This window comes from Hippopotamus amphibius, chromosome 3 (assembly GCF_030028045.1).
Source record: "Hippopotamus amphibius kiboko isolate mHipAmp2 chromosome 3, mHipAmp2.hap2, whole genome shotgun sequence".
NCBI lineage: Eukaryota > Metazoa > Chordata > Mammalia > Artiodactyla > Hippopotamidae > Hippopotamus > Hippopotamus amphibius.
Window position 1 is genome coordinate 30835883 of NC_080188.1, and position 72089 is coordinate 30907971.

General features: G+C 37.6%; 2 protein-coding genes and 1 pseudogene across 10 annotated transcripts in view; all 3 read right to left on the bottom strand.

The window, feature by feature from the left end:
• Positions 1-1868: 1868 nt before the first annotated feature.
• On the bottom strand, positions 1869-53038 carry AASDH (aminoadipate-semialdehyde dehydrogenase). 9 transcript variants are annotated; one of them, XR_009052670.1, is made up of 17 exons: positions 52777-53038; positions 49073-49347; positions 48863-48983; positions 45407-45726; positions 31672-31864; positions 23194-23435; positions 22723-22829; positions 21483-21655; positions 20858-21050; positions 20117-20232; positions 17162-17957; positions 15412-15575; positions 14089-14211; positions 13444-13575; positions 3010-11250; positions 2188-2654; positions 1869-2082 (listed from the first exon to the last, which is right to left on the bottom strand). XR_009052670.1 is itself a non-coding variant. In XM_057727625.1 (17 exons), the coding sequence occupies exons 2-16, from the start codon at positions 49300-49302 to the stop codon at positions 3057-3059; spliced, it is 3180 nt and encodes a 1059-aa protein (XP_057583608.1). In that variant the 5' UTR covers positions 49303-49347; positions 52777-53038; the 3' UTR covers positions 1869-2654; positions 3010-3056. The 9 variants fall into 9 exon arrangements, 2 of the variants coding, with proteins under 2 accessions (XP_057583608.1, XP_057583607.1); XM_057727625.1 differs by having other exon boundaries at positions 1869-2654; positions 3010-3061; positions 10986-11250; XR_009052669.1 differs by having other exon boundaries at positions 1869-2654.
• On the bottom strand, positions 40654-44437 carry LOC130847964 (THUMP domain-containing protein 1-like; annotated as a pseudogene).
• A 6216-nt stretch (positions 53039-59254) lies between the features above and the next one.
• Positions 59255-72089, bottom strand: part of PPAT (phosphoribosyl pyrophosphate amidotransferase) — a 50727-nt gene continuing 37892 nt past the window's right edge. Inside the window, exons 3-11 of the mRNA XM_057729846.1 lie at positions 68430-68636; positions 67307-67419; positions 67058-67203; positions 66489-66561; positions 65804-65955; positions 65253-65380; positions 64070-64291; positions 62746-62866; positions 59255-61511 (exon numbers count right to left, since the gene is read on the bottom strand). Coding sequence (XP_057585829.1) covers positions 61315-61511; positions 62746-62866; positions 64070-64291; positions 65253-65380; positions 65804-65955; positions 66489-66561; positions 67058-67203; positions 67307-67419; positions 68430-68636 — 1359 coding nt within the window. The 3' untranslated portion in view covers positions 59255-61314. The remainder of the gene's footprint in view (positions 61512-62745; positions 62867-64069; positions 64292-65252; positions 65381-65803; positions 65956-66488; positions 66562-67057; positions 67204-67306; positions 67420-68429; positions 68637-72089) is intronic.

Genomic DNA, 72089 nt, shown 5'->3' on the forward strand with positions numbered 1-72089 from the left:
TTTAAAAGCCACATATATTCACTTTTATTTCCCTAAATTTGCTTTACGTGCAACACAGACATACAGCAAACCCCACATTGCTGGTACTAACATTTCATGGTGTTGGCATAGTCCATTTTTCTTTGATTCTGACTTCAAAATCTAAGTATAAATCCTTTGCCTTGTGCAGCAGGAGAAGGAATTACATCCTTTTTTCCTCTCCTACAAAAATACATTTTATCAATGTCCTTTATGCTTACTCAGTAGACAACGTGCTGTTACTCTTATTATGTACCTTAAAGAAAGGATGAGAGCAAAGTTATTTACCATATGCAAGGCATTTTCTTTCTGGAAACGATGGCTCGGCCTCATGGTAGCAGGTGGCATGCGTGGTGAAGTGGATAGTTGTACTTTTGCAAGTTGGAGTTAATATTATATACCGTGGACCTTCAGACTGTTAAGAATCAATGGGATGTTAATTTTTTTTATGGCTATGAGAGCAATTAATATTCCACTGCACGTTTTCCACACTGTTCATTTCTAAATCAAACATGTAGGCATTTGTTAGTGTCAGTGATTTCCTCACTAATATAACACTTTTTAATAGGAACCTTTCCACCGAGAGCCCTGGAATTAGAGTGCTACATTAATTCTTCTGCATTGACTTTTTCTTTCATCCTGTCAGCTTTGAATAATATCACAGTAATGGCAGCGAACAGGTGAAGAAATCAGATCGTAAACAAAGAATGGTAGACAAGTCAACTCTACTGGCTTACATACCACTGAGCCCATACAAAGGAAGAGAAATACCTCAGTTAAAAAATTTCCATCAAAATATTTGAGAGTATACTGAGGAAAGGACAGCACTTCCAACTTTAATATTTCATGCAAAAATTACTCCAAATTTGCACTAAATACCAATGAAGTGTTATTTTGCTTTAGTTGTGTTGCAGTCTTTTCTGATCAATAAACTATGGGGGAAATTCTGTAAAGAGTATAAAAAGTTCAAGACTTTTAAAAGAAACGAATGATTGCCAGTTGAGTATACAAGCTATTTTTTTTTCTTTTTTAATTTAAACAAACATACACTTCTCTTGGCAAGGTTATAGATGATTAACCTCTGTTCATAAGACATATACAAAACTAGAGGTTTTTTGTTTACTTTTTTAATTTTTCAAGTGCAATTGTTTCTTATACATTAATATTAAATTATAATTTTAGCCAGTTATTAGCAAATTGTAGTATGTGTTCATTGTCTCTTGTGACGTTTCGTTTTAATTGCTTATTTTAAAGCAGAAACATTAGAGTTACAAGTGTCTTGCAATATTTTTATCAATAAAATGAAGTAGAGACTTAATGAAAATACCTTAGTGTGATTTTAATATTATTCTGAGATTTTGGTTGTATAAAGTTTTAATGTAAAATGTCCATTATTGAAGGAAAAAGATCTTTCAATAAAAAATACAAGATCTTTGGCAGTGATGGAATTTCCTTTTCAAGTTAGAGTTTTTACTGATTTCAGTGACCATCTAAAGAAAGCTCGTATTTACATAGCTTTTGTTGAGAAAGAAACATTTCAAGGCATTTCATATGGTACCTTATATTTTTAACTAGATCTTTTTGGAGAAAAATAATGCGTAGGGACAAATAAAATGTTCATCCCAATCCCAAATTGGAATTGAATAGTCTGTGTCTCAGACAAAATGATTCTGCAGCTTCTTTACTCAAAGTCTGGGCCATGGGACAGCAGCACGGGCACGAGCACAGAGCATGTGAGAAGCCCACCTCCGGGCCCCAGACAGACCTACTGACTCACAGGGCCAGACAAGGGCAAGGCACTTGCCTTGAGTGCCAAAAAAAACACCCAGGTAATCAAGAGAAATGCTATTTTAATGCAATATTTTAAAAAGTCAAGATTAATACAAATTCCATGATGAACAAATATCAAAATTTTAACTAAAGATAGGGTCAGTATTACTGATTTTTCCTTTTGCTCCAGGCTCCAGTGTGGCTAAGCTGAGCCCTCTCCTTCCGGCCCTCTCAACTGGAATGTGCATTTGGCTCCAGGTGTTTATTAAAGATGAATCAGCATGGGTCTAAAACCTGGCAGAAGATATGTTATTCTTTTGGGGCAGCCATGGCCTCAATCCCCTTTCTATGTTTGGGGAAATCTCCACCTCATGGGTCTTCGTAGAGGGCAGCACTCACCTCCTGCCACAGTTGAAATGCCTGTTAGGTGCTTTCCTATACTCTCTTGTGGGCATAACAACATGTTTCACTTCAAATGGGAGGGGACTGTGGATTGGGAGCAACTGACCAAAAGATGGGGGAACTGTGAGAAAGTCTGGCAGTGGTAGGGAACAGTGTCCAGTGTTCGTGGGGGTCAGTCAGAAGGTCAGCATTGAGAGCTTCAAGGACAGCAACTATCTTCTGGCCAAAATGATATGGTGATTTCACGCATTCATTGTTTCTGGCTGTATAGCTCTAGCCCTCTTTGTAATTCTGCAAGAGACTCAATATTCTTTTAAAAATTCATCCTGGAGGAGATTGGCCAAGATGGCAGAATGGAAAGACCCTGAACTTACCTTCTTTCATGGGCACACCAAGATCACAACTATTTGCAGAATAACCTTTGATGAAAAAGACCGGAATCTTCCAGGAGAAATCTTCTACAACTAAAGACATAAAGAAGGCACCACAAGAGGGGTAGGGGGTTAGGATTCGTGATACAGTCAAGTCCCATACCCCTGGGAGGAAGACCTAGAAATGGGAGAATAATTATCTTGCAGAGGTTCTCCCAAAGGACTATGAAGTCTGAGCCCCCACATCAAGCTTCCTAACCCAGGGGTCCTGCACCAGGAAGACAAGCCCTCAGAGCATTTTGCTTTGAAGGCCAGTGAGGTTTTACTTTCAGGAGTCCCAGAGTGTTGGGGGAAACAGAGACGTCACTCTTAAAGGGCACACACAAATCACATGCTCTGGGACCCAGGACACAAGCAGTAATTTGATAGAAGCCTGGCTCAGACCTACCTGCTGATCTTGGAGAATCTCCCAAAGTGGCAGGAGGCAGCTGCAGCTCACCCTGGGAACATAGACACTGGCTGCAGCCATTCTTGGGAGTTCCTTCTACCACGTGGACATTGGTGCTGGCAAAGGCTGTTGTGGAATCTTCTCTCTAGTTTTTAGCCCCAAGACCCAGCCCTACCCTGGCCCTGCTGTCCAGGGAGCTAGTTCTAGCCTCTGGACCAGCCTCACCCACCAGCAGGCAGACACCAGAAGCAAGAAAAACACAATCCTGCAGGCTGTAGGCCAGACCATGTCCTGGGACTATCTGGGCCTGGGTCCTGGCCCTCCCCACTAGCAGGCCAACACAAGCTTTGGGACATCCCAGACCCCATACCCAAATGTGGCAGAAATAGCCCCTCCCCCTTCCCTCCAGCGATCTGACAATAGCCCTGGGACCACTGGCCTTGTATCCAGACTCCAGCACCTGACTCTGCCTGCCAGTAGACCAGCACTAACCCCAGGACTTGGCTTCACCCACCATAGGGTGGGCAACAGCCTTGGAGTCTTCTAGACCCTGACTCTACCCACGAATGAGCCAGCATTATCCCTGGGGCCCCTGGGGTTCTGCAGTCAGCCACCTTGTGACCTGGTCCAGCAGCCTCTCCACAGGGCAAGGTTAGCAACTAACCTGAACAGGGGCCAACCAAGCCTACCAGATGGCCCACATAGTTAGCTCTCACCACAACAGAAGGACCCACACAGCCCTCCTAGCAGGGAATCACCAGAGCATATCATTTGGGTGATGAGAGGGGACCCCACTGCTGGGACACATAGGCCACTTCTCCAAGGTTGGGAAACATAACCAACCCACCAGAAACATGAAAATACAAACAGCAACTTGGGCAAAATGAGGCAACAGAGGAACATGTTCTAGATGAAGGAACAAGATAAAATGCCACAAGAAGAACTAAGTGAAGTGGAGATAGGCAAATACCCAAGAAAGAGTTCAGGGTAGTGATTGAAAAGATGATCAGAGAACTTGGGAAAAGAATGGATGCACAGAGTGAAAGTTAGATGTTTTTAACAAAGAGCTATAGTATAAAGAATAAGCACACAGAGATGAAGATTATAATAACTGATATTAAAACTACACTAGAAGGATCAACAGTAGACTAAATGATACAGAGAAATGGATCAGTGAGCTGGAAGACAGAGTAGTGGAAATCATTGATGCTAAAAGAAAAAAGGAAAAGAAATGAGGACAGTATAAGAGACCTCTGGGACAACATTAAGTGCACTAATACTCGCATTATAGGGGTCCCAGAAGGAGAAGAGAGAGAGAAAGGGGCTGAGAACATATTTCAGACATAATAGCTGAAAACTTCCCTAACTTGGGAAAGGAAACAGACATCCAAGTCCAGGAAGCACAGAGAGTCCCATACAGCATTAACCCAAAGAGGAATACACTAAAACACATTGTAATTAAAATCTCAAAAATTAAAGAGAGAATATTAAAAGTAGCAAAGGAAAAACAACAAATGACATAGAAGGGAACTCCCATAAGGCTATCAGCTGACTTCAGAAACTCTGCAGGCCAGAAGGGCAACATGTTTAAAATGATTAAAGGAAAAAAACCTATAACCAAGGATACTCTACCCAGCAAGGCTCTGATTCAGATTTGAGGGAAAGATCAAAATCTTTACAGACAAGCAAAAGCTAAAAGAGTTCAGTACGACCAAACTTTACAAGAAATATTATTAAAGGAACTTCTCTTAACAAAAAAGAAAAGGCCACAACTAGAAAATGAAATGAAAAAGCTCATTGGTTAAAGGCAAACATACAGTAAAGGTAGGAAATCATCCACACACAAAGCTAGTAAGGAGGTTAAATGACAACAGTAGTAAAATCATCTATTCTAAAATAAGCAGTTAAGGGATACACAAAACAATTAGAGATAAAATATATCAAAAACAGTAATTGTGAGGGGAAGAGAGTACAAATGCAGGGTTGTTAAAATGCATTGGAAATTAGATCAACAACTTACAACAATCACATATAAATATAGATTGCTATATAAAAACTTCACGGCAGCTACAAGCCAAAACTATAATGGATACACAAAAGAAGAGAAAAGGAATCCAAACACAACACTAAAGATAGTCATCAAATCAAAAGAGAACAAAAGCAGGAACCAAAAAACCCTACAACCCTCCCCCCCTCCAAATAATTAACAAAATGGCAATTAGAACACACATATAATTACTTTAAACATAAATGGACTAAATGCTCCAATCAAAAGACAGAGTGGCTGAATTAAAAAAAAAAAAGAAAGAAGAAGAAAAAGACCCATATATATCCTGCCTACAGGAGACTCACTTCAGATCTAAAGACATACACAGATTGAAAGTGAAGAGATGCAAAAGGTATTGCATGTAAATGGAAATTAAAGCTAGAGTAGCAATACTTATATCTGATAAAATGGACATTAAAATAAAGGTTTTGGAAGAGACAAAGGACACTACATAATGATCAAGGGATCAATTCAAGAAGACATAACAATTGTCAATATACAAGCATCAACATAGGAGCTCCAAAATATATAAAGCAAACACTAACAGACATAAAGGGAGAGATCAACAGTAACACAAGAATAGTAGGGGACTTTTATACCCCACTTACATCAATGGACAGATCATTCAGACAGAAAATCAGTAAGGAAATACTGGTCTTAAATTAGACCAGACTTAGTAGATACACTTAGAACATTCCACCCAATAGCAGCAGAATACATTCTTTTCAAGTGCACACAGAATATTCTCTAGGATAAATCACATGCTAGGCCACAAAACAAGCCTCAGTAAATTTAAGAAAATTTAAATCATATCAAGCATCTTTTCTGACCACAATGCTAGAAGACTAGAAATCAACTACAAGAAAAAATTTCCAAAAACACAAACATATGGAAGCTAAACAATATGCTACTAGAAAACCAATAGATTACTGAAGAAATCAGAGGAAATTTTTTTTAATTTGGAGATAAATGAAAAACAATAATCCAAAATCTATGGGACACAGCAAAAGCAGTTCTAAGGCAGAAGTTTTATGGCAATACAAGCTTACCTCAGGAAATGAGAAAAATCTCAAACAACCTAGCCTTACATCTAAACTAAAAAAAGAACAAACAAAACCCAAGGTTAGTATAAGGAAAGAAATCATAAAGATCAGAGCAGAAATAAATGAAAGAGACTTAAAAAAACAATAAAAAGATCAATGAAGCTAAAAGCTGCTTCTTTGAAAAGATAAAAAAATTGATAAACCTTTAGCCAGACTCATCAAGAAAAAGAGAGGGCCCAAATCAGAAATGAAAAAGAAGTTACAACTGACACCACAGAAATACAAAAGATCCTAAGAGACTACTGCAAAAAAACTATATGCTAATAAAATGGACAACCTAGAAGAAACGTACAAATTCCTAGAAATGTACAATCTCCCAAAACTGAACCAGGAAGAAATAGAAAATATGAACAGATCAATTACCAGTAATGAAATTAAATCAGTATTTAAAAAAATTCCCAACAAAGAAATGTCCAGGATCAGATGGCTTTACAAGTGAATTCAACAAACCATTTAGAGAAGCAGTCCCCAACCTTTTTGGCACTAGGGACCGGTTTCACAGAAGACAATTTTTCCATGGATGGGGGCGAAGGGGAACAGTTCAGGAAGTAATGTGAGTGATGGGGAGCGACAGATGAAGCTTCGCTCACTCACCCACTACTCTCTTCCTGTTGTGTGGCCCAGTTCCTAACAGGCCATGGACCAGTACCAGTCCATGGCCCAGGGGTTGGGGACCCCTGATTTAGAGAAGAGTTAACACCCAACTTTCTCCAACTATTCCAAAAAAAAATTGCAGAGGAAGGAATGCCTCTGAACTCATTCTACGAAGCCAGCATCACTGTGATACTAAAACCAAACAAAGATATCACAAAAAGGAAATTACAGCCCAATATCACTAATAAACATAAACATAGAAATCCTCAACAAAATACTAGCAAACTGAATCCAACAATACATTAAATGGATCATAAAACATGATCAAGTGGGATTTATCCCAAGGATACAAGGACTTTTCAACATCTTTAAATCAATCAGTATGATACACTACATTAACAATTTGAAGAATAAAAACCATATGATTATCTCAGTAGATGCAGAAAAAGCTTTTGACAAAATTCAACATCCATTTATGATAAAAACCCTCCATAAAGTGGGCAAAACGGTAACATACCTCAACATAATAAAGTCCATATATGACAAACCTACAGCTAACATCATACTCACGGGTGAAAAGCTGAAAGGATTTCCTCTAATATCAGGAACAAGACAAGGATGCCCACTCTAGCTACTTTTATTCACCATAGTATTGGATGTCCTAGCTACAGCAATCAAATAAGGAAAATAAATAAAAATCCAGATTGGAAAGGAAGAAGTAAAACTGTCACTGTTTGCAGATGACATGATACTATACATAGAAAATCCTAAAGACACCATCAGAACACTACTAGAACTCATCAATGAATTTGGTAAAGCTGCATGATACCAAATTAACATACAGAAATCTGTTCCATTTCTATACACAATCAATGAACCATCAAAAAGAGAAATTAAGTAAACAATCCCATTTACCTTACATCAAAAGGAATAAAATACCTAAGAATAAACCTCCTTAAGGAGGTAAAATACCTGTATTCAGAAAACTGTAAGGCACTGATGAAACAAATTGAAGATGACACAAACAGCTGGAAAAATATACCATATGCAGGGCTGGAAAAATTAATGTTGTTAAAATGCTCATACTACCAAGGAAATCTACAGATTCAATGCAGTCTCTATCAAAATACGAAGGGCATTTTTCACAGATAATTTTAAAATTTGTATGGAAACACAAAAGACCCTGAATAGCCAAAACAGTCTTGAGAAAGCAGAATGCTTTCTTCTGGATGAATCACACTCTCTGACTTCAAACTATAATACAAAGCTACAGCAATCAAAACAGTATGGTACTGGCACGAAAACAGAGACATAGATCAAAGGAACAGAATAGAAAGCCCAGAAACAAACCCACACATTTACAGTCAATTAATTTACGACAAAGGAAGCAAGAATACAAAATGGAGCAAAAAAAGTCTCTTCAATAACTGCTGCTGGGAAAACTGGACAGCTACATGTAAAAGAATGAAATTAGAACATTTCCTAACAGCATATACAAAAATAAACTCAAAATGGATTAAAGACATTTTAAATGTAAGACTGGAAACCATAAAACTCTTAGAGGAAAACACAGGCAGAACACTTTGACACAAATCATAGCAATTTTTTTTGGATCTGTCTCCTAAAGCAAAGGAAATAGAAGCAAAAATAAACAAATGGGACCTAATTAAGCTTAAAAACTTTTGCACAGCAAAGGAAACCATAGACAAAATGAAAAGACAACCTACTGAATGGGAGGAAATTTTTGCAAAAGATATGACCAACTTGGGGTGAATATCCAATATATAAAAACAGCTCATACAATGCAACATCAAAAAAGCAAACAACCTGATTGAAAACTGGGCAGAAGATCCGAAGAGACATTCTTCCAAAGAGAACATGCAGGTGGCCAACAGGCTCATGAAAAGATCCTCAACATCACTAATCAGGGAAATGCAAATAAAAACCACAATGAGATATCACCTCACACAGGTCAGAATGGTTATCATCAAAAAGAACACAAACAACAAATGTTGGCAAGGATGTAGACAAAAGGGAACCCTCTTACCCTGTTGGGAATGTAAACTGGTGCAGCCACTGTGGAAAACAGTATGGAGATTTCTCAAAAAACTAAAAATAGAACTACCATATGACTCAGCAATTCCACTCCTGGATATAATATCCAAAAACAAACAAACAAACACTAGTTCAAAAAAATATATGCACCCCAATATTCATAGCAGCATTATTTATAATTGCTAAGATATGGAAGCAACTTAAGTGTCCATCAGCAGATGAACAGATAAAGAGGATGTGGTATATGTATATAATGGAATACTATTCAGCTATAAAAAGAATGAAATTCTGCCATTTGCAACAACATGGATGGACTTGGAGAGTATTATGCTAAATGAAATGAGTCAGAGAAAGACGTAAGATATCACTTATATGTGGAATCTAAAATATACAACAAACTAGTGGATATAACAAAAAAGAATCAGACTCACAGATATAGAGGACAAATTAGTGGTTACCAGTGGTGAGAGGGAAGGGAGGAGGGGCAAGATAGTGGTAAGGGATTAAGAGGGACAAACCATTATGTATAAAATAAATAAGCTATAAGGATACACTGTATAACACACGGAATATAGCCAACATTTTATAATAATAAATGGAGTATAACCTTTAAAAATTGTGAATCACTATGTTGTAACTTACATAATATTGTACATCAACTATACTTCAATTAAGAAATAAAAATAAATTCTCCAAATTATTTATTTAAATAAAATAGCCCAAATGGCCTTCTATTACTTGCGACCAAGAACTCTGGCATGTTTGATAACTGAGATTTCTAATTATCTAATTACTGGTGAAAAATTAACAAATGAAATGATACTACAGTTGACAGTACAATTAGGGGAAAGGTTAGTTACAGACTATATAGCTGGAATTGACTGGAATGCTGGGGGCCAGATCTTTGGCTGTCACTGTTCACGGGCTACCTTGGTTCTTCTCAGTGTAGTCTTAGCTCATAGCTCCCTAACCACATGGCTTCTCCAGTAGGCAGCCAGACTGATGTAGCAGCTCAGGACTCCCATAGCTATAAAAGCAGAAGCTGCCAGGCCTTCTTAAAATTTAGGCTCAGAAGTGGCATAGTGTCACCATCACTGCATTCTGTTGGTTAAAGCAACTGATAGGCCAAGCCCAGGTGTCAGAGAAGGGAGCTGCATAACGGGCATGGCTCCCAGAGGAGGTACAGCTCACTGGGGGCAACTTACTACTAGGCAAAATGGAGGTAGAAGCAAAGTGCTATGGGACTGAAAGAGCAGCATTAAGTATGAGAAATCATGACACTTAAAAAGTACAAAGGTTTTCTTCTTCCCTGACTTTTGCTGTGCTTCCCTACCTTCAAGACACTGAACAATAAAAAAGAGTTGTTACAGCAGCAAAATCTAATAAATTGAAAAATATAGGTGCAAAAATATTAGCCATCAAAGTTCATATATCAAAAATTGAGGGGACTCCCCTGGTGGTCCAGTGGTTAAGATTCTGCACTCCCAATGCAAGGGGCCTGGGTTCAATCACTAGTCAGGGAACTAGATCTCACATGCTGCAACTAAGAGTTCATATGCTGCAACTAAAGATTCCCACATGCTGCAACTAAAAGATCCCCCATGCCACAACAAATATCCCATGTGCTGCAACTAAGACCCAGTGCAGCCAAATAAATAAATAAATAAATATGAAAAAAGAATGCTAAGAAAATGTGTTACTGAAAGAGAGGAAATCATGTGCTATATACAGCAGTAGATACAGCTGAGCAGGTGACACATTTATTAAAAAAAAAAATTGAGAAAAGAAGGTATATCAACTTGAAACTATACATTGTAGATATATTATTCTATATTGGTACTTTGTTCATTTAAAAATATTAAATTAAGGAAACATTTAACAAATAGAGCCTATCTTTGAAAACCTTTTGTTATGAATCTCAGCATAGATGAGTAAATGGTGTATTACATCACAGACTAAGTTTTTAACCGACCAAGTATATTCTGATCTTCTTTTCCCGAGGTCTTTATATTTTCAAACATGTCACAGATATATTCTATTAAGGACTATATTTCATTATCCTTGATTGCCACCCAATAAATCCAGACAATAAACATAATTATTTCTACATCCAATAATAAGCATTGATTCCCAGACCACAGGAGAAGAGAAAACTTCTCCAGGAAGTTGATACACACTTTGCAACTGTCCGCTCTTAGATTCCAAGATCCACAGTTTCCCATCAGTAGATGCTGCTGCCAACATTTCATTGCCACGGTTGTGGTTATGGAAAGCAAATGGTGTTGAATACACCCTTGAAGTAGTTTCAAATTTCCACTGGAGGTGACCTCTCAGACTACAACAGTAGATAAAGCAATCATGGGAACCAAAAAATATTTCTTGCTCTGATGCTGAGGTACATGGGGATGAAAAGATTGGTTCACTGGTAGAGAATTGCCAAACCTGAATGGTGATAAAGACAAAAACAATTCATTCATCTCATTTCAACAATTCTGTAGAATAAAGCTTTTTGAAATTCTTAATAAAATGTGAGAGATGTAGGCTACTGAATGGTAACTATACATAGAGAAAATAATGGCTTTCTCGCAAAAGTAGCAGCACCCTCAAATTAGACCTCTGCCCCAGTGGTAAAATCTAGCACAAAACACACCAGCGTCCTTATTACATAAATCACCACTATGTATGAAATTATAAAGTAAAATTCATTTCGAACCCCATTCAAAAGTTATTACTAATATGTTCATAGAGACTGATTTCAAAGATAAAACTACATTGAGGGGGCTTCCTAGGTGGCGCAGTGGTTAAGAATCTGCCTGCCAATGCAGAGGACATGGGTTCGATCCCTGCTCCAGGAAGATCCCACATGCCGCAGAGCAACTAAGCCCATGCGCCAAAAAACAAACAAACAAACACAGAAAAAACTACACTGAGTTTTCAATGTATCTTATTAAAAAAAACTCTATCTGATTCTAGTCTTCTAATGGAGAAAGAAGGTGGCAAGTAGACTGAAAGGAAAAGTTTATGTGCAATAATTTAAGCTAAAGCTTTAAACAAACAGCTATGCGTTGTATGTCTACTCTGTAGATATATACTATTTGTTTGTTTCAAAGCTACTACAGATTAACCTGTCAGTCAATATTTGAAAGAAACCACACAAGGAAGAAAAGGCATGGGACTTCCCTGGTGGCGCAATGGTTAAGAATCCGCCTGCCAATGCAGGGGACACAGGTTCAACCCCTGGTCTGGGAAGATTCCACATGCCGCAGAAAACTAAGCCTGTGCGCCACAACAATTAGCCCACGTGCCACAACTACTGAAGCCCGCGTACCCTAGAGCCCGCATGCTTCAACTATTGAAGCCCACATGCTCTAGGGCCCGCATGCCATAACTACTGAGCCCACATGCTGCAACTACTGAAGCCTGAGTGCCTAGAGCCCATGCTCCACAGCAAGAGAAGCCACCACACTGAGAAGGCCACACACCGCAACAAAGGGTAGCCCCCGCTCGCCACAACCAGAGAAAAGGCTGTACGCAGCAACAAAGACCCAACGCAGCCAAAAAAGAAAGAAAGAAAAAAAGCAAGCAAGCAAGGGCATAAGTCTAAGTTAGTGTTTACAAATCCATAGTAATAGCAGTATAATCAAAAGGAAGAGTGTGTATATTCATAAAATATGATTTGTAATCTCAATTCTGTCCATGACTTGGAAAAAATCACTTTAATCTTTTTTTTTTTGTTTATTCAGAAAAGGAAAAAAAAAAAAAAGAGTAACAGCATTTGCCTCTTCTTACTTTTTAGAAATCCAAAGGTAAGAATATATTCAAATTACTTTGTAAATAAAAAATATTAAGTGAACTTAATAAAAGATTTCATAACAAAATAATTGTCACACACAACAAAAGAAACTGCTAGGCTATGAGGGGTGAATGTAGACTAAAAAACACCCAGAATCAACCCTAGCCATTAATAGGCTAACTTATGTTGGAGCTAGTATACTCTCAAGTCCACAAAATAATCCCCCAAATCAAAAACACAGGTGTGCCACAGTCACTTGTGGATAAAGAAGTAGAGATTATTATCCCAACAAAAGAGCTAATGTAACCCAGAAGGAGCCTACCCTGCTGATCATGAAGTTGAAGATGGAACCTCCATACAATGTAAATTGGGTTATGTAATAGATTTGGTTTTCACAGAAAAAGCAGTTTATTTCAATTTTCACAACCTGAATAGAGGTTATAATAAAGTTGGCTAAAAACTGATAAGATTTTTTAGGGCTTCCTAGGTGGCGCAGTGGTTAAGAATCCACCTGCCAATGCAGAGGACACAGTTTCGAGCCCTGCTCCAGGAAGATCCCATATGCCGCAGAGCAACTAAGCCTGTGCACCCAAAAAAGAAAAAAAGAAAAACTGATAAGATTTTTTAAACTGGGGGAGGAGGATGGCAAAAGTAAAACAATGTTTGGATAAAATCTTTTAAATCTATTACACATCATCCAAAAAATAAACCCATGGTTTGATAATTAAAATTGAACTAGTTTTCAACACAATGGGTTGAATAATGTTTAAAAATTTACCTCGGTTGTCACTAACTACTATGCCTTTGAGAAAGATAAGTAAAACAGAACTAGAAATTTTTACCTGTTCTCCAAAGTGAGTAAAGCAAAGTAAATTCCCATCTACACAGCCAATACAAATATATTGTAGGCAACACTGTGGAGAAGAAAAGAGTGGCTTTCCACAGGACTGTTTCCAAACTCTGTTCCCAGTGGCCTGTCATGTGCAAAAAGCAATTCACAGCATTTAAATCATTCTACTAATCAATTACCCTTTATAAAACAAACTCATAAATCTCCCAGAGGTAAATCTACAAACATCAGAAAATGCTATAATGGCATGCTAACATTATAAATGAAGCTAGTACACATACATATACACAGCTATAAAAATGAGTGCTATTTATGAGAGCTAAGATAAAAACTTTCAATAAAACCAAGAAAGAAATAACTAGCACATAAACTCCATCCTTAGAATGGACACATAGCTCTTGATAGGACTGAGAACATTCTGCTGATTTAAGAAATTGATAAAGCCACATACACAGAACTCAGATTTTTCTCATCTTTCTACATTTCACATCAATCATTTTCAATGAATTCTGGTTCAGTAATGTATGGACTATATATATAATTGAAATCTACTTCAAATTTTCAGAATTCAAAGCAAAAATAAAAAATATTAAACAAAAATAGGTACTAAAATCAATAAATATTATTTTATGCCTACAGGATTTATAGCCAGTAAAAGTCCTCCTAGTGTAGCAAAATACAAGTGATACGGAATCAGGCTCAAACAAGGAGAAGAAAAAACAGTTCCTCCGCATTTCAACTTCCAAACACACTTCTTATTCTGCATATAAGAAAACAAATTAAAAAAAAAAGAAAAAGAAAGCAAATTAATTGGTTTCTGCTGGTGATTAAAAATGTCTACATATCCTGTCCCTCCTGATGTTATATTTGTCTCCGTTAATATAGTTTTTATTTTTAGTAGAAAAGTAATATATACTCACTGTGGAGAATCAAGTTAGTATAAAAAGAAGAAAAAACCCAATACCCAGAGATTACCACTGTTAACAGTTCAGCATTTTCCCTTGTGATCTTTTTGGTATACACACACACATACAGTTTAATATACCTGAGTTCTGAATATCATATACTTTGTACCTAATTTAACTCATTTATATTGTAAAACTCTTTAAGTATTCCTTTAATGGATCATATCCCATATGAACATAAAATAATTTCTCTCTCTACTTTATCACTGAAAATTGTTTGCAACTAATTTCTTGGTGTTATAAATAACTTGGAAATAGACACTTTGGTACATATATTTGTCCATGTTTCTGATTATTTTGCCAGGATAGATTCCAAGAAGAATTTTACTGAATCAAAGGATATGAAATTGTTAGCTATGGTCAAATTGTTTTTCTCAAAGGCTTACCTCCCACCACTCTTGTCAGCATTTAATGTTACCCTTTAATCTAATAACATTTGCTTCTCTCTCTCAAAGTTTTAAATTTTCATTCCTTTGATTCTTAAACATATGAAATATTTAAATACATTTACTAGCTATTTCTTCTCTGGGGTCCTGTATGTTTATATCCCTTGCTTATTTTTCTATCTGGACCTTTATATTTTTCTTATTAATTTGTATTTGCTCTTAATTTCATTTATACTTATAAATGAGTTTTAACTCTGTCACATTTGTTTCAAAAATTTTCCCCAATCTATTTCTTTTTAATTTCATAATTCTTAAATTTTAAAATTTTATGTAATCAGGTCATTGATATTTTTGTGATTCTCTATTGTCAATATGGTAAATTCTAAGTTCTTTACATTTCAAAACTCTGAGTAGCAAATTTACTTGTGAAAATTTGGTAAGGAAATTAAAAATGTCTTAAGATATAAAGGCATTTAATTAACCCCTTAATCTTTCCAGATCACAGACTTGGGAAACAGTTAATATCTGCTCCCCTAGTCAACATCACCTGACAGTTTCACACTCTTCTATCTATGCTTATGGTATGAAATTGATGAAGTGAATTCTTACATATATATCTAAAGCATATGCATGCTGGTCATGAGATCCAATGTAAAGAAGTCCTGTGGTTGGATCCATGGTTGCTGAGCTTTTGACAGCATCCTCAGTAGTAAACATCCAGTATTTTTCTCCACTATTACTGTTCAGAACATAAACTAACCCATTATAACAGCCTGTTGGGAAACAAAATATAGAAGATGAGATTTAGATATGTCACTGAAAAATAATTCTTTGTCTTAAATCATGACAATATATATTCGATATTCTTCATGTGTACTTAGCCTCTATGTTTGGCTCAGGTTTACATTTCGGCAAAGCGGTAACCACTTGTGTAAAAAACCTATTTCACAGGTACGCCTTAGATTTTAAAATTACTATAAAGTGCTTCACTACCAAGAAAACAATGAACATGAAGCACTTTGCAGCAGAAAGAGGCTTTGACAGACCTGGATTCAGATCTTGTAATGGCCATCCTTTGGGCAAATTACCTAGCATTGCTGGGCCTCAGATTATTTTTCTGCTGAATGTGGATACATCTATATCAGGGTTATTGTGATAATTAGGATAAATGTCCACGTAGTAGGTGTTCAAGAAATGCTCAAAACTTTAACAGTGGCCAGGGCTTCCCTGGTGGCACAGTGGTTAAGAATCCGCCTGCCAATGCAGGGGACACGGGTTCGAGCCCTGGTCTGGGAAGATCCCACATGCCACAGAACAACGAAGCCCATGCGCCACAACTACTGAGCCTGCACTCTAAGGCCCGCGAGCCATAACTACTGAGCCCACAGGCTGCAACTACCTACACCTTAATAAAACTGAGTAGCAGGTAGTAGCTAACACTGAATGAGCACTTAGTCTGTCCCTAGCAATGTACTAAAGGATTCACAAGCAATTATCTCATTTAATCATCTCAAAAACTCTATGATTATTGTGGTAGTTTTAAAATATATCCACGAATTCTTTGATACTCTTCCTTTCAAGAGGTGGAGCTAATTCCCCTCCCTTTAAATGTGGGCCAGACTTAATGATGTGCTTCTAATAACAGAATAAAGCACAAATGATGGTATACAACTTCAGACACTAAAAGTACTGCATTCCTCCTCACTTACTCTCTTGGGTCACTCGAGGGAAGTTAGTTGCCATGTTGTGAGAGCATTCAAGCAGCCTCTAGAGAAACCCGTGTGGCAAGAAACTGAAACTTCCTGCCAGAAACCAGCAAAGAACTGAATAAGCTGCAAGGTGAATAAGCCACCTTGGAAGCAGATTTTTCCAGTTCAAGTCAAGCTTTCAAATGATTGCAGCCACATGAGAAACCCTGAGCTAGAACTTTCAGCTAAGCTCATCCTAAATACCTGACCCACAGAAACTATGAGATAATAAATGTGTATTAAAGCAGCTATATCCCAATTTAAAAAAAAGGAAAAAAATGTTTATTACTCTAAACCATTAAGTTTGCGGATAATCTGTGATGCAGCACCACGTTTTATTTATTATGACCATATACACATGAGAAAACTGAAGTTCCAAGAAGTTCAGCAACTTGTTAAAGGTCATAGAGCTGGTAACAGCTTTAGGGCTAGGTTCAAACCCAGAAACTCTGACCCAAGGCCCACACTGTGAATCAGCATGTAACTAACTATTATTCTTTGAGAGCAACCAAAACCACTATACACAGGTTTTTAAAATTTAACTTGGCCCTACGAGCATTATCATATGGTGATTAAATTTAATCCTATAAACCTCAAACTCAGAAACTTACCCACTACAATAAAGTTCCCACACTTAGATACACATGCTGAGGATTCAATGCGATCTCCCAAAATCTGTTCCCATTTCATCTTTCCAGAGTAAAGATCAACTGCCATCATTCTATGAGAATGGGAGCCAATGTACACAGTTGCAGATGACTTATCAACAGCTGGTATTACAACCAGAGGTGAAGCATCCACACATTTGCCTGTGTCTGCCCTCCACCTCACACAAAACTCCATTTTCTCAGTCCCCATCACAGATGTTTCCTCTTCAGAAACTTTTGCAACACAGGACGGATCTTTTGACTTCCCAATAAGAGCTGGAAGATTTAAACTTTTCACATTTTGAGTGTCAGTCTGTGATATTAAATCAGAAGGACGGGCTGAAGGGCAATGTCCCAACTTAGTTAAAAACCTAGTAGTATTCAGAGACAAAATCTGACTCCCTCTGCTCAGTGCAATAAAAGCATTGATCTCGTTGTCACAATTTAAAGGCATGACAGATTCCTGATGTAAAGATTTTCCACTGGTTTCCTCTTGATTAATACCACTGAATTTTCTTTTTGTGGCATTATTCTTGCTAAATGTCATATCTTCATCTGGAAACACTCTTTGAAGGATGTGTCTGTAAATCTCTAAAATAGAACTGCTAAGAATAATTTCCAGAAGCCCAGGTACTGATGTGCCAACAAGGTTTTCAATCTCACTGAGGAGCCGTATGGACTTCAAGGAATCTCCACCACTATTTAAGAAGAGTGACTCGTCAGGAACTTTCAAAGGATCTTCTGAGAGACTCAGAACAGACTACAGATTAAAGAAGTGAGAAATATGGTGAAGTTAAAGACCTAACTAAAACCAAAAGAATTCAGCATTTACAGGTAATATATAAATGACAGTACCTGCATTAATGAGATGAACACAAAAAACACAAAATAAATTTTTAATAATTAAAATAAATCTTAAAATTATTTTCTGTATAGTAAATGAGACCATCATTATGCTACCAATTTTGTCACAAACTTACCCCAGAACTGCAAATTACATTTCCCTTTACAGCAGTTTTTCTACCCATATGATAGGGAATGGAATTATAAAAACACCCGATTTAATAATTATAAAGCCCACAAGATAATAATATCTGATATTTCTATAATATGGGAATAATTACTTTCATTAACTTTGCATAAATCAAAATTATTTTCCAAGAATCTAAAAATGAAGTAGATAATACTTTTATCTGGATATCCTCTATTTTCAGACAAGACTATACAATTACATCCTCTTTTTAGAAACCCTTTAGAAAACTCCATATTTTATCTAAGAAAAATGATATTGACCTATAAATCATAGGTAATAAAAAATATATACATTTCCAAATAAGTTTTTAATTGTTATATACACATATGAAGATAAGTCAAAAATTACCTGCACTCCGGTTATATTAAAACTTTCGTTGGTCGCACTATCTTATCAACTAACTTTCTGTTCAAGGCTACTGTCTCCTCAGTTACTGCCGTGCAGGTGTGAATGTGTTACATCACTTCTTTTGCAACTGCGGTGCGAGCAAAAATGAATGCCCCACTTGTGATTTGCACAAAAGAAGAGCAGCATGTAGTGATTTGTTTTTTGTGCTATGAGGTTGTACATGTCCACACACTTCTGCCCACACTATCAACACTCTGCAAAAACTTCGTTTTGAGGTGTTAAAGCATCCTCCCTATAGTCCTGATCTTGGTCTATTGCACTTTCACCTGTTTGGTCCCTTGAAAGCAGCCCTACGAGGACAAAGATTCACCTCTGAAGAAGAAGTGAAGAGGGACTTCCCTGGTGATGCAGTGGTTAAGAATCCACCTGCCAATGCAGGGCGCACAGGTTCAATTCCTGGTCTGGGAAGATCCCACAGGCAGCGAAGCAACTAAGCCCGTGCACCACAACTACTGAGCCTGCACTCTAGAGCCTGCGAGACACAACTACTGAGCCCATGTGCCACAACTACTGAAGCCCGCATGCCTAGAGCCTGTGTTCTGCAATGAGAAGCCACCACAATGAAAAGCCCGTGCACTGCAACTAGAGAAAGCCCGCACACAGCAACAAAGACCCGACACAGGAAGGAGAGAAGGAGAGAAAGAGAGAAAGAGAGAAAGAGAGAAAGAGAGAAAGAGGAAAGAAAGAAAGAAAGAAAGAAAGAAAGAAAGAAAGAAAGAAAGAAAGAAAGAAAGAAAGAAAGAAAGAAAGAAAGAAGACAAAGGTGCATTTGTGGCTCCCAGCTCAGCCCAAAACATTTTTTAATGAGGGAATATGAAAGCTTGTTGACAGTTGGACAAAGTACATTGAAAAGCAAGGAGATTATGTCAAAAAATGATGTACTTGTCTTTTCTATAAGTTAATTAAAATAAATTCTACAGCCAGAGTGCGGATAATTTTTGACTCACCCTCGTGTGTGTGTGTGTGTGTGTGTGTGTGTGTGTGTGTGTGTGTGTGTGTGTGTGTGTGTGTGTGTGTGTGTGTGTGTGTGTGTGTGTGTGTGTGTGTGTGTGTGTATTAATTCCCTTAAGCAGAAACATACATGTTGTTATTGAAAGTCCTTCCAGAATAATGATGTTAAGCCTTTATATCACAGATTATGGTACAGCAAGATTTAGCTATTTTTTCAACTCTGACAAGTGTTACTTGCACTCGACTGCCCCTCTTAGGGAAAAGTTACGTCAAAAGAGGTTTGTCTACTTGTGCCTTTTACGACTACCTCACTCCCAATAAATTTCTACATGGGAAGCTTAATCTAATCTTGCAGTAGAGAACCTAACCCCTATTTTAATACAAGTTGAATAAATGAAGCTGTACTACTTTACATCCAGGCAGCAGTGACATTCTTAGAAAATTTTATCACTTATAAGCATGCTACATTCCCTGAAGATATACAAAGACTTCTTTATAATAATAAATTTGTATCTTAAAAGTTGTACCTTCCACAAATGCTGTAATTTTTCCCAAAGTTCCTCTTTTCCATTGAGCTTACACTCAGACTTCAAGTCCATGTAATTTAAATAAATCTTATTTAACTCAGAAACATCAATTTTGCCTTAATATAAAAGAGAAATAACAATTTTAAAATTTCAGCTCAAACCCTTCATGTCTTCGTTAGTCACAATACACACATTTTTCATTGTTAAGGTTAGAAATCCTATAGCATAGTTTGTCATACAGAATCAATAATAAAAACAGCAGTCCCATGCTACCCAGAATGCAGTGGGTAACAGATAAGAAGGGAGAGGCTAATGTTGATCTCATTCACAGAACCAAAGAAATGGTGGTATTCACTGAGCAATAACCACATTCTGAAATAAATATTAAATAAAGATGAAATTGGGAAAGTAATAGAATATGGTGATTAAGAGCACCTGTTTTGAAGTCAAACAGTCCTAGACAGAATTTCAACTCTACCACTAACTAGCAATGTGATTTTGAGAAAATTATTTAGCCTCTTAAGCCTTATTTTCCACATCAGTAAATGGGAATAATACCACCTATGCACAGGATTTTCTGGAGATAAAATGAGCTAATTATACAAAGTATTTAACAGAGGGCCTACCACAATATATATTAGTATTACTTAAAATAATAAGGACTTAAGTGGCCTTTAAACTAGTTATGAATACAATTAGTTTCATTTGGCATTAAAACATAGCTGCTTCAAATTATTTTACCATGAGATGTAAATGGTAGAGAATCAATCAACACGAGCTCATCTGGGATTGCATGACTTGGAAGCTGTTTCTGCAGTTCTTTAAAGATGTAATCCTTTACTAAATCATTTTTGGACACCATGAACAGAATTAATTTCTCCTGATTATACCATGTAACTGCACAAGACTCCACTTGTTGAAGACCTTCAGCAACCTGTGAGAGAGATTATCCCAATTTGCCAATGAGGACATTTGTAAAAACAAACTTCCTAAATGCTCTACAATCAACACAGTCAAATTAAATTCTGGAATTCACTAGGGATTTTTAAAAAATTCTTTCCTACTATCACTATTACCAGCACACAGGGTTCTTAATGTTTTCCAAAAATAATAGATCCCAGAGTGATATAAATCATCTTATTTTCACAGTTATCAAAATCCATTTTGTCACTTATTTACAAAACAACTCTCCATGCTAGAACAAAGTGCACAATGAATTATCCATACCTTCTACTGTAATTAATCACTAACACAAAAGTCTTAGGTTTGAGTAATACTGATAGAGAACCCTGGAACAGAAAATTGGTTATGGCTGCCTCTAATACCGACATATATTAATAGATATTTAACATTTAAACAGTTCTACCTGCTGCACAAGTTCAATGTTAAGACGTTTGCCATGACGTTTGATCTGACTGTCCTTTCGTCCCAAGAAAAATATCTCTCCATCTTTTATAGTCACAAAGTCTCCTGTGGCCCTCATTGTGCCAAGTGGTACTGTCATTTCATCATTGAGGAAACATACTCTATTTCTGCCACCTTCACAAGATACAAATAATGATGTAATAAAAAATTCATGGAAAATATACTAAAAACTATGAAATCACAACATCTCCAAAAGCTCAGTTACTAAGTTTCAAAGTTTGAATATTTATATAAAACGGAGGACTCACTTTTAAATGTTATCTGATAAAATTATACACAATAACAACCTCAGTAAAATAAGCAAAGGGATAAAACAAAATTTAGTTCTAAAAACATATATGTAATTAAAAACATTCTTAATGGAATATTACTCAGCCATAAAAAGGAATGAAATTGAGCTATATGTAATGAGGCGGATAGACCTAGAGTCTGTCATACAGAGTGAAGTAAGCCAGAAAGAGAAAAACAAATACTGTACGCTAACTCATATATACGGAATCTAAAAAAAAAAATCGTATTGATGAACCCAGTGACAGGGCAAGAATAAGGATGCAGATGCAGAGAATGGAGTGGAGGACACGGGGTTGGGGGGGCGGGGGGCGAAGGGGAAGCTGGGACGAAGTGAGAGAGTCGCATAGACATAGATACACTACCAACTGTAAAACAGATAGCTAGTGGGAAGTTGCTGTATAACAAAGGGAGATCAATTCAATGATGGGTGATGCCTTAGAGGGCCAGGACAGGGAGGGTGGGAGGGAGTCACGGGAGGGAGGGGATATGGGATATATGTATAAATACAGCTGATTCACTTTGGTGTACCTCAAAAGCTGGTACAAGAGTGTAAAGCAAATATATTCCAATAAAGAGCTTAAAAAAAAAACAAACAAAACAAAATTCTTAAAATACTAATTAAATACAATTTTGGATATAAACAGAAACACAAACAACCAAGTTACAGTTTCTAAATTACATTTATATCTTCCCTTAGAGTATTAGACATTATCTGAAATAATTATGGTAATTAATTAAATATTTCACAATTGTGAGGATGAGATTAAAAACTACCATCACTGAAAACAATACTAGACTTAAGAAAAATTGAGGAAAGAATAAAATTAACACATCAGATTTTTTTTCTTGAAAAAAAAAAAATTATTCCCAATCAACAAATGTAAAACAACCTAAAAATACTTGGCCATTGCCTTCTTGAATTGTGAAACCATTAGTATCTCTGACTTCAACTACTGTTCCAAGCAGTGGAAATCCCAGTTGTACAGGCAATTCACATCTATGAAAACACAACAACCCAAACCAAATTTAAAATTTTTCATTTGAATATTTACCACTGTAGTTAAATCACATTGTACCAAATAAAGGAAAAAAAGTGGCCTTTAAACTTTAATTTTGTTATAACTCAAAGATTGCCTAGAGGAAAAGGTTAGGTAGAAAAGTTACCATGTTATTCATTGCTGTTTAGTTACAAACTCTAGCAGGCTCTGTAGCAACAGTTAAAATAAGAAAGGTTCTGGATATTCCAGATAAAATAGTGTTTATAAAATAATTATCCCAGTGCCTATCAAAAACACTATTTGTATAAAGATACTGGAAAAATACAGCTTCTCTCTACCCTATTTAGTAATTGAAACCCTTACTTCAAAGCAGAGTTAAGAATCTCCTCTGGAATCCTGTAAAAAGTTGCCCAGCTTGATACCTCTGTGATACCATAAACATTAAATATTTGTGTTTTATTGCCTACTCCTCTCCAGCTTTTGAGAACGGTTAATGATGGAAATGCTTCGCCACCAAGGGCCAATACTCGAAGAGAAGTATTGGTTGATAAAACAGTTGACTTGATAAGCTGAGATCCAAATCTTCTAAGCAATGTTGGTGTTGCCTGTAAACACATTAAAAATAAATTATTTCAATTGGGAGACTGGGATACCACATTGTACACTCTACATATATGCAGTTTATTGTAAAAAATAAAAAAAATAAAAATTAAAAAAAAATTATTTCTTCCCCTTCACTTCTTTTAAAAAAAACCCACAAAACACACTGTAGTGATTAGTTCAAAGCTTAACACTGGGAGCTCATATGGAAATTAAGGCTGTGTTTACTAAATGGCAAATCATATTTGGAAAACTACTGAAGCAGCATTATCTTTTTAATGTGGATATAAATTTTGCTTCAGTAAAAAACTTAAGCAAAATATTGTTTCATTATGCAGTTTAGACAAAAAAAGGACAAAAATCTATAAAATCAGTTTATATTTCCTTTTTCATTATTTCTATGTAGAAAAAGTATATAAGAAGGTTAAGGAATGTGCCTAAGCAGAACAATGAAAGGTTTTACAAAACAACTTTATTAAGATAACTGACATACAATAAACTATAAATATTTCAAGTGTACAGCACAAATTTTGAGATATATTATTGGTGAAACTATCCAGATAATGAACATATCCTTCAACCTGAAAATCACCTATGTACCGCTGTAATTTCTCCAACTGGACCCCTCCTCCAGACAACTGCTGATCCATTTTTTTGTCACTAATGATCAGCTGACATTTTCTAGAATTTTATAAAAATGGAATCATACAACATGTATTGTTTTGACCTGGCGTCTTTTACTTTATGTTGAGTGAAAAACACTTTGTGATTCATGTTGTATACATCAATAGTTCATTCTTGAACTATTCTTTTTTGTTCATTCTTTTTTGTGTTAGTCTGGTCAGGCTGCTATAACAAAATACTTGGTAGGTTACAAACAGAAGTTTATTTCTCACAGTTCTTGGAGGATAGAAGTCCAAGACCAGGGTGAGAGCGTGGGCGGGTTCTGCTGAGAGTCCTCTTCTAGGTTAGACTTCTTGCTGTGTCCTCATATGGTGGAAGGGGCTAGGGAGCTCTGTGGGGTCTTTTTCACAAAGGCACTAAATCCCATTCATGAGGGCTCTACCCTCGTGACCTAAGCAGTCCCAAAGGCCCCGTATGAATTTGGGGGGGACACAAACACTCAGATCATAAGATTTTTTTATTCTATTGTATGGATCAGGACTGGCTTTTGAATTTCCATATAAAATTTAGGATCAGCTTCTCAATTTCCACCAAAACAAACAAAAAGTCTATCAGGATTTTGATAGAGTCCATGTTTAATTTATAGGGAGAACTGCAATTTTCACAATATTGAGATGTCCAATCCATAAACATGAAATCTCTTCATTTATTCAGCTCTTCAGTTTCTATCAAAATGTTCTTCAGTTTTCACCCTACAAGCCTTGCTCTTCTTTAAATTTATTCCTATTTTATTATTTTTGACACTACTGTGAATATAATTATTTTAATTTCATTTTTGGGCTTTTTTTCTATTATAGAAATACAGTTATAGAATATTGTTATAGAAATACGGTTGATTTTTCATATTGATGTTGTACCCTCCAACCTTGCTTAACTTATTAGTTTTAGTAGTTCTCCCATGTCGTCTGCAAATAGAGTTTTACATCTTCCTGTCCAATGGGTGCTTAATTTCCTTCTTCCTTTTTGCCTTATTGCACCAGCTACAACAAACAGAATAACGTTGAAGAGAAGTGAAAAAGCAAAAATCCTTGCCTTGTTCCCAATTGCAGGGTGAAAGCATTCAATCTTTTAACCAATTATAATGTTAGCTGCAGTCTTTTTGTAGACATCCTTTATCGTGTTGGGGAAGTTCCCTTCTATTCCTGGTTTGTTGACTTTTCTTTTATCATTGGTGTTGAATTTTGCCAAATAATTTTTCTGCATCTGCTGACATAATTATGTGCTTTTTGCCCATTATATTCTCGGACTTGGTGAATTATTTCCTTTCCCATGTTGGGGAAGTTTTCCACTATAACCTCTTCAAATATTTTCTCAGACCCTTTCTTGTTTTCTTCTTCTTCTGGGATGCCTATAATTCGAATGTTGGTACGTTTATGGTTATCACTGAGGTCTCTGAGGCTGTCTTCTAGTCTTTTTATTTTTTTATCTTTCTCCTGCTCTGTGGCGTTTATTTCTCCCATTCTATCTTCCAACTCACTTATTCGTTCTTCTGCCTCAGTCATTCTGCTGGTTAGAGCATCTAGAGTATTTTTAATTTCAGTTATTTTGTTATCCATTGCTGTTTGTTTTTCTGAGTTCTTATGAACTGTTTCTTGTACTTTCTCTATTTTGTTATCGAGATTTTGTATCATTTTTACTATCATTACTCTAAATTCTTTTTCAGGCATTTTTCCTATTTCCTCCTCATTTATTTGGTCTTGTGGGTTTTTTTCCTGCTCCTTTGCCTGCATGGTGTTTCTTTGTTTCCTCATGGTTGTCCAAGCTTTTGGGGTTGCTTGTCCTGGTGATAGAGGTGTTTATAGAAGACTGTCCAAGCCTCAGACTACTGTCCAAGTATTGGAGTAGACGAATATTCAGTCCTGAACCAGCTCTCCGGTTCCCACGCTCCCGCTCCTGGACCCTCCGTTCAGGCGCGGATCGATGTCTCGGTCCGGGAACGCTGAGCTGCGCTGCGGACCCTCCGTATGTTTCTCACTCCCTCCTGCCCATTATATTCTCTACTATATTGCTTCCATGGATTTTGGATGTTAAACTAAATGTGCATTCCTCGGACAAATCCCACTTAGCCACATTTGACAAAATAAAATTATTTTCAAGGCAGGACAAAAAAAAATTTTTTTTTAACATAAAATTCTCTCTGCTCGTTTGGGCCCCACTACCCTCGCTTTAGAGTGCAATGTGCATCTGCATTATACATTAACCAGACCACCTTCGAAGATATGGAAATAGCTGCTTCATATGTAAAAAGCAATTTTCTCCTTGCACCAACAAGGTAATTCCTTAGAAGATAACATTCCTTTCTTAATCCTGTAACAGGTCACGATGATCCACTACTTGCCTTATATGTGCTGATCTGGACTATGTAAACTATCAATATGTCACTTCGATGTATTACTCTTTGTCTCAAAAATGTATATAAATGTGCTTTGACTTCCAAAGACTGTCTCCCAGGCTATAATCCTCAGGTTGGCTCAAATAAAATTCTCTGTTTCTTTCTTAGATTGACTAATTAAATTTGCATCAACACATTTTACATTTCCTGAGACTTAAATTTTGTGGCGTAGCATATGATCTATCCTAGGAAATGCTCAATTTACGTGAAAAGAATGTGTATTCTGCATTTGGTGGACAGAGTGTTCTGCATACGGAATCTAGTTGATAATGTTGTTCAAGTATTATATGCACATTGATTTGTCTAGTTTTTCAGTGAGTTACTGAAAATAGGATATTAAAATTTGAAACCACTGAGTCGTCTATTTCTCCTTTCAGTTCTGTCCATTTTTGCTTCATGTATTTGGAACCTCAATTTTCAGACAGATATCATGTGCTTTTTTTTTTTATAAATTTATTTATTTATTGGCTGTGTTGGGTCTTCACTGCTGCACACGGGCTCTCTCTAGTTGTGGTGAGCGGGGGCCACTAGTCACCGTGGTGTGTGGGCTCCTCACTGCTATAGTCTCTCCCATTGCAGAGCACAGGCCCCAGGCACACAAGCTTCAGTAGCTGCAGCACACGGGCTCAACAGTTGTGGCTCGCAGGCTTTAGAGCACAGCCTCAACAGCTGTGGCACACAAGCCCAGCTGCTCTGTGGCACATGGGATCCTCCTGGAGCAGGGCTTGAACCTGTGTTCCCTGCATTGGCAGGTGGATTCCTAACCACTGCAACACCTAGGAAGTCCTCATCTTCTTGATATAACAATGTACCTCTTGATATACTGATCATTTTATCATTATGAAATGTCTTGTTGCTGATTTTTTGTTTGCTTATTTGTTTCTATGTTTGTAATTTGGCTGGGCTAAATGTGAATTCTGTCTCCCCTGTGATGTGTGGCCACTGATGTTGCTACTCAGTTGGCTTTTAAAATATATATTCGGGAATTCCCTGGCAATCCAGTGGTTAGGACTCAGCACTTTCACTGTTGTGGCCCAGGTTCAATCTCTGGTGGGGGAACTAAGATCCCACAAGCCACATGGTGCGGCCAAAAAATTATTAATTTAATTAAATGCCTTTTTTCTTTTTCTTTTTTTTTTTGGCCCTTGGCAGTGAGAGCTCTCCGAATCTTAACCTCTGGACCACCAGGGAATTCCCTAAAATACATATTCTTGTTTTCATTTTTAAGTTTTACTTCCTTAGGATTGCCTTGTGTCTGCATAGCTCAGAAGCCAACCAATGATTGGACAGATTGTTCATAAAGATGGATCTGTCTGTGGATAGGGAAGCTCATTCAAAGTTAGGTCATTTTCAAATCTGATCCAGCTTTTATTTTCCAAAGGCCCTTTTGTGTCTCTTATGTGCATGCACACAGCCTCAAGGTCACCAAGGAATGTGCTTGCCCTCCTCACCACTGCAACCTCAGGCTATTGGAACTGTAGGCCCTTCTTGATGGCTAGAATGCCACAGATTCCCTTTTCTAACGCAAAATTCAGCAGTTTTTAAAACAAACATTTTCAGATAGTTGTATGCCTTTAGTTGACTTCCAAAATGTTGAAATGGTTATTTTTGTCCAGCTTTATAGTTGCTTTTTGGGGAGAAGATCTGCCAATTTCCTTACTTGGCTGTAGCCAGAGGTTATGTGAATAAAGATTTTAAAATGGCTTCTTTCAATAAAAGCCAAAAGGACAACCTGAATTTTAATTTGGGGACATTATCATGGCCTGTCAAAATATTTCAGTAGTAGGATAAGCCTACATCCCAGTGTGTACTTATTGTTCCAGATTATTGTCTGGGAATTTAGTGCTTTTATTCACTCTCAAGATTCCAAGCTTTTGGTAATAAATTACAGTGATCACCCTATTTATCCTGAAATGATCCTAAATCAAGTTCTTAACTGTTCCACCAAGAGTTTTATCATTAGGAAAATCTCTTGTCAAAATCACAGCTGAATGGTCCTGCTCTCCATTTTAGTAAGGCAAATTTGAAACACTCTGGCCTAATTTCTTTTTCTTTTTTTTAAATAACTTTATTTATTTATTTATTTAATTTGTTTATTGGCTGTGTTGGGTCTTCATTGCTGTGCACGGGCTTTCTCTAGGTGCAGCAAGCAGGGGCTACTCTTCACTGCAGTGCATGGGCTTCACATTGCAGTGGCTTCTCTTGTTGTGGAGCATGGGCTATAGGCACGTGGGCTTCAGTGGCTGCGGCACATGGGCTCAATAGTTGTGGTGCACGGGCTTAGCTGCTCAGCGGCATGTGGGATCTTCCTGGAGCAGGGCTTGAACTCGTGTCCCCTGCATTGGCAGGCAGATTCTTAACAACTGTACCACCTAAGAAGTCCCTGGCCTAATTTCTACTGTTAAGGATAATTTCAACTTCGAACTCTACAAATGAATGCACAACTATGAATATTCAGCAAGGTAAAGCATAGTAACATTTTTCAGACACTCACAAACTGAAATGATAAATTTAGTGGCACAATACAACTCAACATTCTTTGCTATCAAATCATCTTAGGCATAGGAAAACAGGACTTGGCAAGTAACAGAAAAAAGTGATAGAAAATGTTATAGTTTCTTCCAGATTGTTCAAGTAAAAATTCATGTAAAAATGAATAACACTTATGTTAACATTTTGGTAGCTAGTAACTTAAGATTTTGCTCTAACTAAAAGGTTTCACTTTTAAAAAGGCAACAAGTTTAAATAATATAACTTTGTTACCCAGAGTATGCAGAAAATGCCCAAATATATTTTAGGTTTATAAGGAACCAAATACTGGGCCTTTCTTCACAAGAGAAAACTCTTTTGGGCTTCCCTGGTGGTGCGGTGGTTAAGAATCTGCCTGCTAATGCAGGGGACACGGGTTCGAGCCCTGGTCTGGGAAGATCCCACATGCCTCGGAGCAGCTAGGTCGGTGTGCCATAACTACTGATTGCACTCTAGAGCCCTCGAGCCACAACTACTGAGCCCAAGCACTGCAACTACTGAAGCCTGGGTGCCTAGAGCCTGTGCTCCACAACAAGACAACAAGAGAAGCCACTGCAATGAGAAGCCTGCGCGCCACAATGAAGAGTAGCCTCTCCTCTTGGCAACTACAGAAAGCTGCATGCAGCAAGGAAGACCCAACACAGTCAAAAAATGTAAAAAAAAAAAAAAAAAAGAGAGAGAGAGAGATAAAACTCTCTTACTCCTGAAATAAAGAGGTTCTTAATTTCCTCAAAAGCTTAGTCCATCTCACTTTGGGGCCTTTCTCCCCTACGATAACTCAAGATATTCTATTTTTTCCAATTTTCAAAACTTCAGTAGCAGAACTTCCTAGGTGGTGCAGTGGTTAAGAATGTGCCTGCCAATGCGGGGGACATGGGTTCAAGCCCTGCTCCAGGAAGATCCCACATGTCTCCGAGCAACTAAGCCCATGCACCACAACTATTGAGCCTGCACTCTAGAGCATATGAGCCACAACTATTGAGCCCATGTGCCACAACTATTGAGCCCATGTGCCACAACTACTGAAGCCCACACGTCTAGAGCACGTGCTCCACAACAAGAGAAGCCACCGCACTGAGGAACTCATGCACCACAATGAAGTGTAGCACCCGCTCGCCACAACTAGAGAAAGCCCGTGTGCAGCAACGAAGACCCAATGCAGCCAATAAATAACTAAATAAATAATAAATAAATTTATAAAAAAAACAAAATTTAGTAGCATGTATTCTCTTTAAGAGCTTTTAAGATCCTTGTTTAATATCCAATTAGGTTTGGGCAAGGTTACTTGTAAATATAATCTGTACAAGGAGCTCTTAAAAAAAAAAATATATATATATATATATATATATATATCCTTGATGACTTACATATTATTTGGTAAGAAACTGACTTGACTCTGGAGGGAAAAGATAACCCCGATAATAAAATAAAGCTAAAATTCCCTATAGGAGATGCGTCTTATGTGAAAGAAAGGATAGCCTGTCAGCTTTTGTACTTCTCTTCCTTACTCAAAGTCAAATGTGATCTGCTAAAATATTCCAAATAAGTATGTATTGTGAGTTATAGAAAATCACAATGAAATTATGTGTAAAATTTGCTGTATTTTGGGAACAGTTAGTAAATGTGTATCTGTTTCTCACAAGGATCTATGATCCCCCAAAAATTAAAAACCACTGCTCAAGTAAATTCATCTAAGATTGTGCTAAAATATTAAGCAAGCGGATCAGATTTAAAGAGGTATAATACCCTGACTTGACATACAATGGAAGTTTCCTTTCCTTTAGTAACTATCACTCAAATCTATTAAGGTATTTAACAAATATTCCCTGAAAAATCATGCTCCTTGAATTTCATGGGAAAATAAAAGGTTATATTAAAATCTTGCCCAGATTCACAGAATGATTCACCAACAAATGAGAATTTACAACACTGAAACCTAGCAAGGCACATCGCTGTACTCATTTCATTTATATATGATGTTTTTTTCAATAGGATGAAAAAAACACAATGCCTAAAAAGAAAGTCAGCATCAAATTTTGTCTCTGGGGGAGAAATTTAACATCCTCTCAAGTCTCGTTTTTTTTATTTATCATGATATGCATATAATTTTATTAATTCTTTCTAGTTTCATTAACCACTTGCAATGTTATGTCTTAAGGCTAGAGTACCAGTCACATACTTTCACATATATAGTTTTAAAATCTTTAAAAATGCCAAACTTAAAAAATATTTGTTTTTTTAGGTTAATATAAAACACACTGATGTAAAAATCAGAAAATCCAAATTTCTAAGTCAATTACAATTTAACTTACTTAAACCAGTTTTTGTGGGACACACAATAAACTCACAACTTTAAGATGGGAGGCATATCGCAACAGATTTGAGTAAAAGTTCCTTTAGTTATTATAGTATGTACAAAGTGCATAGTAAAAGAATATTCTAAACAGAATTAACTGATTTTTTTTTTCATTCTCAAACAAACAAAAAGCGACATCATCAGGAAGATAGCCCTTGATAATCTAACTAGATTATCATCAATCCACTGTAAAGAACTACAGGAATATAAAATATTCTCTAAAACATTCAAAATATTGAAAAATGAAAGACAAAACATTTCATTTGCTCCTAAAATGTACCTGCAAAATAGTCACTCTGTGATGGGAAAAAAGAACAGCAGCTAATTTTGACGGGAGCACTTTGACAGAAGTCGGTACAATAAGCAGAGAGGCACCACTTGACAGAGCAACAAATATTTCCACAACAGAAGGATCAAAGGTCAGAGGTGAAGCCAGAAACAAAACATCTTCCGGAGTGATTTCAAAAAGCACCCTAAGGCAAAACAGAATGTAATTATGAGAAATGCCTAACATTTAGTAAACATATATCCTAAAGAAGTATTTATGACCATTAAGTTTCCAGATGTTGGCCAGATTTTAATTTTTCTCTTGGATTAACCAAAATGGCACTATTAATTCTAGAACTCTTCTTTATAAATGCAAGAATTAAAAGCCATTTAAACCCTCTGGGAACTCAGGAGCCATTTCATAAGTTAGTCCTAGCTCTCCTGCTGGAGAGAGGTCTTGTGGAAAGGCCCTGGAGGATGCAACATCACATGAAGACCTGACAACAATGAGAATAACTTAGCTGATTGAAGCAATCAACTCCAAGGACCAAATAAGTAATAAGAGAAGCATTCTTGGACCTTCTAGCCTAGCCTGTCTAGCTGAACGCAATCTCAGAGTGACCCCAGTGAACCCATTTAGAGCAGAAAAACAGCCCAGTCAACTTCAGAAATGTGAAAATAATACATCACTGTTGTTTTAAGTCACTAAGTTTTGGAATGGTTTATTATTCCAGGAACAATTGATTAGAAACAATATGTAAGATGCTTAATTCACACCTGGATACTGGGAAATTTTACTTTCTCATGTAAAAGTATTACACTAAAAGCCAAAATAAATATGCATTTCCCTCAAAAAAGAAAAAAAAAAGGGATTTCCCTGGTAGTGCAGTGGCTAAGACTCTGCACTCCCAGTGCAGGGGACCTGGGTTTGATCCCTGGTCAGGGAACTAGATCCCACATGCATGCCACAGTTGGGAGTTCACATGCTGCAACTAAGGAGCACCCCTGCTGCAATTAAGACCTGGTGCAACTAAATAAACAAATATATATATATATATATATATTTATTTTAAAGCCATTTAAAGGAATATCCACCTTTTAGCATGACATATTTTATCATATGTGATGGCCTTCTGATGTATCAACCTGACTGGACTGAACTACAGTCCCCAGAATTCCCTTTCTATTGATAGCATGTTTCCTCTTAGGGCAGAAGACAAGGGATATTCTCTCTTGACAGCTGGAGGACAGAAGGGGGGTAACTGTCATTTGATAGTACACACACCTTCTCCCATTTATTCAATCAAACACCAGCTTAGGTGCTTCTGTGAAGGGATTTTGTAGATATGACTGAAGCCCCTAATCAGGGGGAGGTTTTAATTTTAAATCAAAAGGGAGGTTACCCTGGACTGGCTAGATTTACTCAGTTGGAAGGCCTTCTCTGAAGAAGAGACTCCAAACAGCAGCTGGATCAGCAATTAGCTAGGTCAGCAATTACTCTTCCTTTCCCTTGGATCCTCTTTCCTAACTTGTCTGCAGACAAGCACATGCCCATGGGGTTCCAGTCTGTTCACAATCACCCCTTTCTAACTGTCTACCCCATGGAGTTCAGTCTTGCTTAGCAGCCCCCACAAGTGTAAGTCAATTCCTTGTAATAGATCCCTCATATATCCTCCTCATTCTGTTTTTCTGGTGGAATCTTGACTTATTCTATACTACTTATTCAGTGATGATTAATAGAGACCTCTGACTCCCTTTCCCACTATTTGGCATTTTCTCTCAGTATCTCAACAAAGAGCAGAACAGATCAAATGTGGTGAGGATATTATAGAGCATGGATGGGGAGTGATGAGCCTATGACACTGCTTCAATTTAAAGACACAAAACTCATTCTGTCTAAAGGCAGGGATTACCTTAACTTCAAAATATCAAGTATGGTATAGTGGGGACCCCCTTGGAACCACGGGTTCGTATGAAGATTATTTTAAGCTGAAGACATTTTGGATACAACAGATGCAGAAAGAAGCCTTCTTGGAGCTTCCCTTTATCTGACTGATGGCAGAAACTTCTAGGGAATGAGACTACCATAAATTCCATCTTCAGGGTGACTTTTACTCCTAGAGAGTACACCCTCTACAGGAGTTTTATGGCTCTGAAGACATGATGAAAACTACTCTCACGTGCATAGGCCCACATCACCACAAAATTTCTTATTTCCTTTTATCTTTCCTAAAGAAATCTATTTGTATTTCCAATAGAAGCCTTTTCTTCCCCTCCCTTTCCCCTACTAAGTTAGGTAGATAAGCCCCAACTTTAACCATTTAATGATGGAGTTCAGAACATGCCACTCCAAAATATTCAGCTCTGGTATACTGACCATTTTGAGTTAAAGGCACTTGAAAAATAGTAAAAACAAAAAACAAACAAAAAACACAAAAAATCACTCTGACCTTCCTGTTTTTCATAAAAGCAGATGAAATTCCCACGTGAAAGATCTCTTCCCTATACCAGAAGGAGAGTAATGTTCTTATCATCAAGGTTGAGATGCTGAAAGAAAGAGAATTCTATACAAACAGATCTTGTTAAAATAATTCTTATCTTCCTTTAGCCTCCCCACAAAGTTTAGTCACTTTTCTACAACTGCCTCTTTGTTTGACCTAGTATAGTCTTGTCATCCCTTTACGTCTTCATTCCTTATGAAGGATCCAGTGTCATGTAAAACTTGTATTACTTAAATTTGTATGCTTTTCTCCTGTTGACCTTTCATTTCTCAATCTAATTCTCAGACCCAGCCAAAAAGAACCCTAAGAGGGTAAAAGGTGATGAAACAAAATTTATATCTGAAGGCAGGACAAGAAAATTTAAACATAAAATTCTCTGTGTCTGCTTGGGTCTTCCCTGCCTCCTTCCCAACTGTGCAGTGTGCATCTGCATTACACAGTAACCAAGCCTCCTCAAGGATGTGAATGCCTATTTCACCATAAAAGATCATCTCCCCTGCCCCCAATCCCCACTTTCTTCTGATGCTAGTAATGAAACTTCTTAAAAGAATAGCATTCTTTCCCAACTCTGCAGGGGGTCGTAATGACTTGCAACTAACTCACTTTGTACATGCTTATCTGGATTACATACATCTTTGGCGAATTATGTAAAACATCAGTATGCTTTGTCCCGAAAATGTATGAGTGTGCCTTCAACTTCTAACAGGCGGGAACAGTTCTCAGAGCTTTCTGAGAATCTGTCTCCCAAGTTATAATCCTCAGTGTGGCTCGAATAAAATTCCCTTTTTTCTTCTTAATTTGATTGTTAATTGAATTTTAGTTGACAAAGGTAAAAGTTTGCCTCCTCTACAATGAGCTAGCATTTCTTTTGCTAGTTCCCATATGTATATGAATAAACATTTTTTCTTTGTTAATCTGTCTTTTGTCAGTCTAATTCACAGGTTCCCAGACACTGACCTTAAGTGGGTAGAGGAAAAGTTTTTCTTCCCCAACAATACAGATTTTTAAATCTAATTAGAATTTAATCTAATTATATATTTATGACTCAGGTAAGCTAAAAAAATCAATGTATGATAAAAGCTATACTCAAACTTCAATTTGTAATGGACCTATTCTAAACAAATATTGTCTGGTTTCCTAGTTAGAATTCAGGGGAGAACAGATTTTATAACAGGCTTTCTTTCAATAAGGCTTGAGCCCTTAAAATCATTTTTATTGTCTCAATTCTGTGAACAAAAGTGGGCAATGTTAAGCATTCATGGAGAATCTGGCAGTTAATTTCAAGAAAGCAGTTTAAGGGACTTCCCTGGTGGTGCAGTGGTGGAGAATCTGCCTGCCAGTGTGGGGCCATGGGTTCTATCCCTGGTCTGAGCAGATCCCACATGCCACAAGCAACTAAGCCTTTGCACCACAACTACTGAGCCTGTGCTCTAGAACCCGCAAGCCACAACTATTGAAGCCTATGCACCCTAGAGCTCCCGTGCCACAACTACTGAGCCTGTGTGCTGCAACTACTGAAGCCCACAAGCCTAGAGCCTGTGCTCCTCAACAAGAGAAGCCACCGCAATGAGAATCTCATGCACTGCAACGAAGAGTAGCCTCCATGCTCTACAACTAGAGAAAGCCTGCAGGCAGCAATGAAGACCCAATGCAGCCAAAAAAATAAAAATAAAAAAATAATAAAAAATAAAAAGAAAGCAGCTTAAGAAGTATCCAGTATATGAGTAGTTAAAAGAGATTTTAAAGAAGAAAAGAGATAGAATGGAACAAATATCTTTTGAGCCTCCTACTTCTGAGGCTTAATGCTGTATATCTAACTTACTGTTTCTCATTTTCCCAACCACCCTATGAAACAGGTATCATTATTACCACCAGTTAAAAATTAAGAAAAAGGAAACTCAGGGAGGTTAAGTAACTTGTGCAAAGTCATAAACATCAACCAACACTTAAATATTATTTTTAAAAGACTTTAAAACTGCATGCTCCTATTTTAATTTCAATAGAATATTCAAGATGCGTAATATTGGAAAAGATGTCCATCCAACAATTTATTTTAAAAAGGTCAACTGAGAAGAGAATTCAGCAAGAAAAGTAACTGTAGTTCTCTTCAAGATATGATTACAAAAATATAGTTAACAAGATAAATAATCTAAATAAATATATAAAAAAGGATATGTTTTGTTGGGCATTCCTTCAGAGTACTATATTAAGTCATCAAGCTCCAGAAGTAAAAGGAGGCTTAAAAAAGGGGGGGGGGGGAGGGGGAAGCCACAATAAAATAATAGAAAAGTTCTACTTTTTTTTTTTAAACTTTTTTTTTACTTCACTGAGCTACTTCTCTTATTTGACTAAAACAAAACGAGTTCTAAATTTCCATTTCATTTCTGACCCGGCAATCAAACTAGGCTATTGTGCACAGAAAACACACAGTTCCTTAAAAATTACAAGTTCACAAATGCTCACACAACGAAAGCTGTGTATTTGATGCACAGCTATCAAAGAACAGCTATTCAGCTTAACTTTTTTTCTCTTTTTTTGGCATAATCTAGAAAGATTAGTAAATATTTTAAGGGAAGATCAATTCCATGTTATCACTACAGAAGATACCATATCTGGGACTTTCCTGGTGGTGCAGTGGTTAAGAATCTGCCTGCCAATGCAGGTGACATGGATTCAATCCCTGGTCTGGGAAGATCCCACGTGCCTCAGAGCAACTAAGCCCGATCACCACAACTGCTGAAGCCCGAGTGCCTAGAGCCTGTGCTCCACAACAAGAAAAGCCATGCACCGAGAAGCCCGAGCACCACAACGAAGAGTAGCCCCTGCTCACCACAACTAGAGAAAGCCCACGTGTAACAATGAAGACCCAACACAGCAAAAAAAAGAAGACACATTTTTTTTGTCAAATGAGTGTCTATGGGCATGAACAACACAATTCTCACATTTTCTTATTACAACAATAAAGCAAAAGACAAACAGCAAAAAGGAAATCAAACTCCCATAATCTGCTTTCAGAGAGAAGTACTGTCACAGCTGAAAAAAACAAAATGAAAAAAGGTTTACCCTCACACAGTTTAATGCCTATATTAATAGGACTTTACTATTTACATTGTCTTCATTAGCAAAGTTTTATTATTCTAGACCAAGAAAATAGAAATTACATATAACTTTATTGTTCATTAACGAAAACCAGGGACTTCCCTGGTGGCGCAGTGGTTAAGAATCTGCCTGCCAAGGCAGGGCACGTGGGTGTGATCCCTGGTCTGGGAAGATCCCACATGCTGCAGAGCAACTAAGCCCATGAGGCACAACTACTGAGCCTGCGCTCTAGAGCCTGCGAGTCACAACTACTGAGCCTGTGTGCCACAACTACTGAAGCCTATGCACCAGAACAAGAGAAGCCACCGCAATGAGAAGCCCGCACACAATGAAGAGTAGCCTCCACTCACCACAACTAGAGAAAGCCCACGTGCAGCAACAAGGACCCAATGCAGCCAGTAAACAAATAAATAAATAAATTTATATACATAAAAAAAGGAAAACCAAATCATCTCTTTAACAAAAACATCAAAAACAGTTTACAACCCAAGACTCTCTGAACTTCTCTTCTCAAAAGTCCCCTTGCTATTTCTACCAATCCTTGACTATCTCACAAACCTTACCCAATCCTTAAATTAAGCCCTGTATGGAAAGATCAACCTTAAACTAGACTTCAAAATCTCAATAAATCAGATCCTGCCCTTCTCCCTCTGAGACTATCACACTCTTGGAGGTAGGCAGCATTGTCTTCTACCAATGTAAGCAATAAGCTCAGCTTTGTCTTAGGTTATTCTGGTAATATCTGGGGAGCCAGCTGAAATTTGGTATTCCTTGGCTTGGTGATTTAAGTACAAATCAAACAGAGACTTTAACATTACTGTTTCAATTTCTAATTGGATATCTTAACATTTCATCTTTTCAAAATCCAATTATTTAGCACTCCTTACGAACCTAAAAATAAACCATAAAGGGTTTAATAAGCAAATAGATTTCATTAGATTCAAGCACAAAATGGCTATCAAGAAATTCGTATACTTTACTCACAAATCAGCCCGTCATCCCTTGCGGAGCACATATTTTCTCTCACCTTATATACAACTCCTGTCTGTTAGGCCCAGTGCCTCTTAGTTAGCTGTCTCTCCCACCTCTCCTAGATTCCAAACTGCCTCCACTCCTCAAGTTCCCAACCTCACTTCCCATACTCTTAGCATAGGACTCTGCATCTATTTCATTCTAAAGTTACAATCCATCAACTTCCTCTAACATTCCATACTAAGTAAACAAAGAATTTATGTAACTTATTATCCCTCTTATCCTTTTAAGTCTCTCTAAAGAAAAGGTATTCCCATCCAGTATTTTAAATATCATCTCCTCTCATCTCAAAGTATCTTACTCCTTTACCATATTCCTATTACTTGATTTTTCAAACCAATCCTCTCTACCAGTTCTCTATGCTCAGCCTACAAACCTCTTCCATTTAAAGACAAAGATAAAAAAACTACACCCTCCCAGAATCCTTTCTTTTCTATTAAAACTAGTTTCTAGAAAGTAACACTTTGCTTTTGTCATCTCCATTTCCTTATCTCTCATTCTCTTATCTGCAGCCTGTACTCTCTTCAGCCCTGGGCATTAGAAGTAAAGTCACTGAAGGCCAGATTGTCAATTACAACAGACACCTCTATAGCATTTAACCATTCCTTTCTTCTAGATCTGGGCATCCAGTATGGTAGCCACTACATACATGTGCCTACTGAGCACTAACAATGTGACTGGTCCACACAGAGATGTGTAAGTGTAAAATGCATGCTAGATTTTGAAATAATTAGCAAATAAAAAAGAATATTAAGTACCTCACTAATAATTTTTATATTGATTACAATTAAAATGATATTTAGGTATACTGAATAAGATATGTTAAAATTAATTTCACTTTTTACTTTTTTTCTTTAAGGAACAAATTTATTTTGATTTTTCTGAAAACATCTGGAACTATGAAAAATAAGCCGAATATCTGGCCATACCAAAAGCAAAATACAAGTAAAAATGACATTTAGAAATCACGTTTAACAGTAGAGAAACATGTTTAAAAATATCAAATCTAACACTCTTTCCTCCAGAGAGCAAAACAAGTTTACTAAACCACAACACTGAAGTGGAGTTTAACTGACATAATTGTTTAAAATAAAAATTAAAAGGACAAAAAGCACTCAATTCCCATTCTGGAGTCTCATTTATTGAATAACATGCTCAAATGTCAGTGAAAATAAACAGCTGGTACACCTGAAAACAAATCTTTCAATGAACGAATTCAGATTCCAACAGAACACAGTACTACCTTATACTTGGGGAAGAACAGCTCTTGTCCCACTAAGGTCTTACCAAATACAAATAAATACAAAAGGGTAGTAAAAACAAGCTACTAAATCAAAGTCTTTCCGTACAGTAGCAGCTTTCACAAAATAAAAGGAACCCAATTCCACAGAGTTGTATGTTCTGTAAGCATACAGCCAATGTTATTCCCAGAGTTCCAGAGTCTTGAACTATCAAAATAAAAGTATCTTTGTCTTGGAAAAAGTCTGATGAAGGCACCAAAATCCTATCACCCTTGTTCCCCCAATGATAGTTACAATGCTCTTATCATCCTTGCAAGATAACTTCAACTAATGAAGAGTTAACATTCTAAATATCTAAAGATATATAAGGAAGTCCCAGCCTCATCTGCATTAGCAAGGCCCTTTCCATTTTCTCTGCCCCTCCCAAATCCTTCTAGGCTGGTTTACCAGCAGGACCACTAGCTAGGAGGATAAAAATATATTTCCATGTTCACTACCCAATAAACAAATACAGCCATTGTTGCAGGAACACTTAACGCTTTCAAACTTGTTAAAACTTAAGAATAAATCCAACACCAAAAGCTAATTTCACAACCCCTTAGTATTCTCAATCTATACATTTTGGTGTCTGTCTCTTCCACCTTTTTTCAGTTTTACCCTGGAGGAACCTTTGAAAAAACTTTCAAATTAAGGGGACCCTCAATGTATGTGAGTGGCAGCACTAAGCTGAAGGATACTCTTGTTTTACAGAAATCCAGAACTGTCAGAATAGGACTCTCAGAGTTCTTCCTCTTCTCTCAATGACAAAATCTCAGGCTGAGATTTTGAAAAAGGGCTCCTCACCCAGTTACCTACCAGCGTTGGAAAACAGAGGGGAAATGCTATTTAATTTGGCTTTGCAGTTCTTCAAGCAGAGTTTAAATAAGGCTTGAGACTTGTTGCTTTCTTCATTCTCAAACCCAAGTGGCTGTGGAAACATTTCAAGAGTGCCTTATGCATTCCAAAGAGTCAGTTTCTTTTAATCTAAGACTCCGGTCACTTTTAAGAAAAAAACATTTTTCTCCAGGCCCTTGCAGAAGCTGTACATTTGTTCTCATAATGAAGAAATGTCTCCTATATAGACTAGTTTCTGTACTCATTCTTCATCTTCAAAGCATTTAGCAAAATCTGGCCTAGTATTTTCTTGTACTTACAGTTTACTGGTAATTCACCTTTCAATACAAATAGCACCTGCTGGTTATTTTTTCCTTCCACTGGGTCTTTTTTTTTTTTTTTTTTTTTTTGCTTTTTGCTTTTTTAAATTTTGTATATATATGTCTGTGCTACTCTCTCGCTTCTTCTCAGTTTCCCCTTCACCCCCCGCCCCCTCCCATACCTCAAGTTCTCCAGTCCATTCTCTGTATCTGCTTCCTTATTCTTGTCACTGAGTTCATCAGTACCATTTTTAGATTCCGTATATGTGAGTTAGCATACAATATTTGTCCTTCTCTTTCTGACTTACTTCACTCTGTATGACAGATTGTAGTTCTATCCACCTCATTACATATAGCTCCATCTCATCCCTTTTTATAGCTGAGTAATATTCCATTGTATATATATGCCACATCTTCTGTATCCATTCATTTGTTGATGGGCATTTAGGTTGCTTCCATGTCCTGGCTATTGTAAAGAGTGCTGCAATAAACATTATGGTACAAGTTTCTTTTGGGATTATGGTTTTCTTTGGGTATATGCCCAGGAGTGGGATTACTGGATCATATGGTAGTTCTATTTGTAGTTTTTTAAGGAACCTCCAAATTGTTTTCCATAGTGGCTGTACCAACTTACAGTCCCACCAACAGTGCAGGAGAGTTCCCTTTTCTCCACACCCTCTCCAACATTTGTTGTTTCCAGACTTTGTGATGATGGCCATTCTGATCGGTGTGAGGTGATACCTCATTGTGGCTTTGACTTGCATTTCTCTGATGATGAGTGATGTTGAGCATCTTTTCATGTGTTTGTTGGCCATCTGTATGTCTTCTTTGGAGAAATGTCTATTTAGGTTTTCTGCCCATTTGTGGATTGGGTTATTTGCTTTTTTGGTATGAAGCTGCATGAGCTGCTTGTATATTTTGGAGGTTAATCCTTTGTCCGTTGTTTCATAGGCAATTATTTTTTCCCATTCTGAGGGTTGCCTTTTAGTCTTGTTTATGGTTTCTTTTGCTGTGCAAAAGCTTTTAAGTTTCATGAGGTCCCATTCGTTTATTCTTGATTTTATTTCCATGATTCTAGGAGGTGGGTCAAAAAGGATGTTGCTTTGATGTATGTCAAAGAGTGTTCTGCCTATGTTTTCCTCTAGGAGTTTGATAGTGTCTGGCCTTACATGTAGGTCTTTAATCCATTTTGAGTGTATTTTTGTGTATGGTGTTAGGAAGTGTTCTAATTTCATTCTTTGACATGTTGCTGTCCAATTTTCCCAGCACCACTTATTGAAGAGGCTGTCTTTTTTCCATTGTATACTCGTGCCTCCTTTGTCAAAGATAAGGTGCCCATATGTGTTTGGGCTTACTTCTGAGTTCTCTATTCTATTCCATTGATCTTCCTTTCTATTTTTGTGCCAGTACCATACTGTCTTGATCACTATGGCCTTGTAGTATAGTTTGAAGTCAGGAAGCCTGATTCCACCTACTCCATTTTTCCTTCTCAAGATTGCTTTGGCTATTCGGGGTCTTTTGCGTTTCCATACAAATTGTAAGATTTCTTGCTCTAGTTCTGTGAAAAATGCCATTGGTAATCTGATCGGGATTGCATTAAATCTGTAAATTGCTTTGGGTAGTACAGTCATTTTCACGATGTTGATTCTGCCAATCCAGGAACATGGTATGTCCCTCCATCTGTTTGTATCATCTTTGATTTCTTTCATCAATGTCTTAAAGTTTTCTGCATACAGATCTTTTGCCTCCTTAGGCAGGTTTATTCCTAGGTATTTTATTCTTTTTGTTGCAATGGTGAATGGGAGAGTTTCCTTAATTTCTCTTTCTGCTCTTCCGTTGTTAGTGTATAGGAATGCAAGAGATTTCTGTGCATTAATTTTGTATCCTGCTACTTTACTAAACTCATCAATGAGTGCTAGCAGTTTTCTGGTAGAGTCTTTAGGGTTTTCTATATATAGTATCATGTCATCTGCAAAGAGTGATAATTTTACTTCTTCTTTTCCAATTTGGATTCCTTTAATTTCTTTTTCTTCTCTGATGGCTGTGGCTAACACTTCCAAAACTATGTTGAATAACAGTGGTGAGAGTGGACACCCTTGTCTTGTTCCTGTTCTTAGAGGGAATTCTTCCAGTTTTTCTCCATTGAGAACAATGTTGGCTTTTGGTTTGTCATATATGGCTTTTATGATGTGGAGGTAATTTCCTTCTATGCCCATTTTCTGGAGAGCTTTTATCATAAATGGATGTTGAACTTTGTCAAAAGCTTTTTCTGCATCTATTGAAATGATCATATGGTTTTTATCCTTCAATTTGTTGATATGATGTATCACGTTGATTGATTTGCGTATATTGAAGAATCCTTGCATCCCAGGGATAAACCCCACTTGATCGTGGTGTATGATTTTTTTAATGTGCTGTTGCAGTCTGTTAGCTAGTATTTTGTTGAGGATTTTTGCATCTATATTCATCAGTGATATTGGTCTGTAGTTTTCTTTTTTCGTGACATCTTTGCCTGGTTTTGGTATCAGGGTGATGGTAGCCTCATAGAATGAGTTTGGGAGTGTTCTGCCTTCTGCAATATTTTGGAAGAGTTTGAGAAGGATAGGTGTTAACTCTTCTCCAAATGTTTCCAGACCCACTGGGTCTTTTTGACTTGATTTGTCACCAGATTCCAATTTAGCTTCTTTCCCATTTCCTGTTTGCACTGCCTGCTTTGGGTTAAGCTGTGACGGGTCCTTAGCACTCTTCACCACCTCCTGGAGATTGTATTTTCTGAACAACGTGCAATCTTTCACAACACTCATGCAACAGACAGCTTTAATGATTACTACTACCACTGTGTACTGTGGATTGGTAAGATCCACTTTATTTTCCAAATTGAGGCTGCCTACTGTTCCTGCCAATTCTTTGATAACTTCTCTATTCATGTGACTGTTATTCCGAGATTTGTATACAATCTGAAATGTCCCTTTGTTTGGAGCTTTAAACCAGGGTTCCAAAAGTGTTTCTGCATATTTTTTCATATCTTCTAAGAAAGACTTGCATGTGCCTGAAATGGGTAACATTTGTAAAATAACCCGACTCATCTTCTTCTTGGTTTTGAACATATCTTGGAAGAATATGATGCACCAGTTTCTTAGGTTCTATCCTGAGTGTCATGATAAAGACTACATTATTTGCTCCACTCTCCACTGACTGGAATCTTCTTAGCCTCATCCCTGTAGATGCCGTAATGTCACCAACTTCTTTCTTCAAGGCGGCCTCCATATCATCCTCTTCTCCCTCACTTCCAGAGGGTTGCTGATCCTTGTCTACAAACTTTTCTGGCCCATACATGTCGCTGTATTCATTGAGCAAGCTGTAGACCTCCTCCACGCACTTGTGCTCGTTCAGGTTACAGGTGATATGAATGACCTGTAGCCCAGGCTCCAGCTGCCAGGGCCCGCCGCCTTCGCAACGCCCAGCCCGCTTGACCTGCACGTACTGAGCCTTGCCTTTGCGCTTCCCGCCGCCAGGCTGAGGAGGCTGCTAGATGGGGGGCTGCCATGGTACGTGAGAGCTGAGCCAAACGAGAAAAGTGTTTCTCCACAGCCCTCGGCGCCCTCACCTCCCACTTTTTACTTTTTAAATGTGGTTACTAAAATTTTTTTAATTATGTAAAACTTATAATGATATAAAATTACATATGTGTCCCATGAGGTTTCCACTTCCATTTCTGTTTCTTCCTCTGATTTTCTAAAACTACTCCCCTCTGGTTCCCTTCCTCTTCTATTTCTTTCTTTCTTCAAAAGTTGAGAATCTCAACTTTACAGAGATTTCTCATTTCCCAACCATACTGTAAAAGCAACTCAACAATGCTACAGAAGTAAACTCAATGAAATGCAAAATTTTTTGATAGTTCCTTGGATTAAATTCAAACTTCTCCAACAGAGCATACCAGGCTCCTGCCCCCTCAGGTCATATGACTGTTACCCTCCCACTCTTCAGGTCTGCGCAGTGCACTCTAGCAAGCCAAACTTCTTCTTTCTCCCATACCTCTGCTGGTACCTCTGCCAGGAATATGTTTCCTCTCTTCTTATTAATAATTAATAAGTGGGCTTCCTAGGTGGCACAGTGGTTAAGAATCCACCTGCCAATGCAAGGGACACAGGTTCGATCCCTGCACCAGGAAGATCCCACATGCCACAGAGCAGCTAAGCCCATGTGCCACAACTATTGAGCCCGTGCTCTAGAGCCCGTGAGCCACAACTATTAAGCCCATGTGCTGCAACTACTGAAGCCCACACACCTAGAGCCCGTGCTCCACAAGAGAAGCCACGACAATGAGCCCATGAACCACAATGAAGAGTAGCCCCCACTCACCGAAACTAGAGAAAGCCCACGTGCAGCAACGAAGACCCAACACAGACAATAAATAAATAAATAAATAAGTTTATAAAAAATATAATTAAGAAGCAAAGCTTCCAACCATATCATTTGATTGTTGTTTGGCTCCAGGTCTGGATCAAAGAGATAAAACCCTACTCTGCAGAGAACTAAAGTTCAGATACAGCTGAAACAAGAGACCCAAGTACTTAGGACTGTCAATTTAGAAACAAGACTATTAAAAAACAGATATTTTAAAACTCATTTTCCCCTTTAAAATAGAAGTTGTGAAGAAGGATTCTAAAGACAGAACTTACCGAAAGTGTTGGATGTTTGGCACTATACATGTATGAGGGACTCTGACAACCTTAGGTGTCCCTGTAGTGCCTGATGTATGGAGAACATAGGCCAAGCAATGCTTTAGCCTCACATCCATGTGCTCTTCTGACTTTTCTTCACTGCTGTTCTCAGAATTCATGCTCTTTGTCATTTTTTCTTTTTCATATTTCTCTTTTCTGTCATTTAGTATCAAGTTCACCTCAACATTTTTCCAGTGAAGTCTGAAGAGTACTAGGTCATTATGTTCTACTGTAAACATATCACAGTTCAATAATGTTTCATAGGAAGATCTGAATTTCTATGTTAAATGGGGAACAAAGTTTACAATATTAACGTTAAAAGACATTCTTTTTATATAGAATATTAATATTCATTTACTCATTCAACCAGGCTTTTTTTTCTTTTAAAGTACAGTTGACCTTTGAACACGGGTTTGAATTGTGCGAGTCCATTTATATGTGTTTTTTTCAATAAATACATACTACTCCTTCTAAGGTTGGCTGAAATTTGGGATGTGGAACTCCACATACCAAGGCCAACTGTTTAGTTTTGGTAGATTTTCCACTGCGTGTGAGTCAGCACACCTAACCCCCGAGTTGTTCAAGGGTTAATCATACTTGCTATATATCCAAGGATAAAAAGAGTAAAGTCTCAGTGTCCTTACTTTCAAACTCATCTTTAAAATAGAGACATAAAAACACACTACTGCAGTGCAATGTGGCGTGATAACGAAATATGCTTTAAATGTGAATGAGCACAGGCGATTTTCCCTGGCGGTCCAGTGGTTGAGACTCCACACTTTCACTGCAGGAGGTGCGAGTTCAATCCCTGGTCCAGGACCTAAGATCCCACATGCCATGAAGCACAACCAAAATAAATAAATAAATCCAAAAAAAGTGAATGAGAAGAGGGAAGGCTGAACTGAACTTGCTTAAAAGGTCAGAGACTGATTCTTCATATGTAATATTTGTGTTATAATTAGTTATTCTCCAAATAAAGAGGAGGGGTACTTTAGACAAACAAGTCAATACACAATATCTGACCTGACAAAGCTGGTGTTGTGGAGACCAGTAAGCATTCCAATAAGCTGAAGAACTAGGGGAGAGGGAGAAGATGCTGTTGATAGATGAGATGCTAATCCTTAATAACTATATACTCAACACCAAGGAGTTTAGACCTTAATCTGTAATGGGATCCAACTGAAAGTGGCAACAAAATAGACTAGACTTTGCTTGTCAAGGAGAGACTGATATGCAAGACTTGATAAATCAGAGCCTTTAACGAACCTTTCATAACAATTCAGATATATTATATGGGCTTGAACAGTCTGTTGCAGCAGAAGTGGACGGAAAGGGTCCAATAGTGCTTGATGACTTTCCGGATAAGGAGTGAGCCTAAGAAGATTGTTGAGTTTCTGGCTCAGTTATTTGGTAGATGGAAAAACAGATTAATACAGAAGTTTCCTTTGAGTATATCATTTTATGTTGATAAGCAGCAGCTTAATGAAGCATAACAAGTTCTCACAACAAAGAAATCAATATAAATGAGAGGAAAAGGTCACAACCCAGGAGCCAGTAGCGTTTTCTGTTTATGTTTGTGTTGTGGTATGAGGTGTAGGTGGTGGTATGTCGTATGATGTGAAAAAAAAAAAAAAAAAAAAAGAAAATTAAAGACCCACATATTCTTAAGACCTAGCTCAAAAACCATCCTACTTCATTAAAATTGTGCTATCTCTACTAAGTTAAGTATACTTTGCTTAGGGCAACATCACACTATGTAGACCTTGGGGGTACTAACCTTTTCTCTCCAATTATATAGGCAACAGAGGGGCAAGAATCATATCTTAGGCTACTTTCACATACCAATGCCCTCCCAAACACCCTGTCTCTAGTGCAGCATTTCTCAATCTCAACACTACTGACGTTTTTGACCAGATAAATCTTTGTGGGGGCTGTCTTGTGCATTGTAGGATTTTTAGAAGTATCCCTGGCCTCTACCCATTAGATGCCAGTAGCACCCTCTTTCCATCATGACAATAAAAAATATCTCCAGACAATTGCAGAATGTTTCCTGGCAGGTAAAATCATGTCCAGCTAAGAATCACTGCTCTAGTGGATCCTGGGCATAGAGTAGATGCTCCATAAATACTTCCTGATTGCTCCTGTGTTAAGTGAAGGAAGAACACTTACACTATCATCAAAACCATGGAACAGGAAGCAAGGTACTTTCTTTGGGGTTTGCTATGTACCCAACTCCTTCCTATACGCAGTTATAAAGAATAGCTTGATATTGACAATTAATTCTCCTACCTACCCAGGTTGTCTATAAAATTTTCACCGAGGTTGTTAAAAAAAATAAATATCACACCCTCATTTTAGTTTTGCTAACTTATCAACAAATAACCAATTTGAGGAACAGAAGAAAAAACTGTGGCCAGACACTGATATATGTATATTTAGAAAACATTTATGAATCAAATTAATACTTTACTGTCTCTTTCTGGAGGCCTTACTCTAATACCCATTATTCTCTAGGAAGTCCTCCATATAATATTTGAAGCTCTTGAATTGTCTTACTGCTATATATTACAGATACAGATGCACACACATATACACAAATAGGTAAAATACATTTAAGTTACCTCCAAATATAAAATGGTTCATATAGGAAATGGGTAATAATAGGCTAAATTGAATATACTTTCTATAATGTTTTCTCCATGGTAAAACAATATTTTATAAACAAGAAATGAAGAAATAATAATGAAATATGGGCTGCACCTTGCTTAACAAATAATACCAATTCTTGCTCCTAAAGCAGTGTTTGTTGGCTAGATCTCTGGTTGGCAGTCACTTAAAAATTTTAAAAAAATCATAAATTTAGTTTTCCAGAAAGGTCTAGTCTAAGTGCCAATCTCTTTTTCAAAATCCAAGCTTGGATATAGCTCTCTAATGCTGCCAACCACTGTAAGTTGCCATAAATATACAAAGATAAAAGTATCAAGTATTATAAGTTTCCTTTTAAAATATATAAGAACAACTTTAGAAAGAGAAAGTAAATTCAAAACAACGCACAATACATTGTCATGAGACTAGAAGATACGCTCATGCCATTGAGCAGTGGTTCCCAATGGAGCATGTGGGGTGGAGGGTGCCTCCAGGAGACATCTGGCAATGTCTGAAGACAATTTTGATTGTTGCAACTAGGGGGTGCTACTGGCAATTATTAAGTGATACCATGGGGGTTACTAAACATCCTATAATGTACAGGACACTCCTCACAACAAACACCCAACCCAGAATCTCAACAGTGCTGAGACCAAGAAATTTTGCTGGGTTAGTGAATTTAGAAATCAAGATGGGATGAGACCTGTCAATTAAAAAGTAAATGTAACACATTGAAAAAAAAAAACAAACTCAAATACGCAGACTTACATTAATTTGCTGTTTTTCAACAAGGATATACTTTAGATTACATTTTTTCATAAAATGAATTGATAATGCTGGTGGTGAATCTGGATCAACAGGCGCATAAGCAGCAGGGACTTGGAGAATTCTAAAGAAACAAAGTACAGTCAGCACAGAATATCTGTTGAAAATAATCTTACTTTAAGATATCAAATTTTTAGTTCTAAAAAATATTACCCCAAAATCCAAGAGGGTAAGTTTATCCCAGGATGGCAGTAGAGACCAATTTCCTGAATTCCTTGAAAGTCACAGTGTAACAGCAGAAAATCTGATAATTCTGAAGCAGCATTAACCACAGTCTTGTAGGTGTAATAAACTGGAGGCTGGTTGTTACATTCATCAAAACATACAGCTATTTTATCCGAATAAAGGGAGGCAGCCTGATGCACCAATTCCTGAAGAGTCATTTCACTGATGTTTATCTGAACATCACTGGTAGCAGAGAACTCTACCTATATTCAGAAATGTTAGGGGGACAAGGACTTTTAGGGAGTTTGCTTGGGGGGGGGGTAGAGAAAAAATTCTATACAATCACTTCTCACAAAAATAACTATGTCAAAGACACACAGTTAAAGAATCTCTGAACTATGAACTGTCCATGGTAACTTTGCTGAGAGCAATGAGGTTGAAATTTTGATAGAATCAACCTAACTCCCTGTCAGAGGTGGAAGAAAATTTGAGAGGGGAATGGTATACACATAGATGAGGTTGAAACAAGTAGAAATGTAGAATTCTCTCAAAAATGACCACAAAAAAAGAGATAATTACCCAATAAAACCAAATTTAAAGTACCACATGCTTAATTTTTTCATTTTTCTTCAGCTGTTACAGATTGATTAAAATAAAGTGGTTAAAATCCTGTATGGTGGGACTTCCCTAGTGGCACAGTGGTTAAGAATCTGTCTGCCAATGCAGGGGACATGGGTTCAATCCCTGGTCCAGGAAGATCCCACACGTCACAGAGCAACTAAGCCCATACGCCACAACTACTGAGCCTGTGCTCTAGAGCCCGATAGCCACAACTACTGAGCCCATGCCCTGGAACTACAGAAGCCCGCACGCCTAGAGCCTGTGCTCCGCAACAAGAGAAGCCACCACACTGAGAAGCCCACGCACTGCAATGAAGAGTAACCCCCTCTTGCCACAACTAGAGAGCCCATGCACAGCAATGAAGACCCAAAGCAGCCAAAAATAAATAAATAAATAAATAAATAAATAAATAAATCTTAAAAAAAACAAATCCTGTATGGTAACTCTGAAAAGACTAATACAAATGAAGTCTGCTTTTAGGAACTGAACTTAGGTGAAAGCATAATCAACCTCTGATAGAAAGAAAAGAAAAAACTCTTACATCCATTCAGTTTAGTCCTGTACATATAAACTGTGCTTATTATCATTATTTTATAACACAGCAAGTCATTTTTATAATTGTTAAGAAGTAAGCTCTGCACACTCTAGTTTGATTTTTATTTATTTATGTATTTACTTGGCAGCTTGCAGGATCTTAGTTCCCTGACCAGAGATGGAACCCAGAGCCCCAGCAGTGAGAGCGCCGAGTCCTAATCAATGGATTGCCAGGGAATTCCCTCTAGTTTGATTTTTAAATTGCCAATAAATTTATTGAAATTTAGACTCTAAAATATAATATTACAACTCAACAAATTATTGTATCAATACAGAGTTCTTTGGCCTTCTCAATGCAGATTCTATAAAAAGAAAATCTGAAACAGTATTTCATCAAAGGAACTTTAAGGATGACTGAACAACAACAAAGACCTCACAACGGCTAGTATTTCCTTGAAGGTAAAGGTGATTTTTGTTTTCCCTCTGTGAAATTTATTTTCTGGATTTCAAAGCAAGTAAGATTTATCAAATAGTCTATTTTAATTATTCAATTTTTTAAAATTTGTTTATACTTACTTGAACTCATTTCCCTACTGATTCATCCATGTCATTTAATCAATATCAGTTACAGAAAACATTCCTAAAGAGAGCAAAATGAACCAATAACTGCTGACACCCACATGGTTTGGAAATGCTATGATTTCTAAACAGAAAATTCTAAAATATAAAATAACTTTAGTACTTACAGTATTTTTTTTTACTTACAGAATTTTTAATAACTTTTCTATAAATACTAGCTCTTTCTGTGATGCACAAGATAAAATTTTTAAGCTTTCCTCATACACACAAATGACCATTACATGAATATAAGGAAAGATTTTCATAGCATGCACTACAATTATGGAAATGAGTCCATTTTGCAAGATTCAGTTAGTGCAGAAGGGGACCTTCGGCTTCCCTCTTCCCAAATGAATGACAAATTGCCTATACTACAGAACATATTATACTAAAGCATTTTAACAAAAACTTATAGTCTACATGCACAAAAACCTAAACCAACCATTGTTTTAGTGCAAAAACATACAGCAGTTAATTTTCCGCATGAGGACAATCTGGTTAATATACTATACTCTAAAATTAACTTGCAGGACTTCCTTGGTGGCGCAGTAGTTAAGAATCTGCCTGCCAATGCAGGGGACATGGGTTCAATCTCTAGTCCAGGAAGATCCCACATGCTGCGGAGCAACTAAGTCCATGTGCCACAACTACTTAGCCTGTGCTCTAGAGCCCGTGTGCTGCAACTACTGAAGGCCACGTGCCTAGAGCCTATGCTTCGCAACAAGAGAAGCCACTGCAATGAGAAGCCCATTCACTGCAACGAAAAGTAGCCTTTGCTCACCACAACTAGAGAAAACCCCGAGCACAGCAACAAAGACCCAACGCAGCCAATAAAAAAAAGTGTCCTCTTAAAAAAAAAAAAAAAAGTAGGGCTTCCCTGGTGGTGCAGTAGTTAAGAATCCGCCTGCCAGTGCAGGGGACACAGGTTCAAGCCCTGGGCCAGGAAGATCACACATACCATAGAGCAACTAAGCCCATGTGCCACAACTACTGAGCCTATGAGCCTCAACTGCTGAAGCCTGTGAGCCTAGAGCCCATGCTCTGCAACGAGAAGCCACCGCAATAAGAAATCAGCACGCCACAACGAAGAGTAGCCCATGCTCGCCACAACTAGAGAAAGCCTGAGCGCAGCAACAAAGACCCAATGCAGCCAAAGATAAAAATAAATAAATTAAAAAAAAAAAAGTAAAATAAAATTACTTGACATCAAAGTAAGGGGCAAAAATATAAAATGAATTAAATTCTTTTTTAAAAAGCCATTTTTTATGACAAATTACAACATTCACCACACATATCCATACAATTAAGATGTTTTTAAACTTTCAATTGCCAGTTTTCTAGTGGCTGCTACAGAGAATTAAGGCAAAAATCTATTGTTGTTGTTCATTTTCATTAACTGAATCATAAATACATTCGCTCTGATAGAAAATACTAACTGGATGCCCAAACATTTCTTGGACCATATAAGAAGGGGGTGGGGGTGGGGCAAAATCTGGTAAACAGATTATATATGTAATAGGATCATTACGTTTTAAGATATATGCTACTTTCTATCTGTAGAGGCTGCTACTTAGTCATCAGAAGTCTTAAGGACTCTTCCTAGGTTACTGACTAATTTAAAGACTGATAAATAATCTTAAACTTTTATTTCCCCGTATCCACTGGCTTCTTAACTTTCATTAAGCAGCTACGTTTAATAACAATGCACTTTACACCTTCCAACACATTTTTTCAATTGCTATTCGAAACCACGCTACCAAGACAGGGTAGGCTTATTTTCATTTGTGAAAGGAGCAGAGGGTCTAAGGCAGGGTGAGTGGAGAGAGCACACGGGTCAAGTTTGGATTTTGCACCACTTCATCCCGCCAGACACCAAATTCAAATCCGAGTCCAAGCGGTTCCCGGGAAGCTAAGCAAACCTGTGCGTGGTCAGCCCCAGGTGTCGTTGTACTTCGCCTCCCTCACACTTGTCCGCACTGGATACCGCCTCCAGCCGAGACACACTCAGAAGGCCTAGGGGTGAGGCAGTAGCCGGGAGGTCCGAGCCCATCCGGACCTTCTCCCGACAGTCCAAGCCCAACACTGCTTCACACACAGAGAATAAACCAACACCCCCCAAGCCTTAAGGCCAGCACACCGCGCAGCCCACCCCGGGTTCTGAACTGCCCAGGCTCCCAGAAATATTCCGCGTCGCCTTGCTGACGTCAGCACGAGCGACCCAGGCAGGCAGCGTCGCTCTGCCCCGCCCCTTCCCGGAGCTGCGGAGCCAATGGGAGAGAAGTGTTGGCGGCGCTGCTGGCCGCTCTCATCTCAGCTCTCGGCTCTAGTCTTGCTGGGTTTGCGAGGGCTTTGAAGTTGACCCGGTTGGAGTCGTAGCCTTTCATACTTGCCGAGAAACTCTGGGCAAGAAACTTTAATTCCGAGCAGTTGTCTCCTTGTTCACAAAGTGGGGATAAAGATATCACGTAGAGTTGATGTGAAGAGCGATGAAATCATTGTGAAATAGGAGTGACTGGACTTCATCCATTGGACCTTTTTTTATACCCTGCCCTACACTGTGGGGAACTGTGCAACAATGAAGCCCGCAAACGAAGTCCCTGTCATAAGTAGGCTGACATTTTAATTGGGAGAGATGAATTTAAATAACTAATTTCAGCTTTCAACAGGAACTATAAAGAAAACAGGTCTGAGGAGAGAGAGTTACTTAAGCTATATGCCTGAATAAAAATCTGTTTTTAAAAGGGAGATGTGGGGCTTCCCTAGTGGCACAGTGGTTAAGAATCCCCCTGCCAATGCAGGGGACATGGGTTTGATCCCTGGTCTGGAAAGATCCCACATGCAGCTGAGCAACTAAGCCCATGTGACACAACTACTGAGCCTGTGCTCTGGAGTCTGTGAGCCATAGCTATTGAGCCCGTGTGCTGCAACTACTGAAGCCTGCTAGCCTAGAGCTCGTGCTCTGCAACAAGAGAAGCCACTGCATTGAGAAGCCCGCACACCGCAAGGAAGAATAGCCCCCACTCGCTGCAACTAGCGAAAACCCTGTGCGCAGCAAATAAATACATTTATTTTTTTAAAAAAGGGAGTTGTAGTTGGAGGTAATTTAAATTAGTTATTTAAAATGTCAAGAGCAATAATCGTGATATTTTTAAAGCTGCTGTGCCAGTAACAGAGAGGAAATTGAAATGAGTCCTCCTACTGAGTTTATGATTAATCTCACTCCATGACTGTATTTCCTTTCTTGTCCTCTCTGACCTCAATCCTGTGTTAACTGAACACTAATCAACATGAATCAGATGACTTAAGATTGCTGTTGTTGACAACATCGTAAATGTACTAAAATTGCAGATATATATGTCATCATTAACATACAAACTCAGGATTTCTCCAGGGTAAGATGAACTCACAGATCTGTATCACCTGGCCAGAGAATCGTAAACTGGAGACAACCTGACTCACAAAACCACAATTAAGAAATGTAAGAAGACAGTGATTAATCCAAGTTTCTTTGCTCTTCCCCTTTAAAACATCCCTAACTTAAAGACCAAGATGGAATGGATCTGAGATCTGTCTCCCATTTCCTTGCTTGGCAGCCTGCAAGTAAACTCTTCCTTTGCTCTGAAGCTGGTGAGCCATGGCTATTGAGCCCGCGTGCTGCAACTACTGAAACACACGCTATCAAAGAGTTTGGCTTTCTGCACAGTGCACACAGGAGCACTTGCTCAGTTACAAAATGATTAGGGTTTTAGTTTTGCTTTGGCTAGGGGAAGAACTGAGGAGGCAGCCAGCCATTAATATGAAAAGGCATACGTGAAAAGACATAGGATGCTCTCGTGTCCTTAGGGTGTTGGTAATGTTGGTAATGTTTGTTTCATTATTGAAAATATCATTTTTCAATTCTGATATTAATGATAGCTTTTTTGAGTTTTTTTCCCCCTTGCAGTCTATTTCTTCTGTTGGTTTTGGACCCTTTCATGTTAGAGGCTTCCACGGGTGTCTGGTAATAATCGTTGGTTATCTGATCATATTTAAAAGTGGGGGCATTTAAGAGCTGACTGGAAGCTCTGAATCCATGAGGCAAGTTTTTGGAAAATCAAGTGAGAGAAAAGGGCTGCAGGGGTGGGAGGAAGGTCTCAGAATTCAGTATAAAATTTTTCACTTAATTCTATTCCAGGTACCTGATGTCCTCCAATAAAAAGACCCTCTGTTTTACTCTCTTCCAACCAAAACGGCCTTCAGAGTTAGGCTTTATGGTGATGGGAGGTAGCATAAGGGTATAATTCATTCCTAAGTGAACTTCCAGTCCTTTTACCCTCTTTACCCCTACTTGCAGAAGCCAGTGTCTCAGTTTTTAAGGGTGCTCTATGATATAAATAGGATTGCTTATTGGCTGTGCTCACTGCTGGATTAGTCTAGCTTTTCCAAATTAGCCTAGCCATTTGCATTTTTTTTTTTAAATAACGGAGTTTGTTTGTTTATCTACTGGTTGTACCTTGCGGCATGCAGGATCTCAGTTCCCCCAACCAGGGATCGAACCTGTGCCCCCTGCAGTGGAAGCACAAAGTCCTAACCACTGGACTGGGAGGGAATTGCCTGAGCCCTTTGCTTTTAATTTCAGAATTTTCTGTTATCTCTTTCTCTCTATCCTCGAGCGTTCATGACTCTAAAAATCCCTTTACTGTCACTTTCAGGGGGTCTAAGAGGAAGCAAATGTAGAAGATGATGTTCAAGATACCATTCTTACCTGGTAATCTAGAGTGATCATACTAAAACATACACCTGAGTGGTAACAGCCTTCTGCTGAAGAAGCTTCAGTGGTCTCTCACCCCCTGCATGACATTCAGACTCTAGCAAGGTAAACAAGATAGTTTGTTTTCTTTCTAGCCTAATCTCTCACAGTTGGCCACTGCTTCCTCACCCCACACTCCACATTCCCCACACCTGGTACTGTAAGATCCCGCTATAAGACCCTAGTAAGTCTTCTGAGCCTACCAAACCCTTATCAAGTTTCCACACCTGTGCTTTGGCTGGGCCACAGGCTGAAAAACCCTTTCCCTCCCCATACCTGCTTGATGAACATGTACTCCTTTTATGGAAACAGTTTAAATATCACCTCCTCAATGCCTTTCTTCAAGCCTTGTATGGGAATTTACCCATCCACCTCCAACCCCCATCCCATGAACCCAGCATACTGCTGGGAGGGGCAATTTTCCATGGGTGACTGTCCCTGCAAAATCTTGCCGGGTATGCAAAGAATGCAAGGTACCGACTGCTCTTTTTCCAGGTCATTTTTCAGGATTGTTCGCGGTGATCAATGTTCAGAGCTGAGGTAATGTCTTCCCCAAGTGTCAAGCTTGCTTCCGCTTACTGTAAAAGGAATGAATCTCCCCAAACTTAGTATTCCTTTCCTGTAATGCAACCCACTGTGTGCAGACACCCGTCTATGTCTATCTTGGTCACCTGAGGGGGGACTTAGGAGGCATGGAGAATTGACAGACATGAAGCTCTGGCTACTGCTTTTGCCATGAGTAATGAAGTTCTCTTTGATTCAAGTCCACTGCCATGAAACAGTAGCAGGCTAGCTTATTAGCTTTTAAATAGGGTGTAAGCCTTCCCAAACAGTGACTTACACTTCTCATAGAACCTGTAACAGCTGCATTATTTCCAAATCTGCCTACATTTAATCCTTTCTTGACATCAGAGATTCATGTGTTTTGCACCTGTTTCCCAAACTATCTTTTTACTCTTGTCGAACTATCTACTGCATCGTTCCAATTCCCAAGAGTCCTCATCAAATGCCTGCCCCAGTACCTTGCTGGTCCTTTGCATATTTATTGGTACACTCTCATTTCACTGCTTCACCTACTTCCCAACTCATCTTAGTTGTCAGTGTCCTTGTTTCTTTTGAGAAAAAAAATTATTTCAAAAATAATTTTGAGGGACTTCCCTGGAGGTCCTGTGGTTGACTCCGAACATCCATTGCAGAGAACACAGGTTCGATCTTTGGTCAGGAAAGATCCTGCATGCCATGCAGTGTGGCCAAATAAGCAAATAAAATTTTAAAAATGTTTAAAAAAATTTCTAAACAACAAAAAAGTTTTGAAAATCTTTGACCCTACCCCAAGACAAGGTTAGGTCCCTGTCATGTGCTCTTGTAGCACTGTAGCCCATATCACGGTTGGGACAATGGTGTGTGATTTACTCTAAGGGAGCTCAGCTGCCCATGGATTCATTCCAGTTTGGCATTTTTGTCAGGTGATTGTGAAAGAATGGAGGGATGAGGGAAGTTAGGCTGTTTGCAAGAGAACTATTAGAGTTCTCTAGAGGGAATCCCTGGCAGTCCAGTGGTTAGGACTCTGTCTGCAGGGGGCATTGGTTCCTTCCCTGGTCGAGGAACTAAGATCCCGCACAGACTAGTGGTGCTGCCAAAAAAAAAAAAAAAAAAAAAAAAAGGAGTTCTCTAGAGAAACAGAACCAATAGGATAGAGCTTAAGAAATTGGCTTACAGGATTGTGGGGCTGGCAAGTCTGAAAACGAGGGCAGCCCAGCAGGCTAGAAATTCAGGAAAGAGTTGATGTTGCAGTCTTGAAACAGGTTGGAAACTCTGGCAGGGTTTCTAGGGTACAGTCTTGAGAATTCTTTCTTCTTCTGGAAACCTCAGTCTTTGTTCTTAAGGCCTTCAACTGACTGGATGAGGCCCACCCCCACTATGAAGGGTAATCTGCTTTACGCATAGTCTACTGATTTAAATGTTCATCCCATGTGAAAAATACCTTCACAGCAACATCTAGACTGGTGTTTGAACAACTTGGCACCAGAGCCTAGCCGAACTGAAACATAAAATTAACCATCACATCTAACACACCCATCACTGAAGCCAAACAAGCAATCTTCAATGAGTGAGGTAGAGTGCAAGCACCCACTTGAGTCTCCTCTGTAGTCATTTTCTTTTTGTCATAGTGCAGTGAGAAATTGTTAAAAGCATTGGTTTCTGCCATCCAACCAATTTTCAGCTACATGAGAAGACAATTTCTGCACACAAAAACATAAATTTACATTGCATGTTGCAGTTTAAAATGTCTGAGTGAGCAGTTTTTTTTCTGAAAGGCCTGGATTTTCTCTTTGACTTCTTCATGAAACACGAGAGCAATTTTCCTTAGAGGAGTTGACTACACTCTACTTGAAACCCTACAAAAGGCATTCGAAACTTAAGTGATGCTCCAGGGCAAGATTCTGAGAGGCAATAATATTAGAAGTAAATAGTATAAGCTAAGTGTTTAAAACAGAAATTAACAACAGAAAAGATATTTAAATGTGTAGATGCACTACAGAGTACTGGAGAGGGCAGTGACCTCTTTATTTTCTTCATTTTAAACTATATGAATGCATTATTTTGATAGTGTTTTTAAAGAGGTAGGGCCCTGGTATCTTTATTTTTAAACTGACTTTTTAAAAGTAGTTTTAGGTTCATAGCAAAATTGAACAGAGGGCACAGAGTTCCCATATGCCCTCTAACCCCACATAAAATAACCTCCCCTGTTATTAATATCTCCCTCTCCAAGTGGCCCATTTGTTACAGTTGATGAACCTACACTGACACATCATCATCCAAAATTTGTAATTTACATTAGGGCTCAGTCTTGGTATCATACCTTCTCTAGATTTGGACAAATATATAATGACATGTATCCACCAGCACAGTAACATACAAAATACTTTCACTATCCTAAAAATCCCCTGTGCTTAACCTGTTCATCACTGTTTCCCCACCAACTCCCGGCAACCACTGATCTTTTTTATTCTCTCCATAGTTTTGCCTTTTCCAGAATGTCATATAGTTGGGATCATACAGTATGTACTCTTTTCAGATAGGCTTCTTTCACTTAGTAATGTTCATTTAAGTTCCCTCCATGTCTTTTCATGGCTTGACAGCCCATTTCTTTTAAGGACTGAATGATATTCCATGGTTTGGATGTACCACAGTTCATTCACCTACTTTATTTTTACTTTAAATAGTACTCCTCCCCAACACACACACACACACACACACACACACACACACACACACACACACACAGTTTGGGAATCTAAGCCTCCTCTTCTGTGACACCCTCCCTGTTCTTGCTAGTGTTTCCACAGAACTTACCACTATCATGGTGCTTACTTGGTGCTGCATTTCTAATTACTTTATTCATCCCTCCTCCTCAGCCAGCAGTTTTGCTGGGTTCATAAAAGATGGCCTATTTACTGAAATGCCTGAATCAGAGAAATAAGCTATGACTAGCCGGTGCCAAGAGTGGATCCTGGATGTGACTGTCACTGTGCTGTTCACCATAGTGCACTACCTAAAAGTCGCTATTTAGAAAAAGTACACACACATATTTAAATGTACTCGTTACATATATTTGTCAACAATGCATCACAAGGAAGTCACGAAAGTCGACTTACTTCAGTTCACAATATAGATCCTGTGAAAACACATTTCTCATTTTCTCTGCAGTTTACAATACCTATATAAATTTAAAGCAGTTAAACATTTGAGATTACACTGGTATAAAATTGTAATTCACATTTCAGAAACTTGTGAAATAAAAGGCCATGATGGAGAAAGAGTAAGAAATCTGTAGAATTACCAAACTGTCACAGTACCATTCTCCTTTATAAAAGCATCTCAATAAAACAAAATAAAACACAAAAGTCAAATCAGAGATTTTGGTTGAGTGCTTTCCCTGAGTCTCTTGTTTTTAAAAAATCCAAATGTTAAGTAAGGCTGGTTCAAAAATAACCCATAGGTCTTGCCTCCTCCATGCTGCCATGAGGAATACATCCAAGACAAGAGGCTGTATACGTAAATAGTCCCAGGGCTTTATTCAAATGCCAGTTTGCTTGTGTCACCACCACAGGGTTATCTGACCCACTGCTACCTGCTGCACATGGGCTTAAAGACCTGTCAAGATTTTCTCTTGGTTTGCCATGCTACAACACATGAAACTAAAAACCAAATGAAGACAAAAGATTATGGTTATTAACAAATATTACAATTCTAGGTGGATTTGGACACTATGTACACCAAGTCATGGTAATAACACAGGAACAAACACTTTCATGTTTTAAAAACCTTACATAAACAAGGGTTGAGGGCAAGTCATCTTAAAGTTTTAAATCTCAGACGTTAACAAACAAAAACCTTAAAAAAATCTAACTCATTAGATCCCAATAAAACAAAGTAGAAAAAGTGGTAAGTTGCTGCTTGGAATTAGATGAGCACGCTAACTGGAAAAAGTTGTTGTCTCCTTGTTCCTTAAAATTGGCCCCTACAGTGTGCCTACTTGATCATCTCATTGCATACACACGTTTGAAAGTGATCAATTACTTCATTAAAAAGGCATATAATCAAATTGATAAAAGTTTTGTTAGAATCTAAAAAAATATTTTTTACTTCAAATGTACTAGGTTACTTGCTGGGCTTTTACTATAAGGGCACTAAGTAGTATGGATCATACTTTCTAGTCAAATGTAGGAAAATTTTTTGCATGTTTTTACAATCATTCTTAGGGCATCTCAAAGAAAGGGTGCAAATCATTGCTGTTTATGTCTCCTTTCTGAAATCTCAATTGCAGACCACAGCCAACATTTCAAAATGCACTGTCTTAAAACTGAGGGGTGGAATGATGGCTTTAACCAGCAAAATAACTGCTGCTAGTTATTTAATTTAATAATATAAGCACCTCACTGCACAGGTGGGGAAAGTGAGGCACAAAGAGGTATGTTTCTTTTTTTTTTTTAAAAAGAACTCAAGATGCTAGATAACTTTGGGGTATAATGGATTCAAGGTTTGCATGAAATGTTATATTTAACTCACATGTCCTGTTTGCATCACAGCACCTTAGTCTAACCTCTTGCAAACTCTTTAAACCATGGACCTGGCAAATGCCACGTACCACCTGCCTTCTCTGACCAGGTGAAAAAGCCTAGCCAATGCTTGAGTGAAAAAAAAATACCACATATTATTGTATGATATGCAATTAGCAAGGTTCAATTATGAAAATATGCCATAACTGAATTTAATAACTCTCAAACATTCCACAAAATTCTCTAAGAACCTGTGGGAGAGTAGAGTACCAGACAATCCTCTCTAAAACAGAAATTTACTGATTTGTTGCATTTGTGTTGATGATCTGAAGTTAAATGTATACAATCGCTAAAAATAAAAGTACTAAACTACTAAATAAAACTGAAAGGATCATCCAAGTTCCTAGATAATACCAAAATATTTATCTAGGATTACTAAAGAAATCATGGCACTTTGGTACCCTTTTCAGAAAAAAAATCTCAAAGCATAACACGAGCATGTGGCATTTCACACTGTACCAACTGAGTAACAGTAAATGGAGGTGTAACCACTACAACTTCTCCACCAACTTTATGTTTTGAAACATCATGTCTGCCCTTTGCAGCTACCATTCCAGTTCTACAGGGTATTTTCCAGTCAGACAAGCTGTACAGTGATCGTTCTTTTCAAAACATTCCAGACCATTCCCATTTTCTTGAACCATAATATCTTGGTTTTTCACTTTCTGTTTTTTAAATGTTATCCCTTCTTGTACAGATGAAACCAGTCCTTCTACTGACAGATACACAACACTGTTTGCTCCTACAGGGGGAAAGAGGAGAAAAAAGATCATGAGACTTTCTTTGGAAAGGAAGAGCTGCCTTAACAGAGAATAGTTACAAATAGAAAAACATAAGCCAGAATAAAAATTTCTCCTTTAGCCCCTCTCTCTCTTTTTTTAAAGATTTATTTTTAAAAAATGTATTTACTTATTTATTATTGGCCACGTGGTTTGTGGGATCTCAGTTCCCTGACCAGAGATCAAACCCGGGCCCTCAGCAGTGAGAGCTTGGAGTTGTAACCACTGGACTGCCAGGGAATTCCCTCTGTTAGCCTCTCTTTAAAAAAAAAAAAAGGAGTGGTGGTGGTGGTGGCGGTGGCTGGAGAAGTGATAAAACTCAGGGCTTTTATTATTTTTTTAAATTTTAAATTGGAATTTAAATGATAACAATTTAAAATAGCAGTGGAGGATTCAAACCTAGAATGGATTCAGAAGGCTTCAGGAATCATTTTCTTGAAAAATAGATTTTGAAGTCAGGAAGATCTGGGTTCAAATTTAAGCTCAAGGTCACTTACTTTTCCTAAGTCTATTTTTTTCATCTATCAGATAAGGGAAATACTGCCTAATTATAGCACCTTTGTGATGTTATTATGATAATATAGATATGTTCTTGGCAAAAAGTGAGTGCTCACAATATATCAGTTGGGTGATATTCAACATATTTAACTGGTAAGGTACAGGCATGACCAGGCATGACCAGTCAAGAGAAACACCAGTCGTATACAGTTACTGTAGAGGTACCATACATGGAGGAATGTGTATGTTATTCATAGTTTATACCTCACCTGAATTTGAAAGGCAGACGTCTTATTAAGGATAACCTCCATCTCCAAGTCTTCTGACGTCATTATTAAAGATAAGCTTACACAAGCTTTTTACTTTTTGATTTGTACCCACATCCAAATTATTCTATTAGAATCTGTGGTGAAATTGCTTTTGTTTTCCTTCTGATCTGACCTTTGGGAGGCTTTAACGGATATGCAGTTCTCTCTACTAGGAGAGCCTTTCTTCCTTCACCTCTGATCTCACCTTAGCCTAGCTGTCCATCACAGTACACACTGGTGTCCATACACCTCAGGCTCTCTCACTATTCATCTGCTCAACATATACAACATCCAAATATTGAACACTATTTTTTTAAAAAGTGTAAAGATTGACAAGCTTGGATTTTCTGTTAATAAATGAATAAAAGTTTACAGAAACTGTAATACCTACCTAGATAATCTGAGATATGCTCAAATTCTGGTTTATTGGCAATAAGCTCTTCTTTTGTTGGTATGTTTATTCCCATGAAGCATGGATATTTAATTGGTGGTGAAGCTACACGAATGTGTACCTTGGAAAGAAATCATTTTACACATTCATTAGTTTGACATTCACTGAAAGAACAATTATGCAAAGTTCTGTCATCGACAAATATAAAATTGTTTTACAGAATATTTTAACAACATATGGGTAATAAAGCACAGTAAAAAATTTCTTTCACAATAATAGGTAGAAAAGAATCCTGGAAAATCATGTGATATACATATAGAACTCCAGTGTTCAGTCAGAACTACTTTCAGAATTAATTCATTACCAAGAATCCTACTTGAGCAGCCCTGTTCTAGACTCCAAAGTGTCCTAGACAAGAATTTCAAAATGTTAGCCACCCGTAAAGGGTTCTTTTTACAGAGCTGCCCACTGTTTCCTTCTGTCACCTACTTAAAAGGACATTTCTTTCGTCTGATCTCTCATTTCTCATCTGTTACATTCCTAGGACCACCTTCATTTTTTTCTTCTAACACTTGAATGGCACTTTTGCCTACCTCTTATTTTACCATTTTAAAAAGAAAAATAACATCTAACAGGATGTGATAAAAACCTTACTACTACAAAGAGCTATGTTCATCTATTATTTTATCTATCATCATTTTTTGCCTTTTGTCAGGAACATTTACACAGCTGTAATCAGCATCCACATTTACTTTTTACCTTTCCTATAACAGCAAAGATTTTCCAGGTTTTACAGTCTTCATAATTATAGTTTTTAATCATTGCATTGTATTTCTTCATACTGATGTATTGATTTACTAAATTATATCCTGCTGGTAGATATATAAGCTATTTCCAGTTCTTTTGTTTATTTATTTGTGTCTGTTCTTTTATACTACTGTAATGGATGCTGAACTTGCTTTCTAAATAGACTGTCATACTGCTTTCTATACTATTTCCTCCAAAATAGATTTTATTTCTAAATCTGATCAACTATTAGCTGTAAATGATATCTCACTTCAGTAATTTGAATTACTGAAATATTTAGTTAGAATAAGCTTTAAGATTTGAAAATATAATCTAATGTATCAAATTTATTACACTAGAATTGCTTCTGTATCTTCAGAATGAAAAAGTAATCAATACTTCACAAATTTAAAAGCGTTCTATTTTGTGGTTTGTTAGTTTTAAAATTAGGTTTATAAAAATGTTAACATAAAATTTTAATGATTTTATCATATTGTAATTATTGGTGCTTTAGGATAGGTGTTTTAATATTACTTACCTCTTTTGCACCAGATTCTTTGAGCAATTTGATTATGGGTGAGATGGTATTGCCTCTCACAATTGAATCATCTACAAGAACAATTCTTTTGCCTTTAAAGTTGTCCGACAATACTCCAAACTTTTTCGCAACACCAAGTTGTCTTAGCCTCATGTTTGGCTGAATGAATGTTCTTCCTACATACCGGTTTTTACATAGCACCTCCACATATGGAAGCCCACACTAACAGAGAAGGAATAAAAGGACAATGAGCAGTACATATACAGAGAAATTTAGGGTCTTGTTTTCTCTAGCTCATGCTTCCGTTATAACATATCTGTAAAAATTTTAACTGTGGTTGTTATTCTGAGCTCTCCATCATCGGGTTACAATTTTCCTTCACTATTTAAACTGTAGGGAAGAAAAGGCAAAAAGAAAAATTACTGAAAGTCCTCTACTTAGTGGGAAAAATGATTAATTTTGCTAGAATTTGTAATACTTCTTTCTTAAACAAATACTATTATTTATCTTGGAAGAAAACACTAAGAAATGTGAACACATGACAAAGAATAAATCATTGTCAGAAAAATTCACATATTTAAAAATTGTCAGCAGGAAATGAATTAAAACCCGTAGGCTAAGGAGATGCTTTCTGAGGTACAGGAGGTGATTTATCCATCTAACAAGGTAATACTTCTCTAAAATATATGCATATTATTTCTTTCAAAAATTCATAAACTGAACTTTCCAACATAGTGAATGTTGGATATTATACCCCAGATCACTATAATTACGTAATCTACCTGGTTATGAAAAATGAAATTAAGCATAGTACTAAGAACATTATACAAAATTAACATAAACAGCTTTATTACCACCCACACTCACTACGGAACAAACATACCAGTGGCTTGTGAGGGTACTTCATAATAAGTAAATATTACCACTAAATTCTACATATAGTCATGAATATTATCTTTCTAAAATGAAGGGGATCATTTTCCTAGTCTTTCGGTGAACTTTTTGTGGACCCATTAAAAAACAGTGCCACTGAATGAAAAGGCTGGAAAATAAGTAACTCTTGTAAAGGAACCAACACTTTCTTTTTCCTTAAAATAAACTGATGAGTTTCTCTTTATATACATGGATTTCTAATCCCAGTGCTAAATAAGCAGTTCACTGTGTGTTAATTAAGAGAAAATACCTTTGCTGCGTAACCAAGAGCAGCAGGCGTAGCAGATTCCGGGACAGTGCTAACCAAATCTGCATCCACAGGGGCTTCAACTGCCAGCTGCAGACCACAGCGATATCTTACTGTGTAAACCATTTGGTCTGGAATGTTTGGAAAAGAAAATAAATTTTTACTTAGTATGATATAGCACAGCATAATATCACTATTCTAAGAAACTAGCTTGTTAGAACTCAATTCTATAGAGAAAAGCTAAAAAAAAAGCAAGACAAAAAAACCACTACACTGGAAATACATAAACTGGGGGAAATCACTCTTTAAAAAAAAAATGAACCTCCATACATATCTGAAAATCATAATCCTTACTCCTGAAAGGAAAACAAAATCCAAGAGTCATATGAAAAGGAAAAACTGTGATCTTATGACTTGTAGGCTCAGTCCCAAAATTCACAACATGTAAACTATGTGCCTTCAAAGAGCCAGGTAAGCCTTTGGGCCCAAGAACAGCCATGTTTCAATGAGATAAATAATAGATTTATATCAATAGTTAGAGATATTTTACTTACCTTCAAATATACTATCTGGTCTTGCAAAATAAACATATTCAAAGATACAGAAAGCCACTGGGTTTCCTTCAGACCTTGGTATAATATCAAGAGTTTGGACATTATGTCTGGATATTTCCACAATTTCTCCAGGCAAGACTTCACGGTAATATCTTGGGAAACAATATTAAAAAAGACTTTAAATAAATCAGTCCCTAAGGCGAATTATCTGTTATAAAGCACACGGAGTCCCTTCCCTTAAAAAGGAAAAATGGTTCAGTTTAATACAAAGTCTGCTGGCTTAAAAAATTATCAAGTAGTGTTCCTCTAGCAGTAATTTCTATAAACCTGTTACCCCTAAATCCGAATTTAGAATTTAAAAAAATAAAAGCCCTATATTTTATTGATTTTTAAAAGCATGAAGGCTAAAGAGAACATTTTTCTCCTGGCTTAAATTTTTTGCTCAGAACTATTACTTGTTGAGGAGATTCTTCCTTTCTAAAATAAGTCTCATGGTATTTTGAAAACACGATGCCAGTCCCAGGCTTAGAAGGTATTACTGGGACATTAATGTCAGTGCAACTGCTGAGCACAATGTACAAAAGAAACTGCATTTATACATGTATTCTTGCAGACATCAGAAACAACAAAAAATTTTTTTTATTGATGTGGGTAAAGTTGAACTGCCAAGTGAGATAAAACTTACCTCGCACCAATAGATAAAAAGCTACAAGATTCTGAAGACACCACCCATCCTTCTGTTTCTGAAGATTTTTTTCCTGTAAATCATAAGACAATTGATTCAGTTACTGAATTCAAGAAATTTTAAAAAGAGGCTACCTATATCAAGAGAACAGTGAAACACCAAATAGATAAAAGAGCTCACAGAATATCCATTACTGTGACTTTAAGAGCACATGGCTCTTCATTTGACTAGAATCAAATATAAAATTAATGATCCATGATTTCACGGCTTGAATAAGACATCTGATAAGTCACAAAGAAAATCACTGCACAAATGAAAAAGCTGGGCAAAGGCTATGAATAATCCATTCAGACTGGACAAAACAGGAATGTCCATTAAATGCAGTAAAAGTGGCTCACCCTCAGAAATACTCAAGGAAATGTAGTTTACAAACGAAGTGCCATTTTTTTCTTTCTTACCTAGCTTTTACTCAATAAGCTCCTTATACCTAAAGATTTCAGGGTGTGCCAATAGTAGGACAAAGACTTGGGAAAGCATTATGAAATTATATTTCTTTTGAAGTTCATTACCTTTATCATTTATATCAGATACAGGAATAAGACGACCAATACAAAGAGGACGATTTCCATAAGGATCTCGTACTGCATAAATCACATCTCTGTGCATTATAATCAGAGAGTATGCTGTGGGTGCTTCTTTCATTAAGTTTTTAATCCTGGAATCGATTAAATAATTAGATGAATAATATGAGTTATAAACATATGCAAGACAAAGCTCTCACTACCAGAGCTGCAAGCTCAGCCTAGTTTTATAATTACCTTGCCACCCAGTCTGGGATGTCATCTTGTTCCTGAGGAGGGGTATATGCCAGTAACTGGGTGATCATTTCACTATCAGAACTTGTTGACAGACCAATACCATGACGCAGAAGCTATTCAGAAAGGAGAGAAGTTGTAATCATTAGAGGGGAAAGCTTCAGCTCACCCCTCACCCAATAACCTGCCATTGTAGAAAGAGATCAGGTACTGTATGGATGGTTAGTTATGAAATCCTGCATTCTACCAATGCTAAGTATGTATATATAATAATGGAGAACCACTGATGGAGGTAATGGGAAGTCTCTGAAGCTTCTGAAACAGCGAAGAAGAACGTTCTTTAGGAGGTATACAGGAAAGCTTTTGAAAACTAAGTTTGAAGGAATGTAGACCTGCAATGGGGTGAGGGGGGAGGGAGGCGGGGTAGTCGAGAGTGTTTGGGATTGCGGTTCTAACTTTTTCAGCACTCAGCACTCCTGACAAATAGGACACATTCCCATAAGAGTGGCACTGCAGTGTAGACTCTCAGCTCAGGTTTGCTGGTGGTGGTGGTGGTAGCTACCCATCCTCACTGATCATCCCCGATGCAGTAAAATGTATAGAGGTGAAGTCTAGTATCTGGGTAAGGGGTTAGGTGTAGAAATAAGAAACTAGGCATTGTTTGGACTTGAACTTTTAGTGGTTATCTCTAAATAGTGAGTTTTTAAATAATTTTACCTCATATTTATATTTTTTTGATTGAATAAAAAAATTTTTTTTCATTTGGGAGCAAAAACACTGTATTATTATAATGACAATGCCAGAGACTAAGAAGAGAGCAAGACAAAGTTCTGGGAATAATTAAATCAATCTTCCAAATCTCTACTCTAAAGCAGTACATCAAAATAATCATAGGAACATATTAAAATGCAGACACAGCAATGCCCCCACCCCCACCCCAGCCTCTGGGGGGAATATCTTAGAAATTGTAATCATAACAAGTACTCCAGGTAATTCTGATACAGTTGTTCTTTGCAGTCAGATAACAGGTGGCAACAATAGGATAAAACCCTTTACCAAGCTCCTCGATAATTTCTTTTCAGTAATTTACTACAATCATGAAAAAAAGCATTAAAAAAACCCTTACCTTTTTCCTTAAGCGAGCAGCATTTACCAATTCGCCATTATGTGCCACAGCTATTTTCCCATGAAGTGTTTCAACAACAAAAGGCTGGCAATTTTCTAATTCACAGTTTCCTGTAGTGGCGTACCTTGTGTGTCCAATTCCAAGATTTGAAGTATATAATTTCTTCAAATTGTCTTCAGTAAAGACGTGATTTACAAGACCCATTCCCTTGCAAAGTCAAAGTAAAAGCTCATTTTAGGAAAAAAAACACTAGTAGCATTTTTATAAGTCTCTGCTCAGACCATCCCAAATTAGAAAATGCAGTTCACTTAATATCTCTGTGCTTCAGCACTCTAATCTATTAAAAAAAAAAAAAAAAGACTAACCGAATTGTAAGAACTGTGAAGCATTAAAATACATGAGGTGAAATTCACATAACATAAAATTAACCATTATGTGAAAAATTCAGTGGCATTTAATGTATTCACAATGTTGAACTGCTTGTTTTATAAGATACTTTTTGATAAAACATTGAAGAACAGATTACTAAGCGGTAACATTTGTCAAATACAATAAACCAAATTATTTGTAATTTTAAATTCAAAGCATGTTAAAGTATTCAAATAAATGACTTGTCTGAGTTAGTCTAGCAAATTATCACTGGGAGAGAAATAAAAATAGAAATGACAAATAGAAATGGTTGACCCTTGAACAATACTGGCTTAGACTGCACAGGTCCACTTATTCATGGATTTTTTCAATAAATACATTGGAAAAAGTTTTTGGAGATTTGCAACAATTTAAAAATACTGGTAGATGAACTGTGTAGCCTAGAAATAACTGAAAAAAATTAAGAAAAAATTGGTTATGTCATGAATGCATAAAATACATGTAGATACTCATCTATTCTATCATTTACAACCACAAAATATATACAAACCTATTATAAAATGTTAATACTTATCAAAACTTATGCACACAACAAACACACACCATAAATTGTGCTATTTGCTGTTTCAAGAAACATAAACAAACATAAAGGTGCAGTATTAAATCATAACTGCATAAAATGAACTGTAGTCCATACTGTACTACTGTAATAATTTCAGAGCCACCTCCTGTTAATCCTGTGGGGAGCTCAACTGTTGCAAGTATCCACTTAAAATGCCATGTGACATTAATCATCTCCAGGTGAGCCATTCATCTCTACATCAAGTTGCTTACTGCAGTAAAAAGTGTCCTCTGTCTCCTAGTTCTTGCATATTTTTCTTTGTATTTACTGCAATACCGTAAACCTTGAATAACACTGTGGGACTCATACAAAATGCCGCTTAGTGATGCTGAAAGTGCTCCAGAGAAGTAAAGTCATGACTTTACAAGAAAAAGTTGAATTGCCTGATGTCTACTGTAGACTGAGGTGTGCAGCTGTGGTTGCCCCACCATTTCAAGATAAATGAATCCAGCATAAAGACCATTGTTTAAAAAAAAAAGAAAAGGAAATATGTGAAGCCATTGTTGCAGCTACATCAGCAGGCACAAAAACCTTGCACTTTCTATCTCATATTGAAAATGCCCCTTTTATGTGGGTGCAGGATTGTTATAAGAAAGGCATACCTATCTAATACGATTCGAGAAAAAGTGTAGTCATTATATGATGACAATGCAAAAGGAAGGTGAAGGATTTAAGATGCAGAATTAAATGCCAGCAAAGGATGGTTGGATACTTTCAGGAAGAAATTTGGCTTAAAAAATGTCAAGATGGGCTTCCTAGGTGGCACAGTGTTTGAGAATCCACCAGCCAGTGCAGGGGACACGGGTTCGATCCCTGCTCCAGGAAGATCCCACGTGCCACGGAGCAGCTAAGCCCGTGGGCCACAACTATTGAGCCTGTGCTTTAGAGCCAGTGAGCCACAACTATTGAGCCTATGTGCTGCAACTACTGAAGCCCACGTGCCTAGAGCCCGTGCTCCACAACAAGAGAAGCCATGGCAATGGGGAGCCCACACACCACAACGAAGAGTAGCCCCCACTCACCGCAGCTAAAAAAGAAAGCCCGCGTACAGCAACAAAGACCCAACACAGCCAATAAAATAAATAAATAAATAAATTTGTTTAAAAAAAAAAAAAGTCAAGATAACAGGAGAAGTAACTTCTGTGGACCAAGAGGCAGCAGACAAGCTCCCAGACAGCAGTAAGAAAATCACTGAGGAGAAACGTATCTGCCTGAACAGGGTTTTTTAATGGAAACAAAAGTGCCCTATTGTGGGGAAAAAAAAAATACCACAGAGGACGTTTATCAGTAAGGAAGTGAAGCAATGCAAGTACCAGGATTTAAGGCAGTAAGGGATAAGCTAACTCTCCTGTTTCGTGTAAATGCAGTCAGGTTTAGGATCAGGATTGCCCTTATCTATAAAGCTGCTAACCCTGGAGCCCTGAGGGGAAAAGATAAACAGCAGCTACTAGTCTTAACTCATGGTTGTACAACAAGAAAGCCTGCACAACAAGAACTCTTTTCCTGGATTGGTTCCATCAATGCTTTATCTGTGAAGCACCTTGCCAGTAAGGGACTGCCTTTTAAAGTTCTTTGGATACTGGACAATGCCCCTGGCCACCCAGAACCCCATGAGTCTAACACTGTCAAACCCAAGTGGTCAGCGTGGTGTGCTGTGCTTGCCCCCAACCATATCTCTAATTCAGCCTCTATATCAGGGGATCACAAGGACATTCATTACACATGGTACTCTATGGAAAGGACTGTCAATGCCATGGAAGACAACCCCAACAGAAAGAACAGCATGAAAGCCTGGAAGGATTACACCGCTGAAGATGCCATTGTTGGTACAGAAAAAGCTGTAAGAGCCATCGGGACTGAAACGATAAATTTCTGCTGGAGAAAACTGTGTCCAGATGTTGTGCATGACTTCACAGGATGTACGACAGAACCAATCAAGGAAATCATGAAAGAGATTGTGGAGATGGCAAAAAAAAAAGAAAAAGAAAAGCAAATAAATAAATAAATAAGTAAAAATGGTGGGGGACGAAGGTGAAGAAAGAGATCGTGGAGAAATTCAAGAGCTAATAGTCACCATACCAGAGGAATTAACAGAAGATGACTCGACGGAGATGAGTGCTTTCGAACCAGTGCCATATGATGAGGAATAAGAATCAGAAGCAGCAGTGCCAGAAACAAACTGACAATCTGGCAGGAGGGTACCAATTATTCAAGACTGTTTCTGACTTCTTTTACAACATGGACCCTTCTATGATACAGGCAGTGAAACTAAAGCAAACCGTGGAAGGATTGGTACCATGTGGAAACATTTTGGGAGAAATAAAAAGGCAAAAAAGTCAGACAGAAAAATTAGGATGTACTTCCATCAAGTTACACACAGTCTGCGTGCCTCTCCTGCCTCCCCCCCCACCTCCTCCACCTCTTCCACACCTGAGACAGCAAGACCAACCCCTGCTCTTCCTCTTCAGCCTACTCATTATGAATGAAGACTACTAGGATGAAGACCTTTATGATGATCTACTTCAACTTAATGAACAGTGAATAATCATCACACTGTACAGTTAATAAACATCTGTTGTGGATGTGTGAGTCTTCTTGTGAAAATCTAATAACTGTATGGCAAAAACCTTATTTATGAGACATTTTTGTGTCACCGCCATCATCATTGC

Excerpts from the sequence above, each read along its gene's own strand:
- AASDH (XM_057727624.1), bottom strand. The coding sequence starts at position 49,302 with ATGACTCTTCAGGAATTGGTGCATCAGGCTGCCTCCCTTTATTCGGAT. Across the intron at positions 21,051-21,482 it reads ACATTGAACTTGTGCAGCAG|GTTGCTGAAGGTCTTCAACA; the intron begins GTAGAACTGTTT and ends TCTCTCTCACAG. Across the intron at positions 20,233-20,857 it reads TCTACCATTTACATCTCATG|GCAAAATTGATGTTTCTGAG; the intron begins GTAAAATAATTT and ends TTTTATATTAAG.